We start from the raw sequence: 72,089 nt of genomic DNA, 5'->3' as shown, positions 1-72,089 counted from the left end.
TCCCTTCTGAAATGATCTGTGTCTAGAAATTCTTTTCCAACCTGTCTTCCAATTACCTCAACAGTTACTCCTTCTTGATCAGTAGGTCCAATCAGCATGATGTCATCAGTATAATGAACCAATGTGATATCTTGTAGAACATGACACCCAAGATCCCTATAAACTATATTATAACACAATTCTGGTGAGAACTGATGCATTCCTGATGTAGGACCATGGAGGTTTACTGCTGGCCTTTCAAGCTGAAATCTAAATGCTTCTGGTAGTTCTTATTGACAGAGACATAAAAGCAGAAGTTTAGCTACATACTAGGTACCAGCAGTTCTGATAATTTACTTTTGGGATGAACCTGCATCTGATACAGAAGCTGGCTAACCTTAGAGTTATCCACTCACTCTCCAAGATCCATCTGTCTTCGGCAACAGGCAAAATGAGAGAGTTGAAATTGTATGTTGTGGAAATCACTACCCTGCATCTTCCAAGGTTTGACATTGGCAATAATCTCTACAATCCCTCCAGAGGTGTGATTCAGCTTTGTTTTACTGTTTTCCTGGGTAGGACAGTAGCAGTGTCTTACTCTGGCTTTTCCTGACATAATGTCTCTTACTTCACAGGTCAGCCAAACAATTCTGCCAGTTGCTAAGAATATCTATTCCAATCATGCATTCTGGAGTTGAGGAAATGACCATGGCATGGGTTCCATGATCACTGGGCCCACTGTAAACAGACCTGAGCTAAAATTCCGTTGATCACCAGACCTCCATATACTCTTACTCTGATTGAGGGACTACAGTATTGCTTTGGATCTCTTGGAATAAGTTTCAGGTCAAAGCCAGTGTTCTGAAAGATCTGATTATTTGCTTTTCCACAGTGCATAGTTAACCTGATAAAAGATTGGAGGTCCAAATCTGAGGGAAAGATATGTTATAAAATTTTAGCAAGGTACCAAAGTCCTTCTTCAAGGGTATTGAATCCCCCATTTTGTTCATAGCATTCTGAATCTGCAAACTGGCTCAAGTCAAGTCTGGGAATTGATTTTGATGACATGAATTTCTCTTTTAATGACTTGAGCTAGATATTTGTTTATGTAATATAGAACTTTTCTGCTGACACAGTTCAACTGAGAACTGAGAAAGGGTCCTCTCTATTTCACTCTAGGACCACCATGATCAGCTGGACAACACTATAAGTCCTCTTCTGCTGATTATTCTGATTGTCATTTTGACTCTATCTTTTGCTTTGCTTCAGAGGTTCCTTTAAAGAATTCAAGATGTAGTCCACAGGTTGGTAGCAAACACCAGTTTATCAAGTATTTAAGCTGATACCATTCAAGGATCAAAGTGAAAGGAAAGAAGTGAATTTGAAATAGCACATAGTAAATGAATCTCAACAGTCAGGGGTAAAGCACCTTCATCTGGCTCTTAGCAGCTGTTAAGTCCAGTAATCAGCACGCCTGAGTCCCAGAGAGACTGCCATCCATGCATCCATGCATGGAGGCGACCTCACCATGAGTCTGGGAGCCCACCATTTTATATTTTACAAAGTTCTTTGTTCACAAAGGGATTTGAGGAGTTTGTGCACGAGAGAAGTGGAAAACAACCTGGTCCCCCCCGATTGGCCAGATCAAAGGAGGAAAACAGGGTATTCCCCAAACCCTTACTCTTCCTTATCTTTATCTACTCTTCAAGTTTTCCCCCTTTCTTGGTTAATGTTTTCATGATCCCATTCTTCACTGTGTTTTAAGTACATAAGTTGTTTATATAAAAGTAAAGTTTAAGTACACAAGTTGTCTGGGGACAAGCGATGAACACAGTACATCAGGTCACCATCTGGTGCATGCATCATCAAAACGGCAATCAAATGGGGAGTAATATTGAATTATTAACAATAGCACTACACTCTACTGCCCATTACAGAAACTAAGCCTACCTTGCCATTGGGGTTGAGTGCCACTACTTGGCTCCTGTTCCCCAGGATCAAATCACTTGTAACACATTTGAATTTGCAAACCAGAAACCAGAGGGCTGGCATATAGATAGAGCCATCTCAGAGCTTCTCAAGGATGCCAAACACCCCCCTTCAAATTTACTTTCACAGTTGTGATGAAAGTTTTGTGCTCTGTACCTTTCCAGGGAGGTTGAGTGGATCTTCAATAATGAATTTGCTTATGTTACAGTCTATTTCTGTTGATTAACCAGGAATGAATTAATCCTCTGTATTAAACCAAAGCAGTTGGAGTATTTCTAAGCTGCTCACTGTGGGTTACCATTTGGTTCATATCTTAGACACCAAAAGAAAAACCTGTGAAAGCCTTTCTTACCTCTTCCAGTTGCTACATTAAATGCAGGATCTCTGCTTCGTGGAGGTTTCCCTGGTGGCTAAGTCAGCAAAGAATCTGCCTGCAATTCAAGAGATCGTCTGCAGTGCAGAAGACCTGGATTCCATCCCTGAGAGGGGAAGGTCCCCTGAAGAAGGAAATGGCAACCCACTCCAGTATTCTTGCCTGGGAAATCCCACTGACAGAGGAGCCTACTGGTCTACAGTTCATGGGGTCGCAAATACTCGGACACAACTTAGCGACTAAACTATCACCACTGCCTGGTGAGTCCATATCAGTAAATCAGGCTTATCAAAGTTAGTGACTTTCTAATTTTATCCATTCCCAAATACATTTCCTGGATTTATAATACAAATTATTAGAGCCTTTCTTACTTGCCCCAGCTGTAATATTGAATATAAATCCTGGTGTGCAATGCTACATGCTGCTTTATATTTTATGTGAGTTTTTCATCTTCTCTTATATTTACAGATTTATTCAGTGTCTGCTGGGAGAGATTGAAGGTGAGAGGAGAAGGGGACGACAGAGGATGAGATGGTTGGATGGCATCACCAACCCAATGGACATGAGTATGAGCAAACTCCAGGAGTTGGTGATGGACAGGGAGGCCTGGCGTGCTGCAGTCCATGGGGTCGCAAAGAGTCAGACATGACTGAGAGACTGAACTGAACTGATTCAGTATTTATCATAAACCAGATGTTGTGCTACTTGCAGAAACTATTGTTAGCAAGTAGGTAAGTATTACAGAGAGTATGACATTTAATTTATTTAATAAAGCAAAATTTCTGTCTGACATTAAACTATACTTTTACTTGAATCATCACTCTTTTTGACGGATTATCAGCATAAGATCATGACATAAGCAAAGCAAAATGATTCTGAAAGCAACAAGAAAATTTGGAAATATGGTGTAATATAACTTACATACCCCTTAGAGGTTAAATGGCCTATTAGTTCGAACCCCTAAACTAGTTATATACCATATATAAAATTATATATGTGTGTGTGTTTCAGCACAGTGCCTGTCTCAAAAATGGAAGCAATAACGTAGTCATGTGTCCTTTCTGTTATCATTGCCTGGCAACACAGCTCAGCAGCTGAGAACATAATCTGAGAAGTCAGCTAAATACAGCTAAATAATCTTCAATATTTCTGTTTGAGAATTTTCCTCTTTTTGTTTGCTTTCCCACCTATAAAATGAGGGTAGTAGCCATGTCAACTTCATTGGATTGTTACAGAGATTACTGATAAATATGAGGGGGTTTTTTTTGTTGTTTTTTTACTTTATTTTATTAGAATGAGTTTATTGATCCACATACACTGATGAAACTAGAAAACCTAAGCGCCAACCTGGTAGAATGTCCCAAACATGAAAAAGTAGTCCCCTGCTAAGTTTTTCCTGACTTTTCTTGTACCCATTTCTTCTCCCCCCCTGCAGGATCTATGATGTATACTGGCTATTTATTTTCCTGTTATCTCACAGGTATTCTCTGCTGGAAGCATCAGCAATGTCCGTTTGGCCTTTGCATTAGTAGAATCAACGCTGGGCTTCCTGTACATTTTATCTATCCATCATCTGAAATCACTTTTCTATTACACAAATTCCTAATGGCATTTTTCATCTGGGCATTTCTTAAGGTATAGATTAAAGGATTTAACATGGGAGTTATCATGGTGTAAAACACAGTAACTGCTTTATCAATCGGAAGAGTAGTTGCTGGTCTCAGGTACACAAAAATGCAGGGCACAAGGAATATGATGACGGCTGTGATGTGGGAGACACAGGTGGAGAGGGCCTTGCGCCTCGCCTCCCAACTGTGTGTCCTTAGGGAGCACGCGATGACCACGTAGGAGCCCAACAAGAGGAGGAAGTTTGACAGACAGAGGAAGCCGCTGTTGGCAGCAACAAAGAGCCCTGGAGTGTGGCTGTCCGTCAGGCACGGTTCGGCACAGGGGTCAGGTCACACAGAAAGTGGTCTATGACTTCAGGGCCGCAGAAGGGAAACGGGAAGATGAAGAGGATCCGAATGGCGGCATGAAGAACGCTTCCCGCCCACACCACTCCAGTCAGCAGCCAACATACCCGCCAGTTCATCATGGTTATGTAGTGCAACGGCTTGCAGATGGCCACACAGCGGTCATAGGCCATCACAGTGAGCAGGATGATGTCAGCACCTCCAAACAAATGTTCCCCAAAGATCTGAGTCATGCATTCATTGAAAGGGCTGGTTTTTGTTTCATGGAGGGAATCTACAATCAATTTCGGGTTATTGACAGAGGAGTAACAAGCATCAATAAAAGAGAGATGAGCCAGGAAGAAGTACATTGGGGACCCCGATAATGGGCTGACTGTGATGGTGACCAAGGTGAGCACATTCCCTACCATAGAGACAATGTAGATGACCAGAAACACAGCAAATATGACTTTCTGCATCTTTGGATTCTGTGTGAGTCCCATATTCTCCATGTATATTATATTATGGTTAATTACATAACCTGAAAAAAATACATTGTATTAGCTCAATCTTGAATTCATTATCCTTTCCATGTAATAAATGACAAATTCTATTGAGTTCTGAATTCTGAAGAGTATTTTTTTTTCTTTTGATAAAGGAAGAAAATATTTCTGATCTCTTGAAGTTAACTCAAATCCTCTCCTAGGATGTGTTTATAGTTGGAGACATGAGGAGCCCATGCACACACAGCAGTAGACCATCTGTGCTCATTTGATCATTTGAGTTGACCCAGAGCCTACTGTGAATCATCAGGTCTTACACAAGCAAAGCTTCCCAGGTGGTTCAGTGAGAAAGAATTTGCCAGAGGATGCAAGAAAAACAGGAGAGGCAGCTTCGATCCCTGGGTTAGAAAGATTCCCTGGAAAAGAGAATGACAACACACTCCATTTCTTGCTTGGAAAATCCCATGGACAGAGCAGTCTGATGGTCTACAGTCCATGGGGTCATAAAGAGTTGGACATGACTGAGTAAGCATGTAGTAGTAGCTAAGCCCAAGAGGTTGAAAAGGGATGTAAAAGTTATGAATGACTGATGGATTTTCTCGCTACTCTTCGGAAATGGGAAACCATGTAAGGGAATTAAGAATGTGAGTATAAGGATGAATAGAGATTTGAAAAACAGGGAATGTTGCATAAAATTCCAGTAAAGATATTTGTGTGATATTTATGATAGGAGGATGCAAGACTGAAAGGAATACAAGAATCAGACTATATATGAGTTTACACAAATTGTAGCAGAGCATTGGTATGGGAAAGTAATGAAAAGATACAGGAGTGACAGTAACAAAATTAACATCTGTCTTATAAATTTCCCTAATCCAATCTTTTATAGATATACCTTTAACAATAGATTACTATATTCATGGCATGGTTGAGTGCATGCTAAGTCGCCTCAGTCGTGTCTGACTCTTTGCGACCCATAGACTATAACCCAACAGGCTCCCTTCTTCATGGGACTTTCCAGGCAAGAATACTGGAGTGACTTGCCATTTCCTTCTCCAGGCAATCGCCCTGACCCAGCGATCAAACCCAGGTCTCATGTCTCCTGCTTTGGCATGTGGGTTCTTTGCCACTAGTGCTACTTCATACCGTGCAGTGATAGAAAAAAAGTGGACATGTCAAGTAAACAGAGATCAATGCAAATTTAAGCTTAAAGCCTCAGCCTAAGATGTGTGGCTGTTAATACTGGTGGGCGGGCCCATCTGGGCAGTGACCACTGGGGACGGCTGGGAGGAAATGGATTCTCAACCTTGCCAATGAGATTTTCAGGCTGGCAAAGCTTCCTGGGCCCTCCACGTAATGGCTTACCTTTGCTCTAACAACCCCATTTCTAGGAGTTTATCCTGAGGAAGCAGATAAAGGAACAAACACCTGTGTGCAAAGATGCTGGCTGTAGAGCTATTTACAAGATCAGCAAATGTCCCATCATGAGCACTGGATTAAATGGCTCACAGAATAGGAGACAGCTATCAAAATGATGAACACAGACAGATAGACCAGACAGACAACAGGAAAAGGATGAGGCAGAAATACACACACACACTGTTCAGTAACACTCAACAAATCAGCTGTACCTTTTGACCCACTGCAGTTTCAAAAAACACATTCATGCATACAAACCATCTAGAAAAATGCACATCCAGTCATTAACTGCAGTTCACTATTTCTGGAGAGAATGATGGGGGAGTTGGGGAGGGGTCAAAAAAAAAAGGACGGTTCCTTTCCAACAAGTACACTTCTGGACTGTTAGTATATGAAGTCGCAAATAATCAGAGGCACACACAAATAATGTGTGATATTAGTAAACTGCTAAGAAAAAGTGTTTGCAAATGGTGCACAAATAAATATGTACATTAGGAATGGACCATTCAGCTTTCAAACACAGAGCTGCCTGTGAGGAGTCATCCATGTAGAGAAGTGATCTGGGATAAATCTATGTGAATGGCATCATTCCATTCATATAGCAGAAATAATCATAGCACACAATAGCAATAATTATGTCATTAACTTAATTTGACAGGTGAAAAAATTGAATCTCATCAAGATTAAGAAATTTGTAAGACCCAATTCTCTAACCTACATTTATTTTGCCATCATATATCTTTTTTAATAATTAAGACTAATCATGACATTGGAAACAAAATTTAAATACACCTCACACACAAAAATATATCAACATGATTATTAATTGATACAAACAATGACTTGTTTAGTCCAAACATGGATATGTAGAACTCTTCTTTGGAGGAACTGCTATGCATAATATGGGTCTCTTTGGCTTCTTTAAAATTGGAGATGACTGTTCCTCAGTTTAATGTAGGGTTATTTTTTTTTTCTGTATTATTGCCATAAAAGTCAATTCTTCCTAATCCTCTGTGAGAAATAGTCATAAAAATAGGTAAAGTTCCTCTGTGTGTCTTCAGCAGTGTGCTGGATACGTTTATATTCACATAACAGCCTGTGAGGGGGATTAGTCTTCTCACTGATATTAGAAGAAATGAGAATATAAGGTTGCAAGAAATGCACCCAGATCAAGAAGCTGCAGGTGGGAAAAGGCAAGATTCTAATCTGGGTTTCTAATTCCCAAACTAAGATGCTCAGTCACTGGGATCGTCATTTTCAACATTTTGCAGAAGAATGAGGTGAATTCTTTCTTTTACAATTAAAAATAAATTTTAAAATTTAATTCTTTAAAATTGCTATTGTTTTTGAAAAGTGTTAAAACATAATTACTATATACGTAAACTCATATCAATGGACATGAGTCTGAGCAAGCTCCAGGAGATGGTGAAGGACAGGGAAGCCTGGCATGCTGCAGTCCATGGGGTGGCAAAGAGTCGGACACAAGTGAGAAACTGAACAACAATATGCATAAATAACAATCTTTACTAAGCATCACCACTATTGAAGAACTTACCTTCTGGTCTTAGATGATATTAATGATATTTGAGGGTGTTCAGAATTAATCCCAACTTCAAACTGACCTCCTCTTAGGATAAGGAACTTTCAATAAGAATGATGTGACACATTCAGAAAGAAGCTATTCAGAGAACTCAATATCAAATCAATATGAGATAAATCATTGTATATGTTTACATATTCCTTCTAGCCTAAAGAGTCAATGAAATTTCACAGAAAACCTGGAACTTGAACTTAGAATAAATTGATATAGAAAACCATGGAGAAATGATCATCCATGGATGGTCTACTCCAAAAGTCAGCAGGCAGAAAATGTGGTGGAAACACCTTCAAATGGATCTTTCAACTCTTGATAAGTCTTTCTCTGGAAATGTAAATAACAAGTAAAGTCATTTTCAGTTGCATGTGTGGCTATTTAACAAGGTTCCAATACAGGTTTAAGGACTTTGTCTTATAGCTGCTCTTTTCTCTCCCAGGAACTAATTACCTGCTTTGATGGAAAGGCTTTTTCTTAGAAGCAGGTATTCTGAAGAGACATGCTTGAGAAACACTCATTCTTGAGTGGGGAGTTGTATTCCCTGCACTTGCAGCTAAAATCGGTGAATCCCCTTCATAGGAGTTTGGTTTTCTAAGAAGGACAAATGCCATGTGAATGACAAGGAGAGCAGCATTCCAGCCTTGGGACCTGCGATGTGGTTAATCTGTGCACTCATGTCAGAGAGAGGACTTCTTTCTTATTATCAGTATCAACGTTCCTGGAAACCCAGTACTGATTTCTCGAGAGCTGGAGCGGTGAGGCCATGAGACTAACGGCAGCCACTTAAAAGTATTGGAATACAAACCTTGTTTTTCACAATCGTTAGAAGGCTATGACTATAGAGAGAAACTCTGAGAAGTTTTTCAATAAGTTACATCTGGGACAGTTGTGACAGACATTATGGAATACTAAGTGACATTACACATCTGGATAGATACATAAAACACAGGAAGTTAGTTCTGATTTCAAAGTTAATTATTTGACATCTCTGCCACTTGGTATCATTTTGGCCCTTGTAGGAAGCATGTAGGAAGCATAAACTATTGAGGTATTAGTTTGATTTCTTGATAACTACTGAAGCTGATAATTTTTAATGTTATAGGCAATTTCTATACCTTTTTTTTTTTTTTTTAAGACCTCTGTGCAATTTAAAATAGGAGTTCTGGGTTTCTCATCACTAAATTGTAGGTGATTTATATATATATATATATATATATATATATATTCTAGATATAGTTCTTCTTTCATATATATGCATCATATATAAAATGAATTTACATATACAATTTTACACATAAATTTATATATAATGTAAAATTTTGTACATGTGAATGTAGATACAACTTTTTCCTACTCTGTGAATTGCCTTTTTATTTTTAAAATGTATGATCTCTAGTGATTAGAAGATTTAAAATATTAGCAATGTTCAACTTTTTAGTTTCTTTATAGTTCTTGATTGTAGTTTTTTACAGAATTTTTATAGGTTTAGCTTTGACTTCTTGATCTATGACTCATTTTGAGCTAATTTTCGTCTATAGCATGAGATAGTGGTTGAGGCTCCTTTCTTTCATATAATGATATCCAATTGATGTGGTATAATTTGTTGAAAAATATATTATTTCTGCTTTAATTACTTTGATATCTTTGTAAAACTTTTCCTCTATTTAAGTCTATTTATGGACTTTCTATTATGTTTCAATGATTTTTATGTTTATTCTTATATCAATACTTCACAACCTTGCTTTTGTTCATTTAGTTGTTTTTATATTTTTATTTTATATTAAAATATAATTGATTAGCAATAATGTGTTAATTGCATTAACAGCAGCAAAGTGATTCAGTTATACCCATACAAGCATCCTTTGTTTCTTAAATTATTTTCCCATTTAGATTATTACAGAATATTAACCAGAGACCCCTGTGCTATACAGTAGGTCTTGATTATCTATTTTAAATATAGCAGCATGTACATGTCAATCCCAAACTCACAGTCTATCCCTCCCCTCCCCCCTTTTTCCCTGGGTTATCGTAATCATGTTCTCTAAGTCTCTGAGTGTTCCTGTTTTATAAATAAGTCTATTTGTATCTTTTCAGATTCTGGCATACAAGCCATATCATATGATATTCGTTTTTCTCTGTCTGACTTACTTCACTTAGTATGATAATCTCAGGTCCAGCCTTGTTGCTGTAACTGGCATATTTCATTCTTTTTAATTGCTGGGTAATATCCCACCGTATATATATACTGTGTCCTGTTTCTCCATTCTCTGTTATGACATTCAAGTTACTTCCAAGCCTTGGCTGTTGTAAACAGCAGTGTGATGAACCTCAGGTGGCATGTAACCTTTTGAACCATGGTTTTCTCCTAATGTGTATCCCGGATGCGTATGCTGGGTCACACAGTATTGAGTTTTCTAAGGAACCTCTATGTTGTTCTCCTTAGCTATTGTATCATTTTACATTCACACCAGCAACGTAGAAGAATTCCTATTTCCCCCTACCCTCTCCAGCATTTATCATTTATAGACGTTTTTAATGATGGCCCTTCTGAAAGCTGTGAGGTGATATCTTATTGCAGCTTCAATTTGCATTTCTTTAATACTTAGTAATATTGAGCATGTTTAATATGCCTGTTGTTCATTTGTATGTTGTCTTTGAAGTATCTAAAACAGGATTATTTACCTTCACTAAAATTGGTTTGAGTGCTACCTATTCATCCCATTAATTCTCCTTTGGAATTTCCAGAAACCGCTATACTTTTTCCTGATTCTAGTTTTTCGTTTTCAAGAAAGGAAATTCATAATTCATATATGTATACATAAATAATTCTTCCTCAAGCATAAATAAGTTCTGACTTATCTCATTCAGCATATTCAATATATTAATATTTTGAAATTCACTAACATCAACTGTCTACACTCTATCTCCAATCCCACATAAATCTATTTATTTTATAATATATATGCTATATTTATAATAGTCCACCATTATTTTTTCAATACCATGATTGGTATGATTCAAGAGAAACCTTAATATTGTCCCCAAATTAGAAGAAATCATACTAGGAGCACAATGTACACGTGAGCTAAGTCACTTCAGTCATGTGAGGAGCACAGTGTAGATTTTATTTAAAATGTTAAACTGAGAAGAAACTTAACAATTAAAGCCTTCTTAAGACTGAAAAAACTGACCTCAGAATGTTAACTTTCCATCTGAGAAGGAACGATCTGGTTAAACATATGGTAAGAATTTGGAGTGAACAATAAATAATTGAAAGAAAAAAAATGCTAGATTATATACTGTCTCTTACTACATGAAGCTACTGCAGTTATTTGAATCTAGTATTAATCAGGGGGAAAAAGGCTAATTGAAGGGCATTGAATAGATATGATGAAAGAGAAGCTTTTAATAAATGTTGAGAAAACAAAAGACATACTAAGTTGTGTATATAAGAATATAAGGCAAGGTTACATAGGAGCAAACAGTAGACAGCAAGGTGAAGAAGGGTGGGGAACACATTAGATGAAAACCACATGGATATTGATCCCAGGCAAGTGAGAGACATAGAGACACAGCATCTAAGCTACTGGGCTTTAGAGCCTGCTTATACCTACTGTCCTCTCGTCCTCTACGTAAGACTGACTCAACGCTAATGAGTATATGCCTGCACACATGGTTTCAACCTTAAGGGCAGTGGCTGTCACGCGCGAAGATAGAATTACATGACTTCACAACGAGAAGAGAATGGTCTCTATGGACTTTTTCTAGGTCAGTTCAAACACTGAATAAATCTTGAAATTTCTATCCATCTTTTGTCATCTGACATCAACTTCTTATCCTCAGGGCATTTTTCACTTCTGCATTCCTCAGGGTATAAATCAGAGGGTTGATCAAAGGTGTCCCAATTGTATAAAACACAGCTATCGTCTTATCCATGGAGAAGGTGGTTGCAGGGCGAGTATATATAAATATGCAAGGACCAAAGAACAAGATGACCACGATGATGTGGGAGATGCAGGTGGAGAGGGCTTTTTTCCTCCCTTCAGCACTGTGGTTTCTCAGAGAGTGCAAGATGACGACATAGGATAACACCAGCACGAGAAAACTCACTGTACAGATGGCCCCGCTGTTGGACACCAAGAGGAAGTTGGTCACATAGGTGTCTGCACAGGCAAGTTTCAACAAAGGCTGCAAGTCACAGAAGTAGTGATCAATTACATTGGGACCACAGAAAGGCAGACTCAAGGCTAGAAAAATCTGAGCTGATGAATGCACGCAGGACCCCAACCAGGTCAGGGACATTAGCACACCACAGACTCGATGACTTATGATGGTCGTGTAGTGTAGAGGCTTACAGATGGCCACATAGCGGTCAACAGCCATGAGGACAAGGATGAAGATCTCTAGGCAGCCAAAGAAATGGAATGTAAAGACTTGGATCATGCACTCACTGAAAGAGATAGTGGCATTCTTCAAAAGGGCATCAGCAATCATCCTAGGAGCTATGGAAGTAGAGAAGCAGGCATCATATAAGGATAAGTGGAAAAGGAAGAAATACATTGGACTCCCAAGGGCCCTGCTGGTCTTGATGGTAACAATAATCAGCAAGTTACCCAGCAATATCCCCAAGTAGAAAATCAAGAAAATGACAAACACTATTTTCTTCCTAACAGGATCTTGTGTCAACCCAAGCAGAATAAACTCAGTCACATTATTTTTCAGCTGCATGATTTCATGAAAGAGGAGAAGAGATGAGTGCAAAATGATTAATCTGCAAAAAATAAGGAAATAATTCATAGGATGTTACATGATATTATGAAATATTGCTTTTGGAAGCCATTGTACCTGTGATTTCTTTATGACTCATGTTAACACTTTGTGTGATAATTTTTAATGGTCACTGCAAAGGTTTACTGTGAGTTTCAAATAAGCTTCTGAGAGTAATAATTTCCTGTAAGATTTTCTTTTTAGAAAGCTTGCTAAGTTTGATATCATTATTGACTAAATTTTCCAATTTGTTGAATGTATAATTAAGAGATATATCTTTGTAATTTTTTTCATTTGTCATTTTCAAAAATTTTATGGCACGTGTTTTTCATGGTATATCACTTGGGATTTAGGATATACATGACTGCCTATGGAGGTTCATGATATAAAGTCACACTACACCTTTAACTCTGTTAAAAACATCATACATAAACACTTATGTATCACATAATTGCTATACATAGAAATATACAATCATATATGTGTATACATATATTTAATATGTTCTACCTCTTCCTTGAACTCTTATTCCAATTATTGCAGCTTGAGCAATGGAACAGGAAATATACCCTTTAAATTATCTGCTGTTAACATCTTGAATGTGAAATTTTGTATTAGACAAATACTAACAATCAGAAATAAACATTATTTCATATGCCATTATCTCATATATCCCAGTTTATCTTTTCTTCCAACTTCTAAAAACACTATTTAGAATACTCAGAATTCCTGAAGTTACAATATTAAATGAAGGATGGTGGGTTATTACTCAAAAGTTAGTATTTTTCTCTTAAGTATCTTAAATCTGGAATAATTTTGGGAGACAGCTGTGTGTCATCAGATGGTTGGTATAGGATCCAATCATGGTTATATTCCCAGGAGAGTTTGTATTGTTCAAGTGTCTGAAAATTTGCAAGTCTCAGAAAAAACCAAAGAAGGAGAAACTGGAAGATGTACTTTTGAAAAGAAGCAATGCTGGTTTTCAATAGATACGGTCTTCACTTCTACTCTTCAAATGGATGTTACAAATTTAAAATGACTATATTTGTTAAAAATAAAGAGATAATCTTTTGACATGGGAGCTAGGAGAAAAGAGCTAAAAGAAAAGCAGGCAGGCAAAGCTGAAAAATGGATAAGGGTGAAACATTATCTAGTTAGCATTAGGCAGATTCTTCCATGCTTAAAGAGCTATCTTACGGCAGAGGCCACAGGGAGAAGAATCACTTAATTTAAGGAGACTCTTTGTCCACTTCCCCCTGACTCAGTTTCCCTATGTGTCCATCTTTAGAGGAAATTTTACACTCACTTTATTTCTTTGCAGAACTTGCCATTCTTTGTGAAAAGTTTAACAGATTGTCCGAAGATTATTTATCACTCAATAGTCCAAGTAAAAGAGTATATAATCTACCCTCGTTGAGCTCCTCACTCTGTCCCCACGATTCCTGATTATCTGACCCACAGACACCTTAGAAAACAGCTGGCCTGCGAGTCAAAAAGTGCCCCCAAGGTGCTCATTATTCATGCCATATATATATATATATATTTATTTATTTATAGATATATTGATAAATTAATACTTCTTTTCTTTTCAAATCTTATTAGACATAGAACTGGTGCATGGTGGAGGGGTCAGGGTAAATAAGACCAAATGTGGAAGAATACTGACAGGTACAAGTATTGATGAAAAGGAAATATTTCTACCCAATATTTCTCAGCAGTGCTCATCCCACATAAATGGCACATTACCTTTCACCTTAATTATACTTTTCAGGCTCTTCATGGCCATGTTTCTTCCAAAAGTTTTCTGAGAATTAGGTATTCACCTTTTCAAATTAAACCTTTGAAATGTGGAAAGTGCCAATTAAAAACTTATGATGCTATTTGGGAGAATATAAGGAGTAATGATTCTGTACTGTGATATACAATACTCTGTGCAATGTTGTCACATGGAGATTGAAGAGTTGCTGTTCTCCCAAAGCTATGTGAAGGTCACTGTCTCCATGAACCTTATGCTTATTTCTGGGACTCCTAGCTCCAATGAGGGTTTATCTTGTCACACTACCTACATCCACAGTATGTATGAACTTTCTTACACTCTGCTGTCTCTAGAATTTGTAATGAAAACAATAATGCATGAAATACATTCCTCCATTATTTAATGACAATAATGAGTTTTAACATGTCAAGATTCATTGAGTTCATAAAATCATTTTTCCTTGTTTGTGTTCATTTATTTCTTATATTAACAGTAAATCTTAAAAAAAAAAAGAACTATTTCTTTTGCAGAGTTTTGTGGTTAAAAAGTGCATTCAAAATAGATATGGAAATATATTAGAAAATTGTGATGGCTAATTTTTAATTACACCTCTAGAGTAAAACATGGAAACTGTTTTTCACCTACCTGTTAGAGGACAGTGAGTAAGTGTCGATTCTGACCATCCCTTTTGATAGCAACCTTTTCACAGAGCAGTGAAAAAAATGCTCTTCTCTGAATCCCAGGGGGAATATTTTAAGAAATAATGACATAAGGTTTTGGCTTCATAGTGTTCTCCCTGAAGTTTTCCCCACTATGCTAGTCAGAAACATCTCATATGTAATAAACAGCTTTCATTTGTCTATTTAGCTTATTAGGAAAACAAGTTAATTTTTCTCATGCCCTTTAATCACACATAAATAAGTATTTGGAATTCTTAGCTTCTTCACACTGAACAACCTTACCAGGGAAAAAGAGGAATAAAACAAATGAATGATAGAGAGAATAGGTAAAAAAAAAAAAAGAAAGAAAGAAAGAAAGAATAAAAATAGTCATGTAAATCCATGGCTGATTCATGTCAATGTATGACAAAAACCACTACAATATTGTAAAGTAATTAGCCTCCAACTAATAAAAATAAATGGAAAAAAAAGGAAAAAAAAGAGGATGAGTTAAATAAATTATGGAATGTATTTTAAAAAAGTTATTCATTAAAAAGAAAGTGGGTCATCCAGAAACAACTCTGCTACCTGTTAGTACCTAAATTATCCTTCCTGGTGTTCTAACTTAGCAGATTAGAAAAGTGTGTTATAATATAGTCAATGAAATGAGATATTTAGATAGGATCACGGACTCAATGGACTTGATAATAATGACATAGGGCATGAATTAAGTATTTGAAGTAAAAAAAGCATAATCTAAACTAATCTTAGCTCTGCCCTTTTTAGCTGCCTGATTTGAGGTAGGCACTCTACACTTCTACTTCTTAAAGTGTAAAATAAGTATAAAAATGATAGTAGTAACTACAGAGACAGCCAATCCCTAGGCAGATTGATAAGAAGTCTGGGGTCCCCAAGGAGGAGAAAGGGGTCTGGTGCTCTCAAGGAGAAAAGGACAAATGTTTTTTTTCTATATGTCTTAGTCAATATAACAATGCGTCTTGCTTGTTTCTCCTTAAGAAGAAATTTCTGACAAATCTTGTTATCTTAAAATGTATATTATGGGAGTAAATGTATATTATGGGAGTGGGTCTGGTAATATCTTTCTACTGTTAGTTCTAATCCTGTCATCTTAAAATGTAAATTGTGGGAGTGGGTCTAGTAAGATCTTTACAACCTTGAGACATCATTTTGATTTTTTGTAATAATCAACTGAAAAAGTACCTAACTCCCTTTTCTAAGACTAGCGAAGGGGGCACTCTCCGTCCCCCTCCTGAAGTCTATGTCAGAAGCTTTCTCTGTCTCTTTTCCTGCTTTAATAAAACTCTGCTACACGAAAGCTCTTTAGGGATCAAGCCTGGTCCCCGGTCCTGAAGCTCAATCTTCTTCTTCAGAGATCACGAATCCGACACCGTTCACCATAAGCTATCACACCTTATGTGTTTTTAATGAAGCCTAAATGACAAAGTATCTTTCCTTTACAATTAACTTTAGCTAATATTATTATTATATTATTAGTGCTATATAATAAGATTGTTTCTCACCTGTTTTATGCATGAAATAATACCATTTACATAGGTTGCAATCACGCCATGCATACAGCAAGCATTAAGGCGAGGGTGGGATGTTTTGAGAGAACAGCATCAAAACATGTATATTATCTAGGGTGAAACAGATCACCAGCCCAGGTTGGATGCATGAGACAAGTGCTCAGGCCTGGTGCACTGGGAAGACCCAGAGGAATCGGGTGGAGAGGGAGGTGGGAGGGGGGATCGGGATGGGGAATACATGTAACTCCATGGCTGATTCATGTCAATGTATGACAAAACCCACTACAATATTTTAAAGTAATTAGCCTCCAACTAATAAAAATAAATGAAAAGTAAAATAAAATATTAAAAAAGTATATTTATTAGTTATTATAAAGTTATTATATTTAAAAATGTATTAATTGTATTACAGTAGCTTCTGTATCTTTTCATTACTTTCCCATTACCGATGCTCTGTTACACATTATGTCAATTATTATAAATAGTCTGATTCCAGTGATTCTTTGTGTTTTCCATCCCCCTACTTAAACTCAGTACACTTCATACAGATCACTCAAAGGTCGTTCCTAGAATAACATCCACATTCACTCTTTCTCAAATCTGTCTTCATCCTTATCCTCTCATATTCTGTTACCTTGCACGGTTCCCAATTTCCTAAGAATAAAGGGGAAATCCCTTGGCTTTACATTCATGGCCTTTATACCCAATTTCTACCTTTCATTTCAGGTTGACTGCAACTATGTGTGAGATCTATTAATTCATATTAGATTCTGAGCATCTCACATGATTAAATGTGCTCAGACAATCTCCTGCCTGTGTGTTCACAGAATTCCTCATGTGTCTAACTCCTGCCCTGGAGATGATTTAAGAGATCAGAAACTTTTCTTCCTATATCAAAAGAAAAACTGAAAAGAATTTGGAACTCAATAGAATCAAGGCATTTATCTTTTTATTACATGTAGAGACTTAGTGAACTCACAGTTGAGCTAATAAAAAAGTAGTTTTTCAGGTAATTTAATTAATCATGATATAAGACACATGGAGAATAGGAACATGACTGAGTTTGTTCTCCTGGAGCCCACACAGAATCCAAAGATGCAGAAAATAAATTGTATTTGTTGTTTTCTGTCATCCAGGAAATGTTGTAGGAAATGTGCTCATCATGGTGACCATCATAGTCAGTCCATTACCAAGTTCTTCCATGTACTTTTTCCTGGCCTATCTCTCTTTTATTGATACTTCCTATTCCTCTGAGAATATTCCTAAATTGATCACAGATTCACTCCGTGAAAAGAAACCTTCCTATTCAATGGATGCCTAATCCAAATCTTTGGGGAACATTTCTTTGGAGGTACTGAAGTCATCCTGCTTATGAGATGGCCTATGATCATGGTGTGGCCATTTGCAAACCCTTGCACTATACAAATGTCATGAACTGGCAGGTGTGTGGGCTGCTAATTGGAGTGACATAAGTCTGAGGTTTTCTTCATGGAATCATACAGATCTTCTTCATCTTCAGATTACCCTTCTGTGGCCTTAATGTCATAGACCACTTTTTGTGTGATCTGACCCCTTTGCTCAACATTGCCTGCACTGATACTCACACTCCAGGATTCTTTGTTGTTGCCAACAGTGGATTCCTCTGTCTGTTAAACTTCCTCCTCTTGATGGGCTCCTATGTGGTCATTCTGCGCTCCCTAAGGAACCACAGTTTGGAGGCAAGGCGCTAGGCCCTCTCCATTTGTGTCTCCCAAATCACAGTTGTTATCATATCCTTTGTGCCCTGCACATTTGTGTACCCGAGACCACCAGTTACTTTACCTATTGATAAAGCAGTTGTTATATTCTGCATTTTAATAACTTCCATGTTAACTCCCTTCATCTATACCTTGAGAAATGCCCATATGAAAAATACCATTAGGGATGTGTAATAGAAAAGTGATAAAAAAAAAAAAAAGACGCATGGAGCCCACCATGGATTCCACTGATGCAAATGTCAAAAGTGCATTACTGATGTTTCCATCAAAGAATATCTATGAGATAAAAGAAAAATAGATCACCAGTATACTTCATAGATTCTGCAAGGGAAGAAGAAATGGGTGCAAGAAAAGTGAGGAAAATTTGGATATCTCACACTTCCTGATCTTAAAACTTACTGTAAAGCCACAATAATCAAAACAGTGTGGTACTAGCATAAAGACAAACATATAGAGCAGTAGAAAAGGGAGCCAGCAATATACCATCACACGAATGGTTAAATGATTTTTTACAAGTTTGCTAACATCATCCAAAGGCAAAAGAGGTTTTCAACAAATTTTTTTGGCAAAACTAGATGTCTATGTGTAAAAGAATGTAGGTAGATCCTTAGCTTACATCATATCAAAATATACTCAAATGGATCAAAAACCTTAACATAAGAGCCAAAATCTTGAAACATTTAGAAAAAATAGAGAGGAAAAGATTCAGGCCATTAAAGTAGGCAATGATTTTTTTTTTCAATGACACCAAAAACAAAGGCACAAGAAGAAAAAGTAGGTAAATAGGACTGTATCATAATTTAAAACTTCTATGTATCAAAGGATGCAATCAACAGAGAGAAAAGGCAACCCACAAAATGGAAGGGAACAAAGACATATCTGATAAGGAGTTCATATCCAGAATATATAAGGAATTTCTACAAATCAGTGACTAATAACAACCCAATTAATAAATGGGCAAATAAGTTGAAAGGAACTTTTATTCCAAATGTGTATAACCATGTTCTTTACAGTATTATTCAAAAGAATCAGATGTTTAAGCAACCAAAGTATTCATTTCTTCATGAATAAATAAACAGTATGTGGTATATGGTCAATAGGACATTATTCAACATCTAAAAAGGAGCAAGTGTATGACTCATGGTACAACACAGGTAAATTGTGAGGATTGTTAAATAAGTCAGTCATTTCTCATAAACTTTATCTTCTCTAATAGGTTTATATTTACACGTGAAGTGAAGTGAAAGTCAGTGAGTTGTGTCTGACTCTTTGCGACCCCATGGAATGTATAGTCCATGGAATTTTCCAGGCCAGAATACTGGAGTGGGTAGCCGTTCCCTTCTTTAGGGGATCTTCCCAACCCAGGGATCAAACCCAAGCCTCCCACATTGCAGGCAGATCCATTACTGTCTGAGCCACTAGAGGAACTCATATTTATAGGTAGTTTGTAAAAGCATACAGTTTTCATACACCTCACATTCAATTTCCCCTTTATCAGATTATATTATTACAGTACATATGTCACAGCTAATTAATGACCATATCACATATTTTAACTAAAGTCCATACTTTAATTTGACTCCTTTTTTACTAATGCCATTGCTTCTCCTCCAGAATGTGATCCAAGCAACCACATTATATTCACTTTTCGTTTTTTTCAGCTCCTCCAGACAGTGATGATTTCTCTGACTTTTCTTGAATGACCTAGACCTTGATAGCTTTGAAGAGGACTAGTTAGACGCTTTGCCTTAAAACTCTCCCTGGGGGCTTGTCTGATATTTTACTCACAGTTAGACCAAGGTTATAGGTTATTGGAGAACCAACCACAGAGATAAAGTGCTATTTTCATCATATCATATCAGCGGGTAAGTACTCTCAGTGTGATTTATCACTGGGCTCTTAATTCTGACCACCTACCCGAGGTACTGTCTGTCATAATTGCTCCCACCGACCCCTCCCCCCCATAAATTTACTGTTTTCCCTCATTCCACACTGCGTTCTTTGGAAAGAAGTCACTTAAGTGTGTGCACAGCTCACACTGACGTGGTGGAGAATTTGAGGGCAGAATATCTATATAAATTATTTGGAGTTCTTCTGTCTATTTTCCCCTAATTATTTAGATATTCAATTATTTGCATCATTATGACTCACAGATATTTATCTTGTACTTTCAGGTATATCACAGTTTTATGTTCTTTGTTTTCTTGCTGACCTTTTCCCTAGCACTGGGCATTGGGGGCGTTCTTGTTTGGCCCCTGTGTCCCTTTGAATTATCTTCATCAGTGTGTGTGAAGGGAGGGGACACTTAAGGGAATGGCCTTCTCCAGAATTCTATAATTTGCATCATCCACAGGTAAATACAAAGGCAAAAGAGATACACTTGCACAGTCAAGGATTTCAGAAAGTGTGAGGTGAAGTTGGAATCATATCTGTCTTCTGATATGCAGGTGAGGACATAAGCCTCTTCATGAGATCAAAGAATCCCTGGTTCCAGATAAACAGAATTTTAGGATTACTTGTTTTATTCTCAGCCGAGTAAACAGTGTTCAAATTTTCCTTGGGCTGAAAAGAGGGCAACTGAACATCCTAACCTCTGCATGAACTCTTAAAGAGCTAACATGACTTTTATTGAAGAGTAACAGTTTATATGACACTTGGAGAAAGAGAGTCTGATTAATGACACTGTGAGTGTCTGACACATATCGCCCAGCTATGGAGAAATAGAAAGCTTAGAACATTTTTAGGTGTGTTTGCACTCTAAAGTCAGATGATAGAGATAAACGACTTGCACAGCAGCTTCTGATGAAATGAGCCCTGCTTGGTGGGAGTGCTGGAACTGAGGATGCGGGAGATCAACAGATAGAAATAATATCTTCTTGTGAGTTTCAGGATATATTCCGCAGATATGAGAGTTCGTGGTGGATGTATTAGAATGCAGACTTCCCTTTTCCTCAATGGCATCTGTGCATAGTGAAGTGAGAAACACGCTAAACTGTAAGCATAGAAGGTTTCCTTAAAGCTTCCATCCATTCAACAGACATTGGTCAAAAAAAGCACCTACTATTTTCTAGGGGCTCAAATTCAGTAGTTTATGGGTAAAAACTCTGATCCTTGTTGCTTCCTTCCAACTAGTGTGATTTGTATACATGCAATTTTAATATATGTATATCTATATGTCTACATAGTTATACAGATATAAGTGTGTTATGTGAATGATTCACATGTGGCTATTATTGATGTGTATATATATATATGTATGTGAACATACATAAATATAGATGAGGTATATTTATATAATATTCTTCATATATATAAACAGCAAACAATTTTTTATTTGATTGTTGAAGTCTAGACAAGAGTATACTTGGAAAACGCATAATTAGACAAGTACACCTTTAGTTAAATGTAGCTGCTGCTGTCCGATGTGATTACAAAGCGTTTGGTTCTATAACTACCTCTGTTCTTGCCTCAGCATCTTACTCATGCTCTCAAGTCTTATATTCTCTCCAAAATATCACTGTCCCTCCTGCCTAAATCAGAAGACAATTGTTATGGCTCAAGGATGTGCAATTGTTAATAATAACCCATCAACTAAGATGAGGTTTCAAACAACATTAATTTTTTTTTAGCAGAATAAGTTTGATTTTTGTGAGAAGATTCAGAGTCTTGGGCATTCAATAGAGATTTATACAATAAATTTTTTCAACATCAGAATAAGAAATGATACCTAACTATGATAATTGAAGTATCATGTTTTCTAGAATAAATCTGGTTAAAAGAAATATTGTTTAGTACAACACATGATAATGATGTATTTCAAATTTACCAAAGAGTACATCTTAAAAATTAGGCATGGCTCATGTAGCTGATGCCAGCAAATGTTTCCTCACACAGAGAATACAAATCTATGCTCTTGTTGACATCCTTCTAAATATACATTGTTAATATATGAGTATATACATGTAATATGTATTATCCTATTTTTAATTGACTTATCATTCTAGCATACAATTCTATGCTCTTACTTTTCACTTTAAAAGACTTTAGATAGCATTGATTATGTATCTGCTTTGGTTTTATGAATGGTTCTGTCAATGGATGGTATTACTGTAAGCATCCTTATTCATTAAACTCCTTTCAGATGTGTTTTAAGTCATTTTTTATCTTTTGCTGCCTTAGAAAGTGTTGCAATGATAGCTATTGTCCTTGTGAGCAAGAGTATCTGTAGGGAATGGAATCACTAGATCCATGTCTCTGTGCAGTTGTAATATTATAGATGGTGAAAATTACCTCTTAGGAGATTGTGCCCAATTACACTCCTACAAAAGTGAGGCTGACTAACACCCACAACTCATCAGTGCTCTATGTCAGCAGACTTGCACCACAAAGGACACTTTATAAAAAAGATAGATGAAAATATCATCTAAATGGACATTAAATTTGAATGTATTAACTAGTGAATACAAATGAGCACATTTTCATGGGGTTAATTATCTGATTGTTGTGACCCCATGGACTGTGGCCCATCAGACTCCTCTGTCCATGGGATTTCCCAGGCAAGAATACTGGAGTTGGGAGCCATTCCCTTCTTCAGAGGATCTTCCCGACCAAGGGATTGAACGCTGGTCTCCTGCATAAAGGCAGGTTCTTTAACATCTGAGCCACCGGGGAAGCCCCTAAATATATTTAATAAGGAGAAAAGAGTCTTTTAACATGGATTATTTTGCCTATTATTTATTTTGCCATATTTTAAGCTTTAAAGTGAAATCCATTTATATTTGAAAATTATGATCTTTCTAGCATATAAGTATAAACATCCTTTTCCAGTTTGACATTTTTAATCTGCTATTACCTTCTATTTGAATAAAATAAAGGTGTGAATGCATGCTCCTTCACTTAGTCGTGTCCTACTCTGTGACCCATGATCTGCAACTCACCAGGCTCTTCTGTCCATGGAATTTTCCAGGTAGGAATACTGGAGTGGGTTGCCATTCCCTTCTCCAGGGGATCTTCCCAACACAGGGATTAAACCCACTTCTCCTGCATCTCCTGAATTGGCAGGCAGATTTTTTTTTACCATTGAGCTACACAGGAAGCCCTAATATAGGGGACATAAACCAATTTGTCTAGTGTTTGGCATTTAGCTAGATACGATAAATAATAATTGCCTTTTAATTTCCATATTTTCTTAAGATGAGAGGACAAGACTTTTAAGACATATATCACAAAAATGTTAATGAAATGTTTCAGGTATGACTTGGAGCTTCTTGGGTTCATTTTATAATTTCCTGATGTTTGATTTTAAACCTGAAAATTGAAACAGTGTTCTGATTTATGGGAAGTGTTCTATTTATATTTTTCCTTCATTTTAGATTCACTGAGACTCTGTGTCTTAAGAAAGCATATTGAAAGAAAAAAAAATAATGAAGTGGACAGCATATTATAGATTAAAGATTTTACATGTTAATAACAGGAGCTGTCTTTAAAACTGTAAACAACTCGAAATGTTTGAGAAGTAGAATAAAAAGTAAACTTTGTCAAAAGCAACCTATTAAAATAAGTGACATGATGACCTGGACCAAATTACTGTGTATTCATTACTAAAATTTTATGTTTATTTTTTCTTTCTCTCTGTCTCACCCTCTAGCCTGTGTGTGTACTTATTATGTCTGAAGAATAATTTATTTTTCATTGTTTTCCCATTTCTTGTATTATTATTTTCATATGCAATCAAGGAAATAAAGTATTATACATTCCTTTTCATTCAGATAAAAGTAATACATAGCGGATAAATGAGTGCCCATTGAATAGTGGCAGTTCCTCACTTATTTGGGCTCTGACCCTTGTAATCATAAATACCTTTCCTGTTCTCCTTTGCAGAATATTTTTCTAACCAGTGTTTTCCTCTCATCAAGTGAAACAATGCTGCAAAATAACAGTGTAACTGAGTTCATACTGTTAGGATGGACAGAGGATCCTGAGACAGAAAATGGTGTTTGCAATCTTCCTCATTTTCTATTTCAGAACCGTGGTGGGGAATTTGCTTATTATCGTGACCATCAAGTCTAGCCGGACACTTGGGAGCCCCATGTACTTCCTATTTTATTTGTCCTTGGTTGATACCTGCTTTTCAACTTCCATGGCTCCCAGATTAATTGTAGATGCTCTGTCTGCAAAGAAAATCATATCATACAATGAGTGCCTGACTCACGTCTTTGCACTGCACTTTTTTGGCTCCATGGAGATCTTTGTCCTGTCCTCACGGCCATTGATTGCTACGCAGCCATTTGCAAGCCTTTGCATTATCCAACCATTATGAGCCTGAAAACCTGCATCATCTTGATTGTTCTTGCATGGATAGTATCTTTTATACATTCTATGGCCCAGATTATCCTGGCCTTGAGATTGCCCTTCTGTGGATCCAATTTGATTGATCACTCTTGCTGTGATATGGAGCCCTTGTTGAAACTTGCCTGCATGGATATTCATGTGATGAACCTACTGGTGGCGTTTAATAGTGGGTTCATTTGCACACGCAGTTCTATAATTCTGATAACCTCATATATTGTTATCCTGCATTCACAGGGCAGAAGGGAAGAAAAAGGCTCTCTCCACTTGCCCTTCCCACGTCATTGTAGTTGTCTTATTTTTCGGGCCATGTATATTTATCTATTCCCATCCCCCGACCACGTTTCCCAAGGACAAGATGGTGACGGTATTTTACATGATTGGAATCCCCTTCCTCAATTCGCTCATCTCCACACTGAGGAATGCAGAAGTGAAACATGCCGTGAGAAAGGTATGGCGTGTCAGAATTACTTCAGAAAGCGAGAGATGAACGGAGGGCCTTGCTTGATTACTTATTGAGTCATGGTTTGACTGTCTGTACAGACATATGAGAGTATGTGTTTATTGTGGGAATGATATATTCTCTCATAAAGGGTTATGAGTTGCTCCTTTTTCTAGTTCACAAGTAAGATGAATGCCAAAGTTTCTCATTCTTACATGGACCAAACTGACAAATTCTAACCTTGTTCTCCTGTTTATTTTGAAATAAATTCAGTAAAATAATATGAGTTTTCTTTTTCTCATTTTTTTTTTTAAATTTCCGAGTCAATGCAAAGTTCACTGACTACATGTCATGCATAAGGAGGGCCATATAGTAAAAAAAATATTTTTAAAATATAAAAATTAAATATATATATATATATATATAAAACAATAATGGCTCCATCATAAAATCATCTAATTTACTCCTGTATAAAACCAGCACACACATATACATACAGATGCTGTACAGGTTGTCATGGTTATTTGTATTTTAGATGAAAGAGTGATGAAGTTAAAGAGATGAAGAAGAAAATAAAATGAGTTAACATGCAGGTGAAAAATAAAGTTAAGATAATAGAATAAGAAGTTGTACAAGGAAAGAAAATTTAGGATTTTTTATGTGTTTCAAAAGTATTTGTAGTTAAAATTTGGAAATAATGCAATCTTTAAACAATTTTTAGAACATCATATACACACGATGCATAATTTTGAATATTTACCTGCCCTCAAAAGTGATTCAGAGAAAAGAGAAACTATGAACTCTAAGCATACTTTCACTTCTCTCAGGAAGAAGTAGAATTCCCGATATATATCCAGTGCTTTTTTGTTTTCATGCTATGTCTCAAAAAATATTACAAAGTTCCATATGTCTATTGAAAATATACAAACAGAAAATCTGAAGTTCAGAGAAGTGAACATACCCTTGAGGTTGTTCTAAGAAGTACCAGAAGCAAGGCTTTAAACCAGATCCATATGTATTCTCTGTAAGAAATAAAGGCCTCTAATCCGCTTTATCCCTTAATTCACACATCTTCAACGTGACCTACAACACAGGAAAAGTCAGGAATTGATGAAGTGGTCATGAACTGTTTTTATTCTAGTTTAGAAATGAATAGTAGAATATTATGATTAAGAGTATATGCTTTGAACTCAGACTTAATCTAAATCCTGTCTCTACCATCTTATGGTCCTTTACTTTCAAGGAAAAGAGATGGAATGCTGGGCCTCATTTTTGTGTGTAGATTGAAAATGAAAATAATTCCTGTATTATAGGCTTGCTGTGAGGATTAAACAAGTAGTATACATAAAGAACTCTGAATAAACATGACAATTTAGTAAGTCTATTTTCATCATAAAGTGGATTTTTTTAAAAAATCTACTAAAATGTATAAATTTTAATAATAGCCATCATATATATTTACCAATAATAGTTTTATTTCACTCAGTGAAGGCACTTTATAATTACAAATGTTCAGTAATGGAGAAGGCAATGACAACCCACTTCAGTACTCTTGCCTGGAAAATCCCATGGACGGAGTAGCCTGGTAGCCTGCATCATGGGGTAAAAAAAAAAAAGAAAAAATTATTAAAAAAATAAATAGATAAATGTTCAGTAAATATATCAGTCTAGTATTGTTAACACTATTAAATATAAATCTAAGAGAATGTTAAACACATTGCTATTGCTTAAGACATAAAGAAATCTTTAGGGCACAAGCGTCAAGCTTTTTACATTTTGTGTCATCAACTTTAAATAGAGTTAATGTGGAATCTAAATAAAAACCAAAAGAATAACAAATAATAGTCAACTCACAGATGAATGGATTAAGAAGCTGTGGTACATACACGCAACGGAACAATACTCAGTAATAAAAAGGGACGTATCTGAGTCAATTCTAAGGAGGTGGATGAAACTAGAGCCTACACAGAGAGAAGTCAAAAAGAGAAAAACAAACATTGTATATGAACACGTGTATACATGGAATCTAGAAAGATGGTACCGATGAACCTATTTGCAGAGCTGCAATGGAGACAGACACGGAGAACAGACTTAGGGAGGAAAGTGGGGGTGGGGAGGAGGGAGAGGGTGAGAGGCGTGGAGAGAGCGGCCTGCAGACACAGACGCCACCGCATGTAGCACAGGGTCAGTGGGGTTTGCCTTTGGCTCAGGGGACTCAGACTGGGGCTCCATAACAACCCAAAGGGCTGGGACAGGGTGAACGTGGGAGGGAGGAATGTATGTACACCTATGGCTGATTCATGTCTCTGTTTGGCGGAAATCAAACCCATATTGTAAAGCAATTATCCTTCAATTCAAAATACATGAATGAAAAATAGTCACCTCATAGAAACAGAAAATAGAAGAGTGTGTGCTAGGGGCTGAGGGCTTGAGGAAATAGAAATAGGCTGATGAAGCTCTACAAACTTTCAGGGACAAGACGAAAAAGTCTTGAAGATATAACGCAGCATAGGATGACGACAGTTGAAAGCATGGTGACTGTATTGCATCACTGAAATGTAAGAGCATAGAACTTAAACACTCTCACCAAGAGAAAGAAAAGAAAGCTGAGGGTATGCATGTGTTACTGAACCAGACGGGAGAAGTCATTTCACAATTTATTGCTGTTGTTGCTAAGGGCTGAACTCCTCTGCTCCGCCGTGGACTGTGTCCGCCAGGCTGCTCTGTCCATGAGCTTTCCCAAGCAAGAACCCTGGAGTAGTTGCCATTTTCTCCTCCGGGAGATCTTCCCTGCCCGCCAGGGAATGAACCTTCATCTCCTGCACTGGCAGCTGCAGTCTGTACCTCGACTCACCTGGGAAGCCCAGGTTCCTCTGTCCATAGAATTCTCCAGGACAGAATACTGCAGTGGGTAGCCATTCCCTTCTCCACAGGATCTTCCCAACCCAGGAACTGAACCTGGGCCTCCCGCATGGCAGGTAGACTCTTTACCGTGTGAGTCACTTCCACAGCCCTCTATGTGTGTGCTCAGTAGCTCAGTCGTGTCTGACTCTTTGCAACTCCATGTACTAATGACCACCAGCCTCCTCCGTCCATGAATTTTTCAGGAATTCTGGAATGGGTTGCCGTTTCCTCTTCCATGGGATCTTCCAACTCAAGAGTCAAACCATGTCTCCTGTGTCTCCTGCATTGGCAGGTGGATTCTTTACCTCTGTGCCCCCATGGGAAGCCCATGGAACCCTCTAATGTATGAAACAGATTTTGAATTCAAGTACTTTGACGTGGCTTCCTTCAATTTTATGCTTGCACTGCAGTCTGTGACTCATGTCTCATGCATTGGCAGCCAGATTTTTCAACACTAGCTCTACCTGGGAAGCCCAGTCAATACTAGGTTTCCAGAAAAGGTTTAATGTTGAAAAGAAGAGAGAAGTTCTCTCTCTGACATAAGTGTACAAATTAACTATATTGCAGATCCCACACTAGAATTATGCCACTGTTGCTATTCACATAGAAACTCAGGTTCCGATAGAGAAAGGGAATTCACATGCTTAGGTTGCATGTGCAGGGTATACAAGTCCCTACTCAAGAATAGGTGTTTTTCAAATATGTCCCTTCAGAGAAAGCCTTTCCATCAAAGAAGATAATTAATTCCTTGGAGAGAAAAAGAGTCTATAAGACAAAGTACTTGAATCTTAGTGGAAAACTCTTTAAATATCCATGCATTGCAGGCAAAAATGTCTCCTTAGCTTGTTCACATCTACAGAGCAAGATTCACCAAGGGTGAAATGAATCCTTTGGTGTGTTTCCACCACACATTATTCCTCCTGTCCCTGAGATGAGAGCCCTCTATGGAAGAACATTTCTCCATAGTGTTCCAGCTGAATCCATTACGAAGTGAAGTTCCAGGTTTGCCGTGAAAGCTTTTTGATGCTTTAGGCTAGAAGTGAAGATTTAAGCCTTATAAAATGACCTTCTTATCCACTGTGGATGTGGTACTGAATTGTATGAATACTGTCTTTCTGAGTGTGTCATAGTTTTTGTACTGAAGGCTATTTATCCCAAGAGGAGGTCTGTTTGCAAATGGGATTAGTTCTGAATACCCCCAAATATCACTAAGATCATAGAAAACCTGAAGGTAAGTTCTTCAATAGTGCTGATTCTTATTAAAGATTGTTAGTTTCCATATCTAGTAATGACTATGTTTCATCGCTTTTCAAATAGGGTAATAGAGCATTTAATCTTCACCCCATTCCTCTAAAGAGGGTTAATGAATATAATTAACCTAATTTAGCAGAAATAATTGAGGCTCATAGAGATTAAGAAATTTGTAGGACTCAATTCTCTAACACTAGATGCTCTTCTTTTGCCAAGAGACATGTCTTTTAATAATTAAGACTAATCATGAGAATGAAAACAAATTTGAAACACACTTCACACTCAAGACTTTTACATTTAGCAATGTCAATACTAAAGGATGTAAAATGTCATCTGTTTAATCCAAACATGAATAGGAAGAACTCTTCCTGTAATCAATCATTATGGATAATGTGAGGTCTCTGTGGTTCTTTTTTTAAATAAAATCCCAGGCAATTATTCCTCAGTTTATTTCATGGTTAAATATTTATTTGTATTATTGATCAAAATACCAATTCTTTCTGTCTCCTAGGTGCATAGACAGTCATAAAAATAAGTGAAGGTCTTCTGTGTGCCCTCTGCTGTGTGGTGGATATATTCATATATGTTTCCTCAATCAATTCTCATAACAGCCTGTGAGGTGGACATCATTGTTCTCATTTGATACGAGAGAGAGAGAAACTAGGATGTAAGTTGCCAAGAAATATACCCCAGAATCAAGCAGCTGCAAGTGGAGAAAGACAAGATCCTTATCTGTTGTGTGTTTGTTTTTTTGTTTTCTTTTTTGATTCTCAAATCAGTATGTTTAACTGCTGGAATCATCATTTCAACATTTTGCAGAAGAGTCTGTGGGTTAATGCTTTGTAGGGAAATTGTGGAGAAAGGAAATAGGGGTGAGGAAGAGACAAAACTAAAATGGACCTTCAGTGAAAGTAGTACCACACGGTTATTCAAATTAAGAATTTCAGTAAGTTTTACTGTGTGTATGTGTCTGAGTCTGTGTATGTATATGTATATTTGTATTTCTTCAGTGACATTGCCTCATAGACACTTGCCTCTGGAGTCACATTAATTATAATTATTGTGATGATATATAAAAGTCTTTATTAGATCAACATGGTTTATTTTAACCTAACAAGATAGAACAGTATTTAAGAATTTGGAGGAAACAAAAAGAAGTAGAATCTGAACTAGTCTTAGATCTGCTATTAGTTGCTTGATTTTTGTCAAGATCCTTGCTTTCTCTAAGATTCTGCTCACTAGTGTGAAAAATAAGTATAAAAATGATAGTAGTAATCATTTCAGAGGTCTGCAGTGATAATTAAATAATCAAATGTCTGAAAAAAAACATTTAGAGCATAGTAAGTGTTCATCATTTTAAAACTAGTTTTATTTTTGCTAGTGATTAGATTTTGCTATAATTAGATTTTGTTGTTATCATTATTAGTCTTACTATTAACATTAGTCTCTGATATCCTTTACCTTATGAAAATGGATGAAATAATACCATGTACAGGTTACTACCATGTCATACACATTGCTATCAATCACTATTAGCTACGGTTAAGTTATTGGATTTAGGCAACATGGCTTTTCAGTTCTATTACAGTATCCAGAGTCCCCCATATTCATTCCTTTCCTATTATGGATGCCCCGTAACACTTAATGTGAATGCTTAATGACTCTGTTGCGCATAACACTTTGATCTCCATCTCCTTACTGAACCTCATCCAAGTCCACTTGGTCCAAGTCACAAAAAAACATCTTTATGAGAGTTATATGCAAAAGTCACTCTTTCTTAAATTTGCCTTCATACCTACACTCATGTGCTCATATTCTTACACTTATATTCTAATATTTACACTCAAATCCTCATGCACTCATAGTTGAAAAATCTTTAAGATATCAGAATATCTTCCATCTTAAAAAATCTTATTAGAATTTAGATATCTATAGAATCTAGGCAATTGCTATTTACTAGATGAAAAACAATAAATTCAAGACTGTGTTTTAAAAAAAGTGACTTTTTAAGGTACTGTGATAAACAAGAACACGAAAAACATGGAAAATAGGAACAATGTGACAGAGTTTATTCTACTGGGACTCACACAAAATCCAAAGATGCAGAAAATCATATTTGTTGTGTTTTTGGTTGTCTACATCATCTCTATGGCAGGAAATGTATTCACTATGGTCGCCATCACTACCAGCTCATTACTGGGGTCCCCAATGTACTTCTTTCTGGCTCATCTCTCTTTTATTGATGCCTGCTATTCCTGTGTTGATACCCCTAAACTGGTCATAGATTCACTCTATGAAAAGAAAACCAGTACTTTCAAAGGATGCACAAATCAAATCTTTTGGGAACATTTCCTGGCAGGTATTGATATTATCCTGTTCACTGTGATGGCCTATGACCGCTATGTGGCCATCTGCAAGCCCCTGCACTATACAACCATCATGAATCGCAGGTTATGCTGGCTGCTAGTGGGAGTGGCATGGATGGGAGGCTTTCTTCATGGACTCATCCAGATCCTCTTCATCTTCAGGTTGCCCTTCTGCGGCCCTAATGTCATAGATCACTTTTTGTGTGACCTGACCCCTTTGCTCAAACTTGCCTGCACTGACACCCACACTCTAGGGCTCTTTGTCGCTGCCAACAGCGGTGTCCTCTGTCTGCTAAACTTCCTTCTCTTGGCTGGCTCCTATGTGGTCATTCTGCGCTCCCTGAGGACCAAGAGCTCGGAGGCCAGATGCAAAGCGCTCTCCACTTGTGTCTCCCACATGACAGCCGTTGCCATATTCTTTGTGCCCTGCATATTTGTATACATGAGACCTGCAGTTATTTTGCCTGTCGATAAATCAGTTGCTGTATTCTACACGATGATAACCCCCATGTTAAATCCTTTAATCTATACCTTGAGGAATGCCCAGTTGAAAACTGCCATTAGGAAATGGTTTAGTAGGAAAGCTATTTCAGGTGAAATATAAATGTGGCCAGAACTCAGAATTGATTGAACAAAGGTAACTGTCAAAGGGACATTGCTGATAATCTCTGCAAAGAATACCTAGTGAAATAAAGAACAACAACAACAAAATTACCAAACTTAGATTTTGTAAGAGGGGAGTAGAAATTGGTGCAAGAAAATGGGAAAAGCCAAACCCAGGACCATTCTTTGAATATGTAGAAAATTTTACCAAATTGGGACTTGATATAACTGAATTCATCACTTTATATGGATTCAAAATGTTTATTCTAGTAAAAACAAAAGCCATAAAGTGTATTCTTTCTTATTAATAATCTCAGTGACAATCCATATACATAGGCACCGCTATTTTTCCCGTTAGCAAGTGAGAGACTAAACAGAAAGAAGTAAATTCCAAAATGAAAATATCAAAGAGCTAAAAAACAGAATCTAGCTGATCTCTCAAATCATGCTGTTAACTGTCAGAAAACAATGACAGAAGGGTAACCTAGTTACCATGCAAAGGGACTGGGACTGTTTCAGACTCTATATATATATACATATATATATACATATACACACACACACATATATATCTATGTGTGTGCTATATTACATGCCATATATTATTACATGATAATATTACATATTATTAATATAGTATATGCTATTATTATATAATCAGCTATATTGCATGTATAGTAATATATATAGTTACATATACAATTAGTTATATAACATATTATCATGTTAGTATGTATGTGTGTGTGTTCCAAGTTATGTACAATCCCGTGATCCTATGACTGCAACCCACTAGGCTCCTCTGCCCACGCAATTTTTCCAAGCAAGAATCCTGGAGTGGGTTGCCATTCCCTCCTCAAGGGATCCTCCTGACCCAGGTAACGAAACTGCATTTTTGTGCCTTCTGCATTTGCAGACAGATTCTTCACCACTAGCACCACCTGAAAAGCCCTAGTATGTATGCTATTATATAATAGGTTATTGCATATAACTAAACACTAATAATTTTATTAATAATTATGCCTATTTATATACATCATAGTAGATTATTAGACATTGACTTATCACTGTGATATGTAATCACAGTAGCTAACCCTTCTCCAGGGTATCTTTTAAACCCAGGGATCACACCCAGGTCTCCCACATTGCAGCAGATTCTTTATCAGATGAGCCACCAGCAAAGCCCTGGAATACTGGAGTGGATAGCCTATTCCTTCTCCATGGATCTTCCCAGCCCAGGAATCGAACTGGGGTCTCCTGCATTGCAGGCAAATTCTTTACCAGCTGAGCTACCAGGGAAGCCCTCATAAAATCAACAGGGCATTCAGTCTCTAAAGGGCAAGTAATGAATATCACATCATGTGTCCAAATTTCCTTTTAGCATTCAGAATCCTTCTGCATTGTCCATGTGACCTTCTTATGTTTATGATCCATCACAAAGAGTAATGATTCAAATCAAAGAATCTTTTGAAGTCAAACAGAAATTTCAATTTATTAAATAAACTGTCATACTCCTTAAAACATTTGCTTACTTGATAGAAATTGTTTCTACAAGTAATATGATGTATGGTGTATAATAAATATCAAGTGAATAAATATAAGTATTTACAGCAAGCAGAATAACAAGCACCTAGAATGTTGTCTTCCCTGGTTGGGGAAGATCCCCTGGAGAAGGGCATGGCAACTCACTCCAGTATTCTTGCCTGGAGAATCCCATGGAAACGGAAGCCTTGGAGGCTACAGTCCATGGGGTTGCAAAGAGTCAGACACGACTGAGCAATTTAGCATGTGTATGGCACTGTCTACTTGATTATGGAATTTTAGCTCAGGTCCCAGGGACTGAACCCATGTGGTTATTTTCTCAGATCTATAGTTGAAATAGACAAAGAGCAACCAACAGATTCTTATTGTTGTTCATTGTACCATAATCCACTTTGTTGATCCATTACATTCATTGATATTATGCTGACTGCATCTTCAGATCAAGAAGCAACAATTGCTTTAGATTTTTTTGTAAGACATTTCTGTGTCAGATGTTAGAATAAATCCAAATAAAATTCAGAGTACCAAACTCAGTGATCATTTATAGGCACAGTGGTATGGGGCATATCAAGGTATTCCTTTTAACGTGAAAGTTAATTTGTTCCCTCTGTCCTCTCCCATAAACAAAGAAAATGCACCGTGCTCAGTGGACCTCAGTGTTCTTTGGAGAAAGCACATATTTTGTGTGGGTGTACTTCAATGACCCATTTATAAAGGAACTCAAAGAGCTGCTGGTCCTGAGTGAGGTCCAGAAAAGAAACAGCTCTGCCACAGGTTAGACTGGCATTCAAGCTTCTCAGCCACTAGAGACAAACGATCCAGTAGATCCTTGATGTGTCCTTGATGTGTCAGTGGAGATAGGGCTGCGGGAGCCTTTGGCAGGCCTCCACATGTGAGCTGCCGTGCAGGCACTTAGGATCATGGAGCAAAATCTTGTGATCCTTTTCAGATAACTACTCTCATTTTGAGAAATAGCTCTTGGTTGCCTAACAGAGACTGAATACTAAACCATGGGCCACCAAGTTACTAGGCAACCTGGGTTGCTCATCATGAACTTGGTGCTGGACCCATCAAGGACATATTGCTTGGGTATACCCAGTAATAGCTCATTAGTCATTAATTTCATAAAATGGAAGCACAGTATATGTAATCGGGCTGAGTTGATATGTGTGTGTGTTCAGTCAGTCAGTCACTGACTTTGGCCCCAAGGACTGTAGCACACCATGTTCCTCTGTCCATGGAATTTTCAAGAAAACTGGAATGGGTTGCAATGTCCTACTCCAGGAGGTCTTCCTAATCCAGGGATCAAACCGTTGTCTTTTGCATCTCCTGCATTGGTAGGTAGATTCTTTATTTTTTTTTTGTTAATCATATTTTAGTTGATTTATTTTTTAACTGAAGGAAAATTGCTTTACAGAATTTTGCTGTTTTCTGTCAAACATCAACAAGAATCAGCCATAGGTGGGCCCATGTACCCCCACTTCCAGAACCTCCCTCCCATCTCCCTCCCCATCCCACCCTTCTAGATTGTCACAGAGCCCCTGTTTGAGTTCCATGAGTCATAGCAAATTCCCATTCTTTACCAGGGCTCCATAAACTCAAAAGTGGAAAGTGCAGTGCTACAGCCCCATTCTGGGAAATCCCTAAAGTCAGAAGGAAGGTAACTCCTGTCAATCGATAAAACTTCAAGCAGTGTACATGGTTTTTTACTTTGCTTGGAAGGAAAAATATCCACATGTGTACTGTATACTGATTCATGATTTTAATCAATGGTTTGGCCAGATGGTCAAGAGACTTGGAAGGAACATGGTTGGAAGACAAGCAACAAGAGAATTAAAGGAATAGGTATCTTTATGTGCTTTTTTAGAATTATTTAAAAAAAAAATATGTGTGCCACATGCCACAATGTAAAGATTGGAGTGACACCACTCGCTACTACCTTTAGAAATCTATTAGCCAAATCTGTGCTTTCTATTGCCATTAACTTAGGTTTCGCCTGCTTAAAGGTCTTATTTCCAAAGGCAGAAATGAGTCACCGGGAGACACAACAATGCTATATTGATCTGAGAGTTAAGACTCCTGCCTGATCACTTTGGGCTCCTCATGCTCTGAACCAACAAGCAAAAATGTAAGGTAGTGTGATCCTGACTGCTAAGGAGAATTGGACTCCTCCTTAAAGGAGAGAAGAAAAGTATGTCTGGAATAGAGTAGCTCCCAAAGGCCCCTCCTGAGTTACCAAATCTGATGATTAAGATCAATAAAAAAGTGCAACTACGCAATCCATTTACAGTTACTAATGACCAAGAATTTTCAGCAATGAAGGTCTATGCCATCCCACCAGGCAAAGAAAATGAACAAATTAGGTGATTATTGAAGGCACAATCATTCCTCTTTGCTAAAACAGCTCCACTTAATTTTATCTCCCTTTTTACTGTTTTCTGCTCTTTAATCATCTTTGTACAGTGCCTCCTAATGATAATAACTCTTGCATTTATATATTCTAAAATCCTTCCGTTATTTTAACTGTATTTCTTTTCACAAAATCCCATTATCCAGTTCCTTCTCTATTGTGATATTTTCAGTGATATTTCAGATCATCTTAAATGATCTTATTTTTAAAAACTATTAAACTTGCGCAAAAGATCTTTTCATAAAAAGGGAAAAGTGTGGGTTTTTTTCCCCTTAATTTAAGAAAATCTTTCTGAGAGTCTCTTCTTCACTTACTTATAAGATTTCCTTTAAGTATTGTACCACAATGTATTTGCTAATCAGTAAAACTTTATTTTTAGAGAGGTTTTAAGTTCATGGCTAAACTGAGATTAAAGTACAAAGATCCCATATACCTCCTGTCCCCACAATGGGACACTCTCCCCCCAAAGGGATACACTTGTTAAAATCAAAGGAACCTACAATGATGCATTGTTCAGTTCAGTTCAGTTCAGTTCAGTCACTCAGTCGTGTCCGACTCTTTGCGACCCCATGAATAGTAGCATGCCAGGCCTCCGTGTCCATCACCAACTCCCAGAGTTTACTCAAACTCATGCCCATCGAGTCGATGATGCCATCCAGTCATCTCATCCTCTGTCGCCCCCTTCTCCTCCTGCCCCCAATCTCTCCCAGCATCAGGGTCTTTTCCAATGAGTCAGCTCTTCACATGAGGTGGCCAAAGTACTGGAGTTTCAGCTTCAGCATCAGTCCTTCCAATGAACACCCAGGACTGATCTCCTTTAGGATGGACTGGTTGGATCTCCTTGCAGTCCAAGGGACTCTCAAGAGTCTTCTCCAACACCACAGTTCATAAGCATCATTATCACCCCAAATTTATAGTTTACATTAGGGTTCACTCTAAGTACTGTATATTTTGACTTATACATTGATAAGATTCAAAATTATAGAAACAAGCAGAAGAATTTCACTGCCTTAAATATCCTTGGGGCTCCACCTATTCATCCTTCTCCCCTAATCCTTTTCATTCATTTATACTCTTTCTGTCTCCATAGTTTTGCCTTTTTCAGAATGTCATATAGTTGAAATTATGTAGCAGGTAGTCCTTTCAGTCTTGTTTCTTTCATTTGGTAATATGCATTCACGTTTCCTGAATGAGTTTGCACAGTTTAATAGCTCATTTATTTTTAACTCTGAATAGTATTCCATTGTTTGGATGTACTACAACTTATTTATCTATTTATGTCTTATTGAGGGACATCTTGGTTGCTTCCAAGATTTGGTAATCATGAGTAAAGCTGCTAAAAAAATCCATGTGCAGCAAAACTGCTTTCTTCGTGTGTGTGTGTGTGTGTGTGTGTGTGAATCTGTTTATAGGCCACATTTTGTCTTTTTACTAGTTTTTGTTTTGTTTTGTCTTGTTATTTTTTCCCCCTTTATTTTAACAGCTCAGTTGGTAAAGAATCTGCCTGTAATACAGGAGACCCCGGTTTGATTCCTAGGTTGGGACGATCCCCTGGAGAAGGGATAGATTATGCAATCCAGTATTCTTAGGCTTCCCTTGTGGCTCAGCTGGTAAAGAATCCCACCTGCAGTGCAGGAGACCTGGGTTCGATCCCTGGGTTGGGAAGATCCCCTGGAGAAGGGAAAGGCTACCCACTCCAGTATTCTGGCCTGGAGAATTCTATGGACTGTATAGTCCATGGGGTTGCAAAGAGTCAGACACAACTGAGTGACTTGAACTTTTCATTTTTACAGGAGTGGGCTTTGATTCTGGATACAATGACTAGCCACTTACTTATCAATTTAGGTAAATAATTTTATTATACAACTCCTTAATTAATATTGGAAATGGTGTTAAAATTATGTCATTAGGTGAAAAGCAAGTAAATTTGTTTACAGTGATCTGAATTATTGATTCTATCTTTGTATTATTATTATTACTTTCTGTAGGGCACCAAGAGAGTTGACTCACAGGAACCACATTAAAATAGTTGCTACTCTAAATATCTCTTTGCTGCACAAATTCTTCCTTAAAGGTGTGCTTCCTTTGAAAACAAAGTTTGATACTAAATTTTTTCAAAGTATTTTTCATCTCTGCATTTCTTAGAGTATAGATTAAGGGATTGAATATGGGGGCAATGATGGTGTAAAATAGTGCAAATACCTTATCCTCAGGGAAAGTAGTGGGAGGTCTAAGATAGATAAAGATAACAGGTACAAAAAATAAGATGACCACAGTGATATGAGACCCACAGGTAGAGAGGGCTTTGTGTCTTCCTTCAGCTGAATGATTTTTTAAAGTGAATAATATAATGCCATAAGAAACAAACAAGACAGCAAATGTAACTAAGGCAACCATTCCTGAAAAGGCAATCACAAGCACACCAGTGATGTAGGTGTCAGTACATGCAATTTTTAGCAATGGAAAAATATCACAGAAATAGTGATCAATTTCATTAGGACCATAGAAAGGCAAGCTGGCTGCCATAAAAAATTGAGGAAAGGAATGGACGGCTCCACCAGCCCAGGCAGCTAAGAGGAGAAGATTGCATCTTGTTCTGTTCATGATAACCACGTAGTGGAGAGGCTTGCAGATGGCAACATAGCGGTCAAAAGCCATGGCAGTAAGAATAAAGATCTTAGCACCTCCAAAGAAGTGCATGATAAGGACCTGTAGCATGCAGTCACCATAGGAAATAGTCTTCTCTCCACTAGCAGATCTCCAATTAATCTGGGTGTCACGCTGGAGGTATAGCAGATGTCTATGAGGGAGAAGTGGCTGAGGAAACAGCACACTGGCCGGTTACAAAGAGGACTGCACTGAATGGAGAGGAGGAGCAGAAGGTTTCCCACCAACAGGACAAGGTAACAGAATAAGAAAAACACAAAGCATGTATTTGTATGTCCTGGTCACATGCAAGTCCTAGAAGAATGAATTCTGATATGTTTCTCTGGTTTTCCATTTGAGTTTAGTGTAGGTTATACACAAATGACTTATGTTTCTGAAAAAAAGAAAACATATGCTTGGGTGAATATGAGCACAATAATATAAAATTTACCATAAATACATTTACATGAATAAAACTTTGATATTAATTATTGATTTAGTAAATGTTTTTAATCTAACTTACTTTATAAATCTATTGCAAAACAATTTATAATGAAAATGATTATATGATTTACCCAATTACTTGTAAAGATTTTAAATATTTAAACATTATTTTGAAAATAAAAAAGTTAATTGTTGTTAATAAAATATTTTACAAAACAAAGAAGGCTAATTATCCCAAGGCAAGAAAATATTCTTTTGTATATTTTTCAATTCTTGTGGCCATATACATGAAGGCAACTTGCCTTCTTTTAAAATTATCTAACCAAATTCCCTGAATTATCTGGCATGAATCCCAAAGAAACACAAATTTATTTAAAATCCCAACTTGAACTACTGAACATTAACTTAAATAGAGCATCCTAAGGTTTCTGTGATGGCTCAAGTGGTAAAGAATCTGCCTCAAAGCAGGAGACACTGGTTTGATCACTGAGTTGGGAAGATCGCCTAGAAGAGGGAATGGCAGCCACTCCAGTATTCTTGCCTGGAAAATCCCATGGACAGAGGAGCCTGGAAGGCAACAGCCCATAGTGTCTCAAAGAGTTGGACACAAGTCAGCGTGTACACATACTCTGTGATCAAACATAGTTAATGGGTCGTGGTAAATCAATGTGATTGTTGTTACTTCAAAAGGCAAAGAACTCTTGAGAAATATACAATAAGATTTACATTATAATTTATATTTTATTTATACACTATGATTTAAATTGCAAAACAATCTACAAATTAATTTATTTCTCATACTTATATTTCATGTGTTAAGACAATTAAAAAATACATACTGATATTGAAGTTTGTTTTGGATATTGGTAAAGAAAAATAAATGTTGTGAAGTTGCTCAAGTGTTTGTTGCTGGAAACTTCATGCAAAAAAAGCTACTGTTAATAAAAAAGATGATATAACAACTTTTGGTCCAGTTATCCCTCAGTGGCATGTGTTGCAGTAAAGAATTAATGAAATGTTTATAGATTTTCATCTTTTGTAACTAAGGGAAATCTTTAGACACTATTTAATCAGTGTAAAATAAGTGCAAGATAGAACAAGTTCACTTCTAGATGCTATTTTAACCATCGATGAGGAATTATTTGTCCACAGTGGGTTTGCAAAAGTTAGCACACTTTTAGGGTTAGACAGTCATATCCAGGCCCTCAAATGTCTATTTAAAAGAATAAAAAAGCAAACAGAGAATGAATGTTTTTATAGCAAGTGCATGATTTTCATATTTAAAAACCATGAAGTCTAGGGCTTCACAAAATTATTATTAATGTTATTTATAGTCTTGATGATGATTTCAGATGGCAAATAGTTAACAGATAGCATTTTAAATGGCCTGTATGACACCATTTCTATTTTAAACTATTATTCAAAACTGCAATGTCACAGAGGTTAAATTTTCTCATTATCCTACTTTGTTTTCACTCTCACTATAAAGCTTCCAACCTGTTTTTCTGTAACTACCAGAACAAAGTATCAGTCACACAGTGTTCATCAATTAGCATTAACTCAAAAGTATTTAAAAGGTTTTTTTGGAGGGGTTGCAGTACATTTAAAGGCTTTTTTTTGGGGGGAGGGGTTGCAGACATTGTAGAATAATGTCTTCTACATAATTGCAATTGATACATAGATTTTTTTGTTTGTGAAGTGGAATAATATTGATATGTCAAATAAAAGCATTTATATAAAATTGATTTAAAGAAATGTATTATATAAGTAGACAAAAATAAATAAATAAATTAGAGAGAAATAACTTCATTAACCTGAATCTCTGACTTTAGAAGAGCCCTAGATAGAGAGTCAAAATAATTCCTGAGAATTGGAAAGTAATTCAATAAAATGAGAACAGACAAAACCCTGACTCTTTTTTAATCTGAGGTTAAACAGGAGTTGAGGTGAATGGGGAAGAAGGTATCACAAAGGGCAGCAATGAAAATAATGAAATCTCAATTCAGAATCTTTATCTGAGCAGAAAGCAACACGCAAATATCGGGTTAATGAACGTCCAGTGTGTCTTTCTGAGTATTTGAGCTTGTAAAAATATTATGTATTTAAAAGAAACACATTTAATCAATAATAGATTAAAACAATATCCTATATTCTGAGTTATTATAATGTGGCGAATGGTGCTAACAGAGGTAAAAGGAAATGTGAAAAGTCAGGTGAGGAGAAAACATTGTCATAAAACAACATTTTGAACATGAGATAGTAAGGAAATCTATACAAAATCTGAAGACACAATGGATGAAATAAAGAATACCAGGCAACTGCTAAACAGATGGTTCAGGTGACGACAGCAAAGTTCTGGGAAAGTTGAGGAGTGCTAACCTAAATAATCAGTGTGATTCTCAGGCTAATGGATTAACATGTTTGAAAGTCTCATTGCATTTATCTTAGAATTACGATATTATTACCTAATTCAGAAATTTGATGAAGAATATAAAATACCCAGTGATATATATGGTTCATAATATACTTCTTTTTAACACTCATTTTTGTTTGAGTAAGTCATTTAGCTGTCAAAGAAACTGTTATGCCTACATAAAAGTTTAATAAAAAGAAAAAAATCCCACATAATTTTAACAAGTGCAATCACATAAGCATCAATTTCAACAATATGGTGATGAAAAACTTTCAATTATTTTTGAAATTTTTGTTGGTTATTTTAAGGCAATTTTAACCCATATCAATTGTCTGATTTTCCTTGCATCATGAAAAAAATTCTCCGAAATTATCTTATTTCTTCATTTTGAAAATATCTTTGCTGTTCACTATGCTGTCAGCATAAGAATAGGCCCTCTCATATTTAACTTACATTCTCCAAAATATACTTAAATTTTCTCCTGTTTTATTAAAACATTGCATGTTACAAACTTATTTTTATTGATCTAGATGAAACTAGTCTATGTTAAAATGGCAGATGCTTTAAATGGAGAATTACTCATATTTATGGATATCCAAGCTGAAATTTGGTCTTATCTTAAAAGTAACAAGGGAAAATGCACACAAGTAGGTGATGAGGTGCAATGAAATGGATTGCCAACTCGAGAATGCGTTAATTCCGTTATTAAACAGAATTTTCCTTTTAAATGATACATGATTAAAATTAAACATGCTGTGACGTTAGTATAGTAATTAAATTATCACGTTACAAGAGAAGTAATAGCTTTGAGAAAGAAACTACATCAAACAAACACACAGCACTGACTCAAGCTAGCACACGGCTGGGGGACACGACCCAAACCAGGGCCACAGACCTCAGGGCTGAGGGGCTGTCAGGGGAGTTCTAGGACGCATCTAGAAAACTCAGCCCCAGATACTTACTCTGTCAATTTGCTCCTTGTATAAAAAATACAGAGAATAAAAACCAGTAAATCAAACATATCTCTCAAATATTTTGTAAAATCAATACATCTTAAATTTTCCACAGGTTTACAAGGGAAGCAGGATTAAAATATTCACTAACATTATCAGTAATGAAAGAAGTGTGTCTTTATCCCTCAGGAAATCATATTTAGGTCCTGGGTATCATCTCTTTTATACCTACGCCTGAAGAAAATTTGGTTGGGAAGGACAGAATATAAACTACAGTAACTAAGCAAAAATGAATGTCTTTGAAAGCTCTAAGTAATTATATTCCCAAAGGTATTTGTAAACATATCCAAAGCAAAGATTGTCAAGCCACTGTCCAGGGTAATGTCCCTGTTCCTCTGGTTGTTTACTTTCCAAATTTATCTTATCTTGCCTCAGATAGTATTCACTTGGGGGCTCACAAAGGCTGTAGACAAGGCATTTCAGAAAACTCTGTCTTCATCCAGTTTTCTAAAGGCTGGGAGGGAAACTAAAGTAGCTTTCAAGAAAACCTGAGATGACATAGGACAAAGAGAACCAGTCATGTGCATTTAAAGAATCAAACACGTGGACGATCAAGGTCCTACAGTGTAGCTGGTGGCTCAAAGTAAAGAATCCACCTGCAATGCGGGAGATCTGAGTTCAGTCCCTGAGTTGGGAAGGTCCTCTGGAGGAGGGCATGCAACCCGGGTCACAAAGAGTCGGACAAGACCAAGCGACTTCACTAAGTCACTTAGACATTTAAGAGATGTCTGAGATCAGAATCCTGACCTCAGAATTCTCTTCAAACTTCATGAAGATTGAAGATTCTTGTCTAAATTAAGGAAACACCTGAATGTGCCAAAAAAGATTTTAGTTTAAGCCCTAGTTGTCAGCTGGCTATACCTGTTTCTTAGTCTAATCACCTTTATTTCTCCATAGAATGAAAACCTGTCTGAGGGAAAATGAGACAGATTTACCTAGTTTGACTAATGGAAGACACCATCAAAACACATTATTAGCATAATGAGAGTGAGGATTAACAAAATGCTTCCCAGGAGCATCCATTTCTTCAGCTATATGCCTTCTTAAGCTCATGACATTTCACAGAATGGGAGATATTCCATGTTGCACTTTTACAAAAAACATTAGTTTTATATACTCATGCATGTTCTTTAAATACAGTGATAAATATGGTCATAGAAATGCATGTATAAAAATGAAAAGAATTGCTCATTTTTCAAGACTTTTAATTACCTGAAATAAGGTACTAAGTTTTACTTACAATTTCTGTAACTGTAGTGTAAGTAGGATAATTATATCCAATACATTGTTTTAGATGCAGGATTTGTTAATGTAAAAAAAAATATACAACACTTGTAAAACCTTTGGCATTGCTTTTTGGAAATTATTGCAGTGGAAACCTCAAAAAAAAAAAAAAAAAAAAAAGAAGTGTTTTAAGAAAGCTCTATGAGCGATGTCTCACTCAAGATTATCTGTTTCCTGAAAGAGGTCAGAAAAGCCAATCATGCAGTCTTCACAACTTTCCCTGAAAAAAAGTGCTGAAATGCACTTGTCATGTCAGGGAATACAAAGGACAGAATGTTCCCGAATGTCAGAGCTGGAAAGGACCCGAAGGGCATCTGATCCACTCCCCTTGTGGGCAGTCTCAGTCAAGTGACAGGGGAGAGTGGCTGAGGGGGCTTCACTCTTCAGGGTTGCCCCTTTGAATGACAGCACACGCTCCTTCCGTATCTGTTGCACTTGTCAACATTAACGATTGTGTGGATAAAATAGATCCGGCAGAGGGCAGGACAGCCAGATGTTCGTTTTTCCGCAGAGTGTTTATCTCGGCCCCACACTTTCCTCATGGCATTCTTCATGTCTGCGTTTCTCAGGGTGGAGATGAAAGGGTTGAACATGGGGGCAATCATGGTGTAAAACAGGGCAAAGACCTTGTCGTTCCTGACAGAATCAGCCGTGGGGACATAGGTGACGATGAGAGACAAGAAGAACTTGAAGACCACAGTGATGTGTGAACCACAGGTGGAGAGGGCTTTGCGGCGGCCCTCCAATGAGCCAGTCCTCAGGGATGATGATGTAAGAAATCACCAAGGCAACAAAGGTCAAAATGGACAACACCCCTGTGGTGGTAATGATTGCAATCACCCGCAGTCTAGTGTCCGTGCAGGCCAGCTTCAGCAAAGGGAATGCATATCAGAAATAGTGGTCTATTCGATTGGGGCCACAGGAAGGAAGTCCAATGATAATACTTGCATGAGAATGGCTAAAGGCTCCCGTAGCAGAAGCCATCATGAGGACAGAGCACACCTGTCGGCTCATGATGACCATGCAGTGAAGAGGTCTGCAGATGGCGGCATAGCGGTCACAGGCCATGGCCCCCAAGATGAAGAGCTCAGTGGCTCCAAAGAAGTGGGCATAAAACACCTGGGCCATGCAGCTGCTGTAGGAGATGGCCTTCTGCTGGGCCAGCAAGTCAGTGATCAACTTGGGTGCCACCGTGGAGGTGGAGCAGACCCCCATCAAGTCCAAATAGCTGAGAAAAAATATATGAGCTGTTCACTGAGGCGCCTGCCCCTGATGGTGAGAAGAACGAGCAGATTTCCTGAGAGGATCTCAATACAGCAAAGTAAAAACAGCACAAAGCCGGCGACTTCCGCATTCTCATCAGTAAAGAGCCCCAGGAGGATAAATTCTGTGACATTTTCACGTCCCATTGCTTCTGTGGGTTTGATCGTTTAGAGGGGCAAGTCAGTATACCTGAAACATACAACTTTTTCAAGTTATTTATGTATTTCAAAAGTCATTCATCTAGTCAATAAATATATATTGATGTTTCCAAATGAAACAAACATTATAACTGCTGCTAAGGGTACCACATTATACAAAATACACACATCTCACCCGCACATAAAGTTTATTAGAGAAGACATACAGTGACAATAATAGCAAAAGGTAATCGACTTATTGAGGTGGAGCCAAGGAGAATGTAGAGTCTGCATCTCCCCACTGTAGGGAACCTAGATGACAGTGGTGGGGATGTCAACACCCAAGCAGATGGGAGGAACCTCTGAGTACTGGAGAATATTAACTCGAGTGAGATCTCCTGGAGGTCCACATTTCAACACCAAGACCTGGTTCTACCCAACTCTCTGCAAACCCCAGTGCTGGAAACCTTGGGCCAAATAATCAGTAAGACAGGAACATAGTCCCATTCAAAAGAAGGAAAAAAAAAGAGGCAAGAAAAAATATATATATTACAGACAAAGAAGCAAGGTAAAAACCTACAAACCCAAATATATGAAGAGAAAATATAGTCTTATATTTTTTAAACTACATGAGAAAAGAATTTAGAGTAATGACAGTAAAGATGCTCCAAAATCACAACAAACAGAGAGCAAACAAAGATTGAGAAAATACAAGAAATGTTCAGTAAAAACATAGAAGGACTAAGGAAAACATGTGGAGATGCATGGCACAATAACTGAGATGAAAAGAATCAATAGCACAATAACTGAGGCTTAAAAAAGGAATAATTGAGCTGGAAGATAGAATGGTGGAAATGACTCCTGAGGAGCAGAATAAACACAAAATGAAAAAAAAAATTGAAGACAATCTCAGAGAACTCTGAGACAACAGTAAACACACTAACATTCAAACTTTAGGGGTCTCAGGAAGAAGAAGGAAAAAAGAAAGAGCCTGAGAAGATATTTGAAAAGATGATACTTGAAAACTTCTTTAATGTGGGAAAGGAAATGGCCACTCAAGTCTAGGAAGCTCTGACAGTTCCTCCCATACAGGATAAACTGTAGGAGAAACACACCAAAACAATATTAGTCAAAGTAATAAAAAGCAAATGCAAAGAAAAAATATTAAAACTGAAAGGGAAAAGCAAAAAAACAGTCTACAAGAAACCCCCATAAGGCTATCAGCTGAGTTTTCAGCAGAAACTCTGCAGGCCAGAAGGGAGTGATAGGATCTATTTAAAGTGATGAAAGAGAAAATTCTACAAACAACATTACTTTGCCCAGCAAGGATCTCAGATTTGACAGAGAAATCAAAAGCTTTACTGACAAGCAAAAGCTAAGAGAATTCTGCAACACCAAACTAGCTAGCATCTGTGTCATAGCACAGATGACTTATTTACTGTAACAGATGTGATTAATAAAAACTGAAGGATTAGCCTTGAAATTCTCACAATCTAAAAAAAAAAAAAGAAAAAGATATGTATAGAAAGGGTCTAGAGCTCATTGCAGAATTCACAGGTTTCCATTTCCACACTGGTCTTTGTCTCAAGATAGAGAAGATAAACTTCTGGGTACAATGAAAGTAAAACAAATTTTGTGTTCATAATAAAATTATTAACTTGTAAATAGAAATAGAAGCTCCAAATAAACAAAAATACTCATACTGAATTTTCTGTATGGATAAAAATGCAAATAAGAAATCAGACAAATCATAAAATTTCTTAATGACTACGTAATTAGAGACTTCAGTGATAATGAATGGTGAAAGATGATATCCATCTCCACTGGATACATTTAATTTTCATCTAAATAGCTTAGTCTTTCTTAAGTTACTCTACTTTCTATATTGTTTTAAAACTCACTAAAACAATTCATATATGTGGTATAACTATGTTTCAAAGCCTAAATACCCTCCCCTGGATTAGAATGTTCTTTATTCAATTAACTCTTATTTATAAATTCCCTACCATTGACTACATGTACACATTTCTTTTTTTTTTTTTTTTCCCATTTATTTTATTAGTTGGGGGCTAATTACTTTACAATATCATAGTGGTTTTTGCCGTACATTGACATGAATCAGCCATGGATTTACATGTGTTCCCTATCCTGAACCCCCCCTCCCACCTCCCTCCCCATCCCATCCCTCTGGGTCTTCCCAGTGCACCAGATTTCTTTAAAGCTCCATAAATATATCTTCTTTAATTTGCAGCTTCTATGCTATAATCATAATAAACTAATATTTAAACATACTATTATAATTGGTATGATTCAAGAGAAAACTTAATAGATCCCTCAAAACAGAAGGAATCATTTTAATAGCAAAAAGTTTTTGTTGTTGTTGTTGTTTTTACAGAAAAAATGTTAATATGAGGTAAACCCCAACAGTCAGAACCTCCCTTAGGAAAAATACTACAAAAGGGTGAATTTTCTCATAATGTTCTGTCACTTTTCTAGAACATTTAGGCAAATATACAAAAAAAAAAAAAAGATTTTAACTGTAACCCAAGTTAGTAAGAACAACCAAGTTGAAGGTCCATGATCAGACATTTGATCACAGTATCTAAGAAATAAACTCTTTGAGACAAAAATATGTCAGGCTGTAGATAAAAGCATAGAGTGTAATGTTAAACAGAGGAATCCAGAAGTCAACACAAGGGAGGAAAACAGTAGATGAAAACCACAGTGATATTAGACAGACAAGAGAGGCAGAGACAGCAGTGAATAACCAAGACCATGATCTTACATGACTGTGTGTACCTGATGCTGCCGGGTCTACAAATATTTGACTCAGTGCTAACTAGCATGTGTGGTCACATTGCCTATTTTATTAAAGGAAGTAATCTTCATGCTCTGAGTTAGGATTATACTAACTCCACAATAAGAGGATATTATTGTCTATGGGCTTCTTTAAGATCAATCCAAACTCTGAAGAAAACTTTGAAACTTCCATTCATCTTTTGTCATCTGAGACCAACTTCTTGCTCCATAACTTCCACATGGCATTTTTCACTGCTGCATTCCTCAGGGTATAAATCAGAGGGTTGATCAAAGGTGTTGCAAGTGTATAAAACACAGCTATCATCTTATCTATGGAGAAGGTGGTTGCAGGGCGAGTATATATAAATATGCAAGGACCAAAGAACAAGACGACCACGATGATGTGGGAGATGCAGGTGGAGAGGGCTTTTTTCCTCCCTTCAGCACTGTGGTTTCTCAGAGAGTGCAAGATGATAGCATAGGATAACATCAGCATGAGAAAACTCACTGTACAGATGGCCCCGCTGTTGGACACCAAGAGGAAGTTGGTCACATAGGTGTCTGCACAGGCAAGTTTCAACAAAGGCTGCAAGTCACAGAAGTAGTGATCAATTACATTGGGACCACAGAAAGGCAGACTCAAGGCTAGAAAAATCTGAGCTGATGAATGCACGCAGGACCCCAACCAGGCCAGGGACATTAGCACACCACAGACTTGATGACTTATGATGGTCGTGTAGTGTAGAGGCTTACAGATGGCCACATAGCGGTCAACAGCCATGAGGACAAGGATGAAGATCTCTAGGCAGCCAAAGATATGGGATGTAAAGACTTGGATCATGCACTCACTGAAAGAGATAGTGGCATTCTTCAAAAGGGCATCAGCAATCATCCTAGGGGCTATGCATGTAGAGAAGCAGGTATCAGATAAAGATAAATGGAAAAGGAAAAAATACATTGGACTCCCAAGTGCCCTGCTGGTCTTGATGGTAGTAATAATCAGAAAGTTCCCCAACAAGGTCCCCAAATAGAAAATCAAGAAAGTGGCAAACACTATTTTCTTCCTAACAGGATCTTGTGTCAACCCAAGCAGAATAAACTCAGTCACATTATTATTCAGTTGCATGATTTCATCAGTGAGGGGAAGGTGTGAGTGTTAAATGCTTAATCTGCAAAAAATAGAAAAGAATTAATTTGTGATGTGATGTGTGATTTTTAGGAATATTTTAAGTGAAATACATATTCTTCATCACGGACATTTTAGTTGTGGTTTCTTAACAAGTCACCTCAACACTTAATTTGTAATGACAAATTCATGGGGTCATTATGAGTCCCATATAAGATTGTGAAAAGTAGACTTTTCTGTAGCACTCTTCAAATGCAACTGTTTGTTAATTTTACATGATTCTCATTAATTTTGCTTAATGAATATTAAGTTAAGAAATACAGTTTCCATTTTATTAACTTAATAATTTTCCATGTTCATTTAATCGGGGTGGGGGGAGGAAGCATGTTTGGAGAGTGTATCAGTTGGCATTTTGGATGTATTTTACTGCTTATGGAAGTTCATTATGTAAATGTAAAAATTACAGCCCAGTCCCATCCCCTAAATATGTCTCCATATATCAATGAGATATATATATATATATATTATGCTTGTTATACTTACTTATAGAAATGTTTATTTTTATTAGTCTATAATATGATCCACTTCACTGTGCATTCCCTTCCATATGTGGCAGCTTGAAAAGAGGAAGATAAAGCACTTATTATCTTTCAATTATAACGTCCTTACTTGGAAACAACTTTATGATACTCAGTACTTGAAATACACTAATGGAGAGAAGTGAATGTTCTTCAATGGAGAGAAGTGAATGTTCTTCAATGGTTGATAATATCACAAATATTTCCAATCCCTGTTTTCTTTTTTCTCATTTCTGGAAACACCCTTCAAAACATGCAAAGTTCCAGAATTACTTGTAAATTACAAGGGGTGTTCACTCAATAGTTTATATGTTTAAACTTTAAGTGCTTTGCTTAAGCATTTTAGAACTGAGGTCCTTTGAAGAGATGTCAGCAGGTAGTTCTTTTCAGGTCTAATCATGGTTGTAATCCCGAGTATAATTTGTTTTATCTGGGTACCCAGAATCTCCACATTATTGTAACAGAACAAATATTCAGAAGAGAGAAAGGAACATATAATTTTAGTCAAGAGGAACAGCAGATAGTCAGTAACTGCCTATATTCAAATTGTTTTCTGTCTTTGAAAATCAATGATTATTCAACTTTGAAACGTCATTTCCTTCAATGAAAAGTTAGTATTTTTTCATGTGTGGAAAGAAATATTATCACTGACTTCACTTCATAGATAGAACAAAATCTTTCCTCCAGGTTTTTATTATTAATGTGATGCTGAAAAGAACACCATTTGCAAGTAAAAATATAAACTGAGTGTGACAGATTTAAATATAATTTGGAAAACGTACCCCACTGTATCCATCCTCAGTCCCACCCGCATCTTCAGTGCATCATCTTGAAAGCTGTGAGCCACCAAAACACAAACTGATAAACCAAATAGACAATGATCCTTACTTATTGCTTTTCTCCCCCTCAATAAATTTTCTTCTCCTCAAAGTAGTTGAATCACATATTATCTTCCTGCAAATTAAAAACCCCTGCTGTGAAAGTGTCGAAGTTATTTAATATTTCTGATATTTTAGAAAATAATCTCTTTAGACCGTGCAATCTTTGGCAAAGATCTTAAATGGTCAAGGAACTGTGTCTTGGTACTTCAGTCAGTGCAATAAACTCATCCTTTCCATATGCATCTGGATGAGTGATCCATCATGAAGTATTTGTACTTGAAAATATGGCCTGTGATTGTGGCCACTCTTTTGAGTATATGGCTTTTGTTTTGTATGTTATCAATCTCTTTAAATTGTCTATTTCTAGAACAATTTTATTTATACATTAGGACATACACTTGTAAGATTAATTAAGAATCATAAATACACATGCTTTTTAACATTATAGTATATATTATATGTGTGTGTGTGTGTTAGTCACTCAGTCATGTCTGACTCTTTGCAAGTCCATGGACTGGCGCCTCTGTCCATGGAATTTTCCAGTCAAGAATACTGCAGTGGGTTGTCATACCCTTCTCTGGAGGACCTTCCCAACCTAATGATCAAACACGGGTCTCCTGCCTTGCAGGCAGATTCTTTACCATCTGAGCCACCAGGGAAGCCCATAAATACACATGATTAATCATTAACTTGCAAATAATTGTGAGTTTTTATCAAATATTCACTCAATAGTGTATTCAGTAGTCTCCTTCCTTCCTTAATTGTAATTTTATTTCTAGTTACGCTGTCTCAAAACTCAGGACCCAACTGCTAAGAGCACCTATGGTTGATTCATGTTGAGGTTTGACAGAAGACAACACAATTTTGTAAAGCAATTATCCTTCAATTAAAAAAGATAAACTAATTAAAAAAAGAAAAATAATCTCTTCTGAAAGCCATCAGCAATCACTTTGAGATGAAGGAAATTCTCCAGTTCTCTAAGTTTCTTTTATAGCTTATCTTATACTATCACATACTATACTTAAAATCAAAACTGTGTGAACTTCCTTTAGCTTCTTTCATAGAAGTAGAATTTTTGAAGTTTTCAGGATTTTGCTTTCCCCAGATCCAAACCTGATGCCTTGCACAATGTACATGCTTAATAAGTATTTTTAAGCTGAACCTTCTTAGTTACTTCTTGTAATAAACATCTGATTGTTTTAGTACTATTCTGATTAAAAACACATTCACATTATTAATTTACTGTGGCCATCTGTATAGTATGTATGGTACGGTAAACAGATAAATGTGCTCCCAACTTATATATTTGAAAAAACAAATTGGCATAAATTTTAAATAATTTAATCAGCTCCACAACCCGGAGTAAAACATGTTGTACTCAGAACACCACCACTTGGCCATGTAAGATTTTAGGACTTTGGCATGCCTAAGATGATCATCATGAGTTTTCTACACTTTTTACATGAATACTTGGCCCTTCAAGAATGCAAGGACAGCCTTGATATTTTTCCTATCCTTCTAGCATCAATGGGTATTTTTCTATATGTTTCTCCGTATGACCATATGTCGACTTTTCCCAGAAGTGTTGACATCTTAAATCAGATCCTCAAAGGTATCTGACACAAAAATGGGTTGTAATAATCTAGAGACAAAACTGCACTGATAAAACAGCATTACTTTCTACTAACTACTGTACTTTAACTCTTCAAACAAGTTTGGCCAGTTTTAGAACAGCTAAATTTCTCAAAACAGTAATAAAGAGATAGTATGTTGAGCTGGGAGCTAAAAGAGATGAGCTGAGAGAAAATCACACAGAAAAGGTGATGAACAAAAGAAAGTGAAGCCCGAGGTGTCATGTTGATCCTTCTACCTGACAGGGTTGTGTGTGCTTAATTGTTCAGTCATGTCCAAGTCTTTGCGACCCGGTGGACTGCAGCCCACCAGCCTCCTCTGTCCACGGGATTCTCCAGACAGGAAATTGGAGTAAGTTGCCATGCCCTCCTCCGAGGGATCTTCCCAAACCAGGAATCGAACCTCGGTCTCCCACATTGCAGGCAGATTCTTTACCGTCTGAGCCCCCAGAGAAGCCCTTCTACCTGACAAATCTGTTTTATTGCAGAAGCCACAGTGAAAACTTTGGTTTCCTTAGGACTCTCTTAAACTATACTGCCCTCTCTGATTTGTTTACCTTTCACCTCTATCTTTAGGAAAATCTCTATATTCATTTAATTTCTATGAAAAATGTACCTTTCCCTGTGGGAAGGAGAACAGATCTGCCCAAGGTTCTTTATCCCTCAAAAGCCTAAATTAGAGAAAGATGGAAATTTCCCCCCCACATATATGGCACATTACCCTTCACCTTCATTATGCAATTATTACCTTTCACTTTATGTTTCCTCTGAATCTTCCATCAGGTGTAGTTATTTGCTGTTTCAAAACAAATCCAGATGCATATCAACTACAAGTTATATTCTTAAAATATCATTTTAGAAACATGCAAAGAGTAATACTTTTAATCTGTGATATACAGCATTCTATTTAAAGCTATCTCTTGGATGTGGAGAGGCTGGCATTCTCCAAGAAGCTTATGTCACAGTCATTATCTGTATTAGTTTCTATTTCCTACTTCAAGGGAAAAAGCCATATGGAAATATATTTTTAAAATTTGTTAAATTATTCTGCATGATGCCTTTCTCAGTACAATCATGTAAGTAATCTCTCACTTACCTGTTAGAACCCCCTAAATTAGTCGTCTTTCCATCCTTTTTTCAAAACAGCCTTCTCATGGAATGCTGAGAAAAAAATAAACTTTCTGTATGCTAAAGGGAATATTTTAAGACATAATGATGTTAGGTATTAGCATCACAGAGAGTAGTATTCCCTAAAGTTTCCCTTCCTTTGTTCATGACAAACATCCCCAATGTTGTAATAGGTTTAACTTTTGGTTTGTCCACTTAGCCAATAGAAAAATGAATTACCCTTCCTTATACTCAGGAACCAAGTATGTAAAAGGATTTGAAGGCATTAGGTGCCTTGGGCTGACCAAAGTTACCAGGGAAAAAGAGGAAAATTCAAATGGATGGCAGGGAGAGTGACAGAGGAGAGGAAGAAAACAACATTGACTTTAGTTAAAACAAACAAACAAACAAACCAACCAGTGGATCACAAAAAAGCTACTCTGCTCCACCCAGTGCTCTAGGGTGCCCCTTTGTTCTTTTTATTTTTTTTTACTACAACCAAAGAGATTCAACATTTATTTTATCATAAAAGTCCAGCAAATAAAACTCTATACAAAATCCATGCAAGGAATCCAGTTACACACAAGACACATTCAAAACCTGGTTAAAATACAATCGCCACAACAGCAGGGAATAAAACTGGTGAGACCAAGTATCCTTAGTGAGAAACATAATCGTGTTTATATTTTGGATGCTGCTTGAATCCAATTCTCTCCCCAACAATGAGGCACTGGATCACCCACTCTTGTGACACCACAGGCAGCTGCAATGCTTCAGCACACTTCAGCACCGAGGCTGGGCATGAGGGGTCCGTCACCACCATGTCAAACACCCCTAAAGCAATGTCTTTGTTATGGGCACTTGAATGGTGCTGCTTCACAGAGGCTGCCCCCCCCCACCCCCACCCCCGTCATGAGGATCTCGGACCAGAGCTCCAGGAAATTCTGCTGTTGGTCTGATACCAAGAGTACCTTCAGATTCTGGAAAGGGTTTTCACGGGGTTGCCAATCCAGAATCCTTTGCTCCTCAAGGCTGTACCCAGCTGGCAGCAGGTAACTGCGGTAATTCTGGAGCTGGCTGGCATGGCAGCTGGCATGGACCCAGACCTGAGGCACAGAAGGAATCCCACTGGCACAGGAAGTACTTCCGGGTCCGACAGCGCGGATCCGCAGTTAGGAGACACTGGTAGCCTGTGTTACACTGGGCTTCACCGACGTCTTCCAGAATGTAGCCGGCTCCTGCTCGAAGCTGGCATTCTGTGTACTGCTTGTTGAAAGGAGGAACTTCTACAAATTCCTCCTCTTCCTCGCTGCTTCCTGTAGGACCATCTGGCAATTTGGAGCGGCTAGCCAACTTGTCGCTTGCTGTGGCCATGGTGAGGAGAAAGGCATAGCCAGAAACAAGGTCTTGTTGAGGGGCAGAGGCCCTCTCTGCTCTTCCAGGGCAGAGGTCACCCGGGTTGTCGCCACTCTCACAGGGGCTCACCAACTCTCCTGCCCCCACCGCACCAGGCTTCACAGTGGCAGTTTCCGGCCTCGCTTGGCAGGGGACCGCTCCTCTTCAGGAGTGACGAGCTTCCTTTGGCCCGAGGGGCCCCCCGCGGTGGCACGAGGACTCTCTGGGACCTTTCGGGTAGGGGTGGTACTGCTGCTGCTGGAAGTGGTGGCGTGGCTGGGGAGTTGACATTACTTCGCCGTCTCCGTTTCCCGTCCACCACATTGTCCAAGCTGCTATCTGCTGCCTTGGTGAGGGGCGTTACCGCCTCCTATGGGCCCAGGCCATACCGCTCTCGCAGTCTGTTTCCTTGCTCCAAGGACAGGATGACAGCCATCCGCGTGTACCGCTTCCTTTGGCCTTCTTTCCCAAGGCTGTAGCACCGCTCTCCAGACTCCTCCTGTGCCCTCTTACCACTCCTGCACTGAAATACCCATCCTCCGAGAGGCGGTCACGTCCGTGTCCAGGGGGATGGGGCCACACAGCAGGGTGTCTCTGCCCAACACGTCTCACTCGTGCCCGTCATCAGAGAGCAACTTATACTTCCCGGCTCCGACATCTTGTGTGATTTTTCCAGAGTAAAAATAGCCATTGGATGACCACTTGGCTACAACACGGAGCCCGACAAAGCTGTTCCCTGGAGGGGACGCATCTAAGCCATCTGAAGGGCCAGCAGCAGTCTGGAATGGAATCTCGGGAGAGTCGCGTCGACGCAAAGCACCAGCACCCGTGGCTGCCCGTCTGCTGGAGCCTGGCGCTCGAGGCCTGACACGGGTGAAGGATTTATCGTCCGGCGACATGCTAGGTGAAATGCCCTCTATGCCCAAGGGGCCAGGCACAGCTGTCTCCCTGGTTGCAGTGGTCCGAGAGGGCGGGCGGCCCCTTGGCCCACGCCCACGAGGCGTGACTGGAGCCTTGCCTGCCTGTCTGCTGCCAAGGCCCGCATCACCATCCCCCTCACACACTGGCGTCCCTGTCTGACTGACCCCTTTTCTAGGACTCAGCTTTCCTGGGCCTCCTCGGGAGCTGGGCAAGGCAAACTCGGCAGGTTCTGTCCCGCTGGTTTTCCCTCTGGGTTGTGCGGCTCCTCTCCCGGAGCTGCCGCTGCTGTGCGTGGCGGACAGGCTCGGCCCGCTTGACGTGCGTGTGAGCTGGAGGCCTTGGAGGAGAAGGAGCTGGTGTCCCCCAGGTCACCTCAGGAGCCGCCAGTCTGTGAAGGGGAGACTTCCGGTTCGCACTCCTGACTCTCTACGATCCGGAGGGTGCCCCTTTGTTCTTATTCGCTATCTCTTGTAATCTGTAATTACAGTCTAGGGAAGGCACCAGGGTGCTTCAAACAAGATTTTATTTTGTGTGCTAGAGCTTTCCTTCACCAAGAAACCACAGATTTGCAACAAGTAGTCTGAGGATTAAAATGTATACGAACAATGAGTAGAAATCTCCTCTTTTTCTAATTCATTTCCATTTGTTTTGATAACTAATAAAGAGACACTTATTAAGGAAAACATCTTATTAAAATAATTTTTCTTCACTATTGAGAAAAGTCACTATCTTTTTTTTTTTTTTTTCCTAATAGAATTACCAAAAATGGAGACTGGGAACTCCTGCCTAATTTTACCATAATGGAGACAGCCTGATTAAAAATGAAGTCAACAAAAAAGGAAGCAGATCCAACCAATAGAAGAGACCCATTTTTATGATAAATTTTCAACAGTAGAATTCATCCATTTCCAAAAAATTTGACCATCTTTCATTTGTTCATTTTATATTATTGCCTTTTTGTGCATGCACAGTTGCTCAGGTGTGTCTACTCAGACATGTCTGATTCTTTGCAACCCCCGTGGACTGTAGCCTGCCACTCTTGTGTCCATAGAATTTTCCAAGCAAGAATACTGGAGTGGGTTGCCATTTCCTACTCCATACTGCTTTTTGGCATTCATGTAAATAATAAAATAAATTCTAGTAAACTTACTACCATCTCAAGAACTAAAGTATTACCCATAATTAAACATTTTAAACACTTTCCTATCTGTTGTCCACCTCTTCTTAAAAGTAACAAATATTTTAATTTTGTCCTAAAAATAAAACATTTTTATCTACATATATTTTCCCTGGCTTTGAATTTTACAGAACTTATCATTCTATATGCAGACTTCTTGGAATTGCTTTCATTTTTTTCATCCAACCTTACTGTATTTCATTTTGGTTGTTGAATTTACTTGTAAATTCATTTCCATGGCTATATCACACTCCATTATGGGATTATTTCAAAATGTGTTTATTCAATATCCAGTCAATAGATATTTGACTACTATGAACAGCAATTATGAACATAAAAATATGTTTCCTAAGAGTGTAATTGATAGGTTTCAGGATGTGCCGGTATTCAGATTTACAAAATAATATCATAAATTTCAATAAGGAGTAAGGAGATGCAATCTAGTTATGTGCCAAAAAAGAAGACAAATAGTGTATTTGTGACCAGAGCTGAAAACTTTCACAAGATAAGCAAAGAATTAAAGAAAAGTATGTTCTCTTTTGTTGTTGCTTCAGTTAAGAACATGGATAAAATTATAATCCTCAAAAAAACCTGAGTTCATAGCTTTCAATGTCAGTTTACAAATGTCAATTCTTAACCTCTTTTTCCTTGTCATTTGTAAGACAATTTTTTCAACACTAATGTGGACCAGAGTCCCGTGAAGGAAAGAAAATTTCTTTGAGGTAGAAAGACTTATTCTTATTTATTAAATATCATTAAAATATGTGATCTATACAATTAGATTAGAGGTTTATGATGTTTCTATCAATATGGAAAATACTTATAAAAGTATTTCCATATTCCTGCGTGCATACCTCAGTTAAAGACCACTTTTAGAATTCAGGAGAAGAGGCATTATAATGAAGGATCTTTATTAGAGTATTGCATGATATCATAGTTCTTTGTTCAACTGAATATGGCCTGGATTCAAAACCCTAACCAAGTAGAATAATATATTCTGTTGTTTAAATGATGAGATGTATCATATTTACTTTCCCATTGATTTGTTAAAGAGCTCTATAATAGATTAACTTCCAGGACCTTGAGTCCTAAGTAAACCCAGTACCTGGTACCATATAATGGCGAGCACTGTCTGCAAGTACTTTAACCTATGACAGATTCCTTACAATGAGTGAAGGACTCAGAAAGATAGATTACCTTTATTCTGTTACATAAATCAGAAATTCAACATGAATCAGTGGGAGGGAGATGAATAGGTGAAGTGTAGAGGCTCTTTAGGGCAGTGAAAACACTCTTTATGACACTATTGATATAATGATGGATGTATATCAAAAGTATATCATTATACTTTTCTCCAAATTCATGAAATGTACAACAACAGGAGAGAACCCTAAGATAAACTATAGATTTTGGGTTATTATGTGTCAGTGTAAGTTCATCATTTGTAATAAATTTGGAACAATCAACTCTAGGAGAAGTTGATAATGGGAGATACTATATATGAGTAAGGGTAGGGGTATATGAGAAACCTGTGCATTCCTTCCAACTAAACTGTGAACCTAAAACTGCTTTAAAAAAAAGTGTTTATTAAATTTAATCCAATGTATTTACTCTCTGATGTAGAGACTTCTACATGAAAATACCAAGTGTTTCTCTAGAGTGTAATTTCTTGAAGTCATGAGCTACATTGAGGCAAGGACTATGACATATTCTTTAGATCTGCCTTACTTAGAGATGCCTTGGGGCTCCAGTTCCTGCCTTTGGCTCATGAAGCAGGTCAGGAAATAGTGCATTCTCTGAGGTATATGGCAAACTGTGGTCACTGCCCCCTTCCAATGCAATCTCTCGGTGTCCATGGATGATGCAGTGCTTTAATTATTCAGAACACTTGGTGCCAAAACTTTAACCACACTAATAGACACTTTGGTTTATCAACTCCCCAATGACAACTTCTTTTAGCAACAGTGGTTTCTTGGAAAAAAGCTTTAGAGCTGAATCCTACTATCAAGCTACTGAAAATGGCTCCCGTTAGCAGGCTGCAATTCCCCCAACATGATAAAAGGTTCTCTGAAGACATTACATCAGCCACCTTGAATGGTGCCTCTGTCTCTAATGCCCTGCGCAGTCAGGGATGGAGCCCAAGCCCCCTTTCCTTTCTCCCCATCTATAAGTTCATGCCAACTCTCTGCTTTCACGCAGCGCATCTTCCTAAGATCACTCTTCTCCCACTTCCTGTCCCTCAGGGCATGGGCACAGAGCCATCTTCACCTTCAAGACATGGTGTCCCTTTGTGAAGTGTTCTCTGTCTACATACATGACACCTAAAGGTACCTTTTCAATGTGTAGTCAATTATTTCTCATATTTGAGTATCTTTCAAAAGATTGTTAAATAGGGACTTTATGAACTTCAGTTTCATGCTTGGTTTTCAGCCAAAACTATTTATCACCTTAGAATTCAGCATTTGAAAGGTAGAAGAGCTAAATGTCTACATTAGTGTCATTTGTGACCTCTCTGCCCCTCTGGGACATGACAGCATAATTTACTGCCACGTACAATCTCCGTAATGATGCGTTCACAACCCCGTCACAGGATTCAGATCTATTGTTATACACACGTATGGGTGCTCAGTCTGTCAGACATGTCTGACTCTTTGCCCCCATGGACTCCAGTCCACCAGACTCCTCTGTCCGTGGAATTCTTCGGGCAAAAATACTAGAGGGAGCTGCCATGTCCTACCTCAGGGGTTTTTCTGACCCAGGGATCAGAACCGTGTCTCTTGTCTCCTTCATAAGCAGGCAGATTCTTTATCACTGTGCTCCCAGGAAGCCCTAAGAGAACATTTACTCTCAAATATTGGTGAATATTTTAGGTATGACTCGGAGACAATATCTCCTTATTCATTTCTTTTTTTTCACTTCAGTTTCTTGCTGCAAATTAATCAACAAAATTACTCAATATGACTTTCACAGTTCTGTGATACTTAATTGGGTGTGTGTGCATACACACACACACACACACAGAAAATCCTCTAAAATATATGACATTTATCTCTAAAAATTTACTTTTTGTTTGGTTTGGAGATTTTTATATAATGATGATCATTGGAAGGGGTGTCTGTGAATTCTTCTATTGAGATATTGGAAAATAGCTACCAGAATTGGGCAGGAAGAGGAGAAAGAAAACCTAGGATATAGGATTGATCAGGTTAAAAATGCATGGCCTTTAACAGGGAAGGAAAATAAGTTCTTCTTGGAACTAACTGAGGATGGCAGATGCTCTAGGTACAACATCTGGTACCTACAAATATTTTGAGAATGATCTTTCTGCACTGTTTCTCACCAGGGCATTCTGTAACAGAAATTGGCCTGGTGTTCCCAGCTACTGAAATGTGACTGAAGAACTGACAGCTGCCAAGATTTCCATTCTTGCTGTGGGGTGTTGGAGAGGGATGCTGGCCCATCTGAGTATGCAGGGAGACCACTGTAATATCAGTGGTGTGCGGTAAAGCTAACTCATCATGGGTGATCATCTGAACCAGAACTGAGGAACATTTGGTGGTGACCCAGCCTTCTGGGAACATGTGATGAGAGCTCCTTCCCCCAACTGGGTCATAAAAATCCAGTAAAGTGTGCCCTCAGATTATAGTGGCTTTTGATTAGATTTGAAGTCTTCCGGAGTTGACTTTTGGTCATTTCGATGTTATCCCCGACAAACTCTAACCTCAGGGTCTGCAAGTTCAACATATTTTGGCATTTCTGTTCCCATATCAGTTGTCAAAGGCTGGCTGGACGTAAATCTGATCGATGACCTTAGCTACCTTATTTTCTTTAACATCTTTTTCTTATACTCTTTGTATTATTTACTGTGTCTTCATTTTTAAAACTATGGTTTACCATGTATGCTATTGTACATTTTGGGAAATTTCCTCCTCCTGATATTTGAGCTGGCCCAGAAGACATTTCTTTTTGTTGCTGTTTAATTTGCTGCTATCCAAGTGAAGAATTTCCAGAGTGCTTTTTCTGTTTGTTTGTTTTTTCTTGAAGGATCCCTGATTTAAACGAGTTAATGTTCTTAAAACTTACTTGTGTCGCTGTTGTAAATGCTAGAAATCAAACTCTCATATGACTAGAATTCTGACATACTCTAACCATTAATATTCTTCCTGATTTTAAAATGATTTAAATTTTTGAGAACATTGCTTACCTCAAAAAAGCAATAACAGCAAACTCTCTAAATATTCATATGAATGATCAGTCTATTTTCCAATTTATTTAATTATTTGGAAGATCATAATTTTCTTTGAGCTATTTAATTCTCACTGTTTTCATGACTGCCACTCATCTTGGAGAATTTTGCTCTTGCAAAGATAAATACACACATCTACCCCAAAGTGAAAGTGTCAGTCGCTCAGTCCCGGCTGACTTTTTACCATGCACTGTAGCCTGTCAAGCTACTCTGTCTGTGGAGGAACCTGGGGGACCCCAGCTCGATCCCTGTGTCAGGAAGATCCCCTGGAGAAGGAAACGGCTATTCACTCCAATATTCGTGCCTGGAGAATTCCATGGACAGAGGAGCCTGGTGGGCTACAGTCCCTGGGGTAGCAAAGAGTCGGACACAACTGAGTGACTAGCATTTTCATGATGGATACTGCAAATAAAACAACCACACAGAAGATGCACGAAGGCTCATTTTCCCAAAACTTTCCCAATTGCTGTCTTTCTCTACTTGCTGAATGTAACAAACCTAATGGGAAATCAGAGCAGCAATTGCCACAAATGTCCCCATCTCCATCCACCACCCTACCCCGCTTTGAACAAGCTAAGACAAGAAGAGCTTCTGTGCTCCGTGAAATCCTCATAACATTGGACCATAGGGAGCTGAGCACTCCTGCGAGCATGAGGCTAGGATCCTTGATCATCCACACCTTTCCCTGAATACTCACACAGCTAGGAGTTCCCTAAATATAAGGCACAGGTCCTTCTTCTCACTATAGGTTTAAGAAAATGACTACATTTACCATTCTTCTTTCCTTCTCACTTTTTCTCATTGCTTAAACTTTTCCATTTTGTGTATCTCCAGATTTCGAAACAACTTAAATATGGCAGAATTTCTCCCCTAAAAGCAGTCCCAAAAACACTATTTATTCCTGATTTTATCCCAAATATTTGTTGCTAACTATTCTTATAATGAGGGATTTCTTGGTAGACCAGATGGTAAAGAATCTGCCTGCAATGCAAGATACCAGGGTTTGATCCTTGGGTTGGGAAGATGCCCTGGAGAGGAGAATGGCAACTCACTCCAGTATTCTTGCCTGGAAAATTCCATAGACAGAGGAGCCTGGCGGGCTACAATCTGTGAGGTTGCAAGGAGTCGGACAAAAATGAGCAACTAACACTTTCACTTTCATTCCTACAATAGCCAGATTCTACTGAATAGCTAGATTCAGGACTTATAATTGAAAATGTGGTTCAAGTCAGTATTCATAGGATAAGTTGTTAAAATTACTGTTCTTGATAGGTTCAGTTCAGTCACTCAGTTGAGTCTGACTCATTGTGACCCCATGAGCTGCAGCTTTCCAGGCTTACCTGTCCATCACCAACTCCTGGAGCTTGGTCAAACTCACGTCCACCAAGTCAGTGATACCATACAACCATCTCATCCCCTGTCGTCCCCTTTTCCTCCCACCTTCAATCTTTCCCAGCATCAGGGTCTTTTCCAATGAGTCAGTTCTTCTCATCAGGTGGCCAAAGTATTGGAGTTTCAGCTTGAGCATCAGTCCTTCCAATGAATATTCAGCACTAATTTCCTTGAGGATTGATTGGTTTGATCTCCTTGCAGTCCAAGGGACTTTCAAGACTCTTCTCCAACACCACAGTTCAAAAGCATCAATTCTTCAGCACTCAGCTTTCTTTATAGTCCAATGCTCACATCCATACATGACTACTGGAAAAACCATGGCCTTGACTAGATGGACCTTTGTGGACAAAGTAATGTCTCTGCTTTATAATCTGCCGTCTAGGTTGGTCATAACTTTCCTTCCAAGAAGTAACTGTCTTTTAATTTCATAGCTGCAATCACCATCTGCAGTGATTTTGGAGCCCCCAAAAATTAAGTCAGCCACTGTTTCCCCATCTATTTGCCATGAAGTGATGGGACCAGATACCATGATCTTAGTTTTCTGAATGTTGAGCTTTAAGCCAACTTTTTCACTCTCCTCTTTCACTTTCATCAAGAGGCTCTTTAGTTCTTCTTCACTTTCTGCCATAAGGGTGGTGTCATCTGTATATCTGAGGTTATTGATATTTCTCCCGGCAATCTTGATTCCAGTTTGTGCTTCCTCCAGCCCAACATTTCTCATGATGTACTCTGCATATAAGTTAAATAAGCAGGGTGACAATATACAGCCTGACATACTCCTTTTCCTATCTGGAACCAGTCTGTTGTTTCATGTCCAGTTCTAACTGTTGCTTCCTGACCTGCATACAGATTTCTCAAGAGGCAGGTCAGGTGGTCCAGTATTCCCATCTCCTTCAGAATTTTCCAGAGTTTATTGTGATCCACACAGGCAAAGGCTTTGGCATAGTCAATAGAGCAGAAACAGATGTTTTTCTGAAACTCTCTTGCTGTTTTGATGATCCAGCAGATGTTGTCAATTTGATCTCTGGTTCCTCTGCCTTTTCTAAAACCAGCTTGAACATGTGGAAGTTCACGGTTCACGTACTGCTGAAGCCTCACTTGGAGAATTTTGAGCATTACTTTACTAGCGTGTGAGATGAGTGCAATTGTGTGGTAGTTTGAGCATTCTTTGGCATTGCTTTTCTTTGGGTTGGAATGAAAACTGATAAGTAACCCTTACAATACCACCTTCCTTTTCATCATTATTAGGAAAACTTTCTAGACTGCACAGTCATAAAATAATTTTGCCATAGTTTTCTCTGCTACTTTTCCAGATACTTTTCATTTAAAGTTTTATCTATTTTCAAATAAATAAATAAATAAAGTTTTATCTATTTTCATTTACCATGGTAAAAAAAGAATGTGTTTCAGATAGCTACACATTGTCCTGGCAATTTTTTTGAATAGTTTATATTTTTCCAGTAATTTTAGATACCACTTTAACCTTATTCCAAAATCTCTTATCCACTGTGTTCCTTTTTTTTTTTTAAGGTTTTTTTTTTTTTTTTTTTTGATGCAGACCATTTTCTAAAGTCTTTATTGAACCTTGTTCCAGTATTTCTTCTGTTTTATGTTTGTTTTTTTTGTTTGTTCGTTTGTTTTGGCTGTAAGGCATATGGGATCTCAGCTCTCCAACCAGGGATTAAACTCACATCCCCTGCATGGGAAAGTGAAGTCTTAACCTCAGAGCCATCAGGTAAGTCCTTTATCCATGATGTTCAATTTCAGGGGTTTGTTTTCAGTTTAAATGATATGCCTATTCTATTGTTAATACCACATTTTTATAGTCGTTGTAGCTGTCTGCTATATTTTTGATATCTGGTAGGTTTTCCCCTCATTTTTTGTCCAAAGTTACCAGCCTATATTTTGGATATTTATTTTTCAACATGAATAAACTTGTTTGACTAAAAAATGTATTATTAATTATTTTACTGGAGAACAACACTTTAATGTGTGAGTAACACTGTGGAGAGCTAAGATCCTAAGGATGTTGAGTATCTTTAGGATATCAGGCAAGCTTAGTTCCCAGAGGAAGTAATCCTCGGAACTCACACAGGACCTGTAATAGTTCTGGGTTCCCCATCAGAATAGAAAGCTGCCTGTCACTGGGCACCAGGTACAGTGTCCAGAAATGTGTTGTTTCTGTAGTGAGGAAAAGTTCACCATAATCTAACCATAAATTCTGGATGATCTGTCCATTGATGCAAGTGGGGTCCTAAAGTGAAGTGAAAGCGAAAGTTGCTCAGTCGTGTCTGATGCTTTGCGACCCCTGGACTACACAGTCCATGGAATTCTCCAGGCCAGAATACTGGAGTGGGTAGCCTTTCCCTTCTCCAAGGGATCTTCCCGACCCAGGGATAGAACCCTGGTTTCCTGCGTTGCAGGCAGATTCTCTACCATCTGATCCACCAAGGAAGCTCCCCCACCCCGCCATTATAAGAATAGTTAGCAACACATATGTGGGATAAAATCAGGAATACATAGTGTTTATTTATTATTTATTATCAGGGGAGTAATAATAGCTTTCTGCCAAATGTAAGTTGTTTTGAAATCTGGAGAATTTGCCAGATACAGTATTCACAGAATTGTTAACTGAAGCACAACATTTCTGTTCAGACTCTTTAGGGAAAAAAAATAGAGACAAAGACTTTTAACCTGGAGGGAAAAGGAAAGGCTTATTACTACAGAGTTCTCTACACAATTTTTTAAGTGGAGAACTTGTCACACCTGAGGACAAATAAGCTAAGACAATACTATGCTAAATGCTCAGATAAAGATCAGTTCCCAGCATTATTTCCTAAACAGACAGGGGGACAAATCACACAATCCGAGCTCTGCACAGACTAGGGTAACCTGTTCACTGATGTTTCTGCAGCTTCTACAGCCCTTCGGTTAATCTGACACCTACGCTATCTGCCCACAGGGTGGTGCTCAACTCAAATAGTGAGCTAAATCCAACTGCAGACTTCACCTAGAAATTTTGTAGATTTGCCTGTCTTCAGATAAATGCTAGCAGACTGCATGGATTTTTCACTGAATTGTGGTTCATCCTGTGAGTAGTATTTCAGACCACACTGACCAATCTCTCTTTAAATTCTTGACCTGGATGTCAAGTGAGTCGAAGCTGCTAAACCGTCACACGGCAGTTTCACTACCCATCTCTTCTCTCACTGTTCTAAAGTGCTTACAGGACTATTAGGACTGTTGTGATAAAGGGCTATATGTGCTAGAGCAATATTCCCACCTTTTCCTCTGTCTTTAAAACCCCAAAACCTTCTTCCCTTTCTTGAGTCCCAATCAGTGGCTTTACCTTTTAGTTCAGGGAAAACTTGACACAATTAGAAATAAGTTTTGCAGATTTACGTCACTCTGTCTGCTCGCCTCCTGTGTCTGCACCCACATAGTCAGCCTCCCTGCCTGTTACAGAATTCAGCTCCCTGTGAACTCCCAGCTCTACTCTCTCAAGCCAATACCCCCATTTGTGTACCAGACCTCATTTCCTCCTGCCATGTAAGAGCAATGGTCTGATATTTCTCCTCTTGCAACCAATCCAGTATTCTTGCCTGGAGAATTCAATGGAGGGAGGTGTCCGGCAGGTTACAGTCCATGGGGTTGCAAAGAGTCGGACATGACTGAATGACTAACATTCCCCCTTAGCAACATTTGCTCTTTGCAGGATCATTTCCGTAGGCATGAAACATCTTGTTTTGTTTTGTTTTTTTTTCATTGCAAAATATCACGTTTTAAAACTCTGCTCTCTTTCCAAATACTTTTTCCATCCATTTCTTTCCCTTCCTAGTGAAATGTATCAGGGCAGTTTTTATACTTCCTCTATATTATTCATTTTCTCTCACTCCGTCTCAAACCAAACCTAAGCAGGTTTTCCCAACACTCCACCTTAACAAACTTTCTTTGGTAATATTGCAAATGACCTTTACCTTGCTAAATCCATTGCTAAGTTAATTGCTGTTTTCTTGATACAGTTATTTCATTGGTTTTCAATTGACTTGCCTTTCTTGATGTTCCTCCTACTTAAGAGGTCACTCTTCATTCTCCTTTATTGATTCTGTCTTTCTTCTCTACATAAGTTCTCAGTTACCTAGGGCTTAGTCCAAGTCCTCCTTTCCCCTCTGTCAATGTATACTACCTCAATAAATGCATCCAGCCCTATAGCTTTAAATGTCATCTAACTGCTAATTGTTCACATATATATATCAGCATCCCAGACCATGGTCCCTAATTTGAGTCTCATATATGTACCTGTCTGTCCAAATCTCCACTTTGCTGTTTAATAATCATCTCAAATTTTAAATGTAAGAAATGAAGTCCTGTTTCCACTTCCACTCACCATCACCCCATCCTCACCACCATGCTATACTCTTAGAGAAGGACTCCTCTTCTCAACTGATGGTGACTCCATCCTATCCATGTGAAAAGTCAAAGTGTTAGTCTCTCAGTCATGTCCGACTCTCTGTGACCCCATGGACCGTAGCCCCAGGGCTCCTCTGTCCGTGGAATTCTCCAGGCAAGAATACAGGATAGGTAGCCATTCCCTTCTCCAGGGTATCTTCCAGACCCAAGAATCAAACCTGGGTCTCTCACATTGCAGGAAGATCCTTTATTGTCTGAGACACCAGGGAAGTCCTGTCTTACGAATTCGATATCTCAAGCCAAAAACTTTAAGTAACTCTGCAATTTTCTCTTCATACCCACATCCAGTTTAACACAAAATTATGTTGGTTCTACTTTCACAATATATCCAGAGCTCAACATCTCATGCTCTTTATCAACACTAATTCGAGTAAGTCACATTTAGTTCTCACCTAGATCACTGAAATTCACTCCCTGACCCATCTCCCTACTTATGTAATTTCTGCCCCTACTTCACCCCAGTCACCCCCTTTGGAGCAGTCAGAGTGATCCCGTCACAGATAAGTCAAGGCTTGCTCTTCTCTATGACCAGAGCGCTCTAATGGTTCTCAGTTTCACTCTCATCAACAACGAGTCATTAATGCAGCCTGTCAGGCAGCATGTGAAGGGACTGCATCTCTTGCTACTTCCTGAGTTCCCCCTCACTGGCCAGCTTACTGTCTCCTGAACCCACCAGACACATGACTGCATGTGGTTGTCCTCATGGCTGACTCTCTTATCCTCTTGCAATATTTATTCAATTAAGATGCCCCTCATGGAGACTATCTTGATCATGCATTTAAAATTGCTGACTGTTCCCTAGCACTAATGATTTTCCTTACAATATTCTGCTTTTTGTTTTTCTATAATACATATAAATGGAATGAAACATGATATCCACTTGTTTGTGTGTGTGTTTAGTCACTCAGTCGTGCCTGACTCTTGGCGACCCTATGGACTGTCCATGGGATTTTTCAGGCAAGAATATGGGAGTGGGTTGCCACTTTCTCCTACAGGGGATTTGCCAATATCCACTTACATGTTTGTAATTGTAATTAACAATTTCTCTCTCCTTTTCTAGAATCTAAATTCACAAAGGTGAAGGAATCTTCCCTGTTCTGTTCACTGTTTTAGCTCAAACACCTAAAATATGTCTGGCACACAGTAGTTAATAAATAAATATTTGTGGGAAGATTTTGATTTTTTTTCTAAAATGTATAGAACCAAAACATTTAAAAATTCGGTAGGCTCAGATCTTTAGTCAAACACAGTGAAAATAAATGGAAACAAATCTACTAGACTTCAAAGAGTCACCAAAACATTTGCAAAACTTTTCAAAATATTTTCAAAACAGCCCATTGTATATAAATAGTTGTAAACCATATGCATTTTTAAAATACTGGTTATTTAATAAATTTGAAAAATTGGCAGTTAGAGAAAATGATCAGTTTGTTACTGTATGTTTAGCCAAATGTCTCAGAATTCAATGCTAGACACTAAGGATGCAAACAATTCTGGTTATCAAGGACTTCTTATTCTGCCTTCTTTTTTTCCCTTTAATACTTTTAAAAAAATTAAATAACTCCTTTATGAAAAACTTATTCTTGTGAATAATTCTAGTCTATTTTTTAAACTTGTACTTAACACTTTGCATTGGCTATCTAGACCTCTATTCCACCTACCTTCACTTTGGAAGTCTTTGGAATGCTAAAAGCCCTGTTCCTTTCACTCCCTAGATCTTGATATCTATAAATAATATCCTTCCCTTTATATGCACTGTTGAGGAATTTGGATGGTGATACTGCAGTGTCCATCTGCATTCAACTCTTGGCAGTATATGCACAAAAAATACTAACAAGAAATAAGTAATTTGCTTTATGCCCAAAGTTCCACAGCTGGTAAGGAGCAGCATTAAAGTATTTCAATTCATATCTTTAAACTTCAACTCAATGCTCTGGGTGCTAAAATTTAGCTTTCTTAGTGTATAAGTTTCTGTAGATAATATTTGATTATCAGACTTCAATTACACCTTCAGCTATTAAAATTAATTTGACTAACTAGTTAGAAAATCATCACAAAGTTACCAAAGTACTTAATCATTTGTCTATTTTGGCAATCATGTTCTTCTGTGAAAATGTAAAATTTCTGGCAAATCATCTGATAGTCATTTCCTACCTGGGAGGCTAGAATATAACCATGGACAAGTCAGGGTCAGCACTGGAGAAGCATTGAAGTAATATCATTTACACCAGGACATAAAGCAGATTATGTCTCATAATAGCAAACATAAAAGCAAATCATGTCTCAGTCAGTAAAGAATCCACCTGCAATGCGGAAGATCTGGGTTTGAGCACTGGGTTGGGAAGATCCTCTGGAGAAGGGAACGGCTACTCACTCCAGTATTATGGCCTAGAGAATTCCATAAACAGAGGAGTCTGGTAGGCTACAGTCTATGGTTCCTTGGCCTTAGGGGCTTCCCTTGTGGCTCAGATAGTAAAGAATCTGCCTGCCAATGCAGGAGACCAGGGTTCAATCCCTGGGTCAGGAAGATTCCCTTGAGAAGGAAATGGCTACCCACTCCAAGTATTCTTGCCTGGAGAATTCCATAAACAGAGGAACCTGGCAGGCTACAGTCCTTGGGTCTCAAAGAGTCAGACACGACCCTGAAACTAACACACACAGCAGGGCATAAGAAAATATTTAAATGGTATTGTTAGGTAGTTAGAATAGGAAAAAGGAGTCTAAAATAGCAGTGGCTAAAAGACAAAGAAAGGAAAAAGCCTGTGAAAATAGAACAAAGGAAGGTGTGAGGACCAGAGTGAGAACCTCAGGTGAAGCAAACAGCCCTCCTGGCTAGCCCAATTTATATAGGGCAGGCTCAGGGGCAAGAGCAAAAACATAAAAAGAGGAGCCAAAATTGAGCCTCTGGCTTCTTGTCTCTTCTCTTCACTTCTTTTGAGTTGGCCCGCCCTCACTCCTCAAGGATGTATTTTCCTTTGCTTGCCAAATAAACTGAGCTGTAACACTGGTCCATCCGTTGCTTCAAGTTTTTGCCGTGGCAGGACAGAACCGAGGAAATTACATGCTCCCCTTATAGTATCAAACTAATGAATGGGAGCCTACAAGAAATCTGGAGCTCAGTGGGGAAGTTGCTAAAATAATTATGATTGAGAGATAAAAGGGAAAAAATGGTAATTGCAAATTAAGAAGTATCTATTGGAAATCTCGGAGGTAATGTAAGTCAGTTTGAATATCTCAGAATAGAGAATCTTGATACTTAGGAATTATTTGAAAGATCCATGTTTTGCTTTCCAGTTTTGTTGAGAAACTGCTCAAGGATATCAATTTAATACCGCCAAATAAAAGATTAAGCGGGTTCTGAAAGGAAGGGAAAAATGCATGCTAAGAAGCATATGACTCTGTCAGATGATATCACGCGTGGCCACTCTGTAATTGAGATGACAGTGCAGGAACAGATGATTGAACATTTAGTGCTGTGATCTATATTTCTGCTTGCACAGCTGCTTGCTGATCGGGCCCCAGTGATGTCCTTGCCCCAGGGAACACCTGTTATTAAGGTAGGTGGGTGGAAATTCACTGGGTTAGGGATTAGCATCACCATCAGAGGAGAATCAGCCTCAAGGGGTCAACTAGAATGAAGTTAGTCTGTTTCACGTCACAGCTGCTCAAACAGGCACTGAACTCTTGTAGTCCAGGTTCATCTCCCCAAGGAGAACAGTACATTCATAATATAATTTCTAAGAAGCTGAAAGAGAAATGTTTCTACTTTGACCTCAGACTACACTCAACTAGGATTCAAACAAGGATCTAAATGATTTTGTAAGCACTGTACCTGGGTGACTTTTAGCAGTCATCCCTAATTAGAGAGAATGTAAATCCTTTTGTAAACCAGAAGTGGAGAAGGAAATAGCAACCCACTGTAGTATTCTAGCCTGGTAAATCCAAAAAGTTTATTTCTTCATTAAGACCATAAATATTTAAGACTTCTCTTTTAAATCTCTCTTTGAAAGAAATAAAAATTATAATTGTGCAAATTTGACAAAGAAGTAATAAATGGATGATATTTACTTCACCTATATCCCAGACAGCTTGTCTTCACTGTGAAAAAAAAAAAAAATCAAGTTGGAATAATTTCTCTTGGTTCTTGGACTCCCTAAAGTTACCTTTTGTGAATGGACCTTGAGTTGGTAAGATCTTAGGTTAGATCTCAGATGACCTTATAACTTTTATTTATAGAATTTTCCTTTTTTGACCAACTGTTGTAACTAAGCCTTAAGAATCATCTTTATTTATTAAGTATTTCATATGTAGAGTTTTAGTTATTTCATAGAATTATAGCATAGAAATTACTTTCAACATATGGCAATCATTAATTAAATGAATTGCAGTGAAAAAGTAGATAGATATCTATCACTCTTAAAGTACATAAATAATTCACATTCAATATCTCTTTTCTTTATCTATAAGCAATATTTATTCTCTGGTTTAGGGACTTCAGTTTTCACTTGAGTTAGAATAAGTTATTTTGCTTGATCTGCTTTTGTATCCTTTAGAGCAAGCTTGAAAATTAAATGAGTATCTCTCTTAGAAATGAAACTTGCTAAACAAACTAAAATGCGTTTCAAAAAACAGCAGTTGTAGGTAACAAGAAAGGAGTGGGTAATGTACTGAAAATAGTTACGAGGAGTTTCTTTGATGATGGACCCAACAGAAGCAGAAGATATTAAGAAGAGGTAGCAAGAATACACAGAGGAACTGTACAAAAAAGATCTTCATGAGCCAGATAATCACAATGGTGTGATCACTCACCTAGAGCCAGACCACCTGGAAAGTGAAGTCAAGTGGGCCTTAGAAAGCATTACTACAAACAAAGCTAGTGAAGGTGATGGAATTCCAGTTGAGCTATTTCGAATCCTGAAAGATGATGCTGTGAAACTGCTGCACTCAATATGCCAGCAAATTTGGAAAACTCAGCAGTGGCCACAGGACTGGAAAAGGTCAGTTTTCA

The 72,089-nt window shown here is 37.9% G+C and overlaps 3 protein-coding genes and 3 pseudogenes across 3 annotated transcripts; 2 read left to right on the top strand and 4 right to left on the bottom strand.

The window, feature by feature from the left end:
* Positions 1 to 3,903: 3,903 nt before the first annotated feature.
* LOC133063337 (olfactory receptor 4C46-like) lies at positions 3,904 to 4,796 on the bottom strand (annotated as a pseudogene).
* A 6,838-nt stretch (positions 4,797 to 11,634) lies between these two features.
* LOC133055520 (olfactory receptor 4C11-like) lies at positions 11,635 to 12,537 on the bottom strand. The gene has a single exon (XM_061140707.1). It carries the CDS (start codon positions 12,535 to 12,537, stop codon positions 11,635 to 11,637), a length of 903 nt encoding a protein of 300 aa, XP_060996690.1.
* Positions 12,538 to 24,217: 11,680 nt separating this feature from the next.
* LOC133055509 (olfactory receptor 4C11-like) lies at positions 24,218 to 25,133 on the top strand (annotated as a pseudogene).
* A 6,147-nt stretch (positions 25,134 to 31,280) lies between these two features.
* LOC133055498 (olfactory receptor 4C46-like) lies at positions 31,281 to 40,611 on the top strand. Its single transcript, XM_061140692.1, has 2 exons — positions 31,281 to 32,181; positions 40,583 to 40,611. The coding sequence occupies exons 1-2, from the start codon at positions 31,281 to 31,283 to the stop codon at positions 40,609 to 40,611; spliced, it is 930 nt and encodes a 309-aa protein (XP_060996675.1).
* Positions 40,612 to 48,350: 7,739 nt separating this feature from the next.
* LOC133055485 (olfactory receptor 4C16-like) lies at positions 48,351 to 49,283 on the bottom strand. Its single transcript, XM_061140684.1, has one exon. It carries the CDS (start codon positions 49,281 to 49,283, stop codon positions 48,351 to 48,353), a length of 933 nt encoding a protein of 310 aa, XP_060996667.1.
* A 4,849-nt stretch (positions 49,284 to 54,132) lies between these two features.
* LOC133063283 (TP53-binding protein 1-like) lies at positions 54,133 to 56,895 on the bottom strand (annotated as a pseudogene).
* Positions 56,896 to 72,089: the final 15,194 nt, after the last annotated feature.

The sequence above is a fragment of the Dama dama genome, chromosome 1, assembly GCF_033118175.1.
Source record: "Dama dama isolate Ldn47 chromosome 1, ASM3311817v1, whole genome shotgun sequence".
Classification (NCBI taxonomy): domain Eukaryota; kingdom Metazoa; phylum Chordata; class Mammalia; order Artiodactyla; family Cervidae; genus Dama; species Dama dama.
The sequence above is the reverse complement of the archived record's forward strand: the minus strand, read 5'-3'. Positions and strand labels throughout refer to the sequence as shown.

Bases quoted from the DNA above. Each gene is read 5' to 3' on its own strand.
- LOC133055520 (XM_061140707.1), bottom strand. From the start codon at position 12,537: ATGCAGCTGAAAAATAATGTGACTGAGTTTATTCTGCTTGGGTTGACA.
- LOC133055498 (XM_061140692.1), top strand. From the start codon at position 31,281: ATGGAAAATAGGAACAATGTGACAGAGTTTATTCTACTGGGACTCACA. The intron at 32,182-40,582 runs GTAGGAAAGCTA...TGTTATTTATAG, and splicing joins TGCCATTAGGAAATGGTTTA to TCTTGATGATGATTTCAGAT.
- LOC133055485 (XM_061140684.1), bottom strand. From the start codon at position 49,283: ATGCAACTGAATAATAATGTGACTGAGTTTATTCTGCTTGGGTTGACA.